At 37.8% G+C, this 72,089-nt stretch overlaps 1 long non-coding RNA gene across 1 annotated transcript; it reads left to right on the top strand.

The window, feature by feature from the left end:
• The first annotated feature begins 32,230 nt into the window (after positions 1 to 32,230).
• On the top strand, positions 32,231 to 56,133 carry LOC131380915 (uncharacterized). The gene is made up of 4 exons (XR_009209213.1): positions 32,231 to 32,289; positions 32,908 to 33,165; positions 54,261 to 54,364; positions 56,031 to 56,133. It is a non-coding gene; the product is annotated as an uncharacterized LOC131380915 (long non-coding RNA).
• The last annotated feature ends 15,956 nt before the right edge of the window (positions 56,134 to 72,089 follow it).

Below are 72,089 nucleotides of genomic sequence, written 5' to 3'. Positions count from 1 at the left end.
GTTCTGCAGCCTCCGCTGGGGTTACCCACTCAAGCAAGGTCTGGAGTGGACCTCCAGCAAACTCCAGCAGACCTGCAGCAGAGGGGCCTGACTGTTAGAAGGAAAACTAACAAACAGAAAGGAATGGCATCGACATCAACAAAAAGGATGTCCACACAGAAACCCCATTCGAAGGTCACCTACATCAAAGACCAAAGGTAGATAAATCCACGAAAATGAGGAAAAACCAGCGCGAAAAGGCTGAAAATTCCAAAAAACAGAACGACTCTTCTCCTCCAAAGGATCACAACTCATCACCAGCAAGGGAATAAAACTGGACAGAGAATGGGTTTGACGAATTGACAGAAGGCGGCTTCAGAAGGTGGGTAATAACAAACTCCTCCAAGCTAAAGTAGCATGTTCTAACCCAATGCAAAAATAGCTAAGAACCTTGAAAAAAGGTTAGATGAATTGCTAACTAGAATAACCAGTTTAGAGAAGAACATAAATGACCTGATGGAGCTGAAAAACACAGCATGAGAACTTCGTGAAGCATACACAAGTATCAATAGCTGAATTGATCAGTGGAGGAAAGGAGATCAGAGATTGAAAAGCAACTTAACGAAATAAAGCTTGAAGACAAGATTAGAGAAAAAAGAATGAAAAGGAATGAACAAAGCCTCCAAGATATATGGGACTATATGAAAAGACCAAACAAATCTATGTTTGATCGGTGTACCTGAAAGTGACAGACAGAATGGAACCAAGTTGGAAAACACTCTTCGGGATATTATCGAGGAGAACTTCCCCAACCTAGCAAGACAGGCCAACATTCAAATTCAGGAAATACAGAGAACACCACAAAGATACTCCTCGAGAAGAGGAACCCCAAGACACATAATCATCAGATTCACCAAGGTTGAAATGAAGGAAAAAATCTTAAGGGCAATCAGAGAGAAAGGTCGGGTTATCCTGTGGGAAGCCCATCAGACTAACAGCGGATCACTCTGCAGAAACTCCATAAGCCAGAAGAGAGTAGGGGGCAATATTCAACATTCTGAAAGAAAATAATTTTCAATCCAGCCAAACTAAGCTTCATAAGCAAAGGAGAAATAAAATCCTTTACAGACAAGCAAATGCTGAGAGATTTTGTCACCACGAGGCCTGCCTTACAAGAGCTCCTGAAAGAAGCACTAAATATGGAATGGAAAAACCAGTACCAGCCACTGCAAAAACATAGCAAATTGTAAAGACCATTGACACTATGAAAAAACTGCATCAACTAATGCGCAAAATAACCAACTAACATCATAATGACGAGATCAAATTCACACATAACAATGCTAACCTTAAATGTAAACAGGCTAAATGCCCCAATTAAAAGACACAGACTGGCAAATTGGATAAACAGTCAAGACCGGTTGATGTGCTGTATTCAGGAGACCCATCTCACATGCAAAAACACACATAGACTCAAAATAAAGGGATGGAGGAATATTTATCAAGCAAATGGAAGGCAAAAAAGGCAGGAGTTGCAATCCTAGTCTCTGATAAAACAGATTTTAAACCAACAAAGATCAAAAAAGACAAAGAAGGGCATCACATGATGGTAAAGGGATCAATGCAACGAGAAGAGCTAACTATCCTAAATATATATTCATCCAATACAGGGGCACCCAGATTAATAAAGCAAGTTCTTAGAGACCTACAAAGAGACTTAGACTCCCACACAATAATAGTGGGGGACTTTAACACCCGACTGTCAATATTAGGTCAAAGACATCGAAAATTAACACAGATATTCAGGATTTCAACTCAGCTCTGGAATGAGTGGACCTAATAGATATCTGCAGAACTCTCCACCCCAAATCAACAGAATGCACATTCTTCTCAGCACCGCATCACACTTATTCTAAACTTGACCACATAATTGGAAGTAAAACACTCCTCAGAAAATGCAAAAGAACAGAAACCATAACAAACAGTCTCTCAGACCATAGTGCAATCAAATTAGAACTCAGAATTAAGAAACTTACTCAAAACCACACAACTACATGGAAACTGAACAACCTGCTCCTGAATGACTACTGGGTAAATAACAAAATTAAGGCAGAAATAAATAAGTTCTTTGAAACCAATGAGAATAAACACACAATGTACCAGAATCTCTGTGAGACCGCTAAAGCAGAGTTAAGAGAGAAATTTATAGCACTAAATGCCCACAAGAGAAAGCAGGAAAGATCTAAAATTGACACCCTAACATCACAATTAAAAAAACTAGGGAAGCAGGAGCAAACAAATTCAAAAGCTAGCAGAAGATGAGAAATGATTAAGATCAGAGCAGAACTGAAGGAGATAGAGACATGAAAAACCCTTCAAAAAATCAATGAATCTAGGAACAGGTTTTTTGAAAACATTAACAAAATAGATAGACCACTAGCAAGACTAATAAAGAAGAAAAGAGAGAAGAATAAAATAGGCAGAATAAAAAATGATAAAGGGGGTATCCCCACTGATCCCACAGAAATACACACTACCATCACAGAATACTATAAACACCTCTACAAAAATAAACTAGAAAATCTAGAAGAAATGGATAAATTCCTGGACAAATACATCCTCCAAAGACGAAACCAGGAATAAATCGAATCCCTGAATAGACCAATAATAAGTTCTGAAATTGAGGCAGTAATTAATAGCCTACCAACCAAAAAAAGCCCAGGACCAGATGGATTCACAGCCGAATTCTACCAGAGGTACAAAGAGGAGCTGGTACCATTCCTTCTGAAACTATTCCAAACTACAGAAAAACAGCAGCTTCTCCCTAACTCATTTTATGAGGCCAGCATTTTTCTGATACCACAACCTGGCAGAGACACACACACATACAAAAATTTCAGGCCAATATCCCTGATAAACATCGATGCAAAAATCCTCAGTAAGATACTGGCAAACCAAATCCAGCAGCACATCAAAAAGCTTATCCACTACGATCAAGTCAGCTTCATCCCTGGGGTGCAAGGCTGGTTCAACATAGGCATACCAATAAACATAATCCATCACATAAACAGAATCAATGACAAAAAACCACATGATTATCTCAATAGATGCAGAAAAGGCCTTCGACAAAATGCAACACCCTTTCATGCTAAAAACTCTCAATGAACTAGGTATTGATGGGATGTATCTCAAAATAATAAGAGCTATTTCTGACAATCCCACAGCAAATATCACACTGACTGGGCAAAAGCTGGAAGCATTCCCTTTGCAAACTGGCACAAGACAAGGATGTCCTCTCACACCACTCCTATTCAACATAGTATTGGAAGTTCTGGCCAGGGCAATCAGACAAGAGAAAGAAATAAAGGGTATTCAAATAGGAAAAGAGGAAGTCAAATTGTCTCTGTTTGCAGATGATGTGATTGTATATTTGGAAAGCCCCATTGTCTCAGCCCAAAATCTCCTTAAGCTGAAAAGCAACTTCAGCAAAGTCTCAGGATACAAAATCAATGTGCAAAAATCACAAGCATTCCTATACACCAATAATAGACAAACCGAGAGCCAAATCATGAGTGAACTGCCATTCACAATTGCTACAAAGATAATAAAATACCTAGGAATACAACTTACAAGAGATATGAAGCACCTCTTCAAGAAGAACTACAAACCACTGTTGAAGGAATTAAGAGAGAACATAAACAAATGAAAAAACATTCCACCTTCATGGATAGGAAGAATCAGTATCGTGAAAATGGCCATACTGCCCAAAGTAATTTATAGATTAAATGCTATCCCCATCAATCTACCATTGACTTTCTTCACAGATTTAGAAAAAACTACCTTAGATTTCATATGGAACCAAAAAAGAGCCTGTATAGCCAAGAGAATCTTAAGCAAAAAGAACAAAGTTGGAGGCATCACACTACCTCACTTCAAACTATACTACAAGTCTACAGTAACCAAAACAGCATGGTACTGGTACCCAAACAGATATATAGACCAATGGAACAGAACAGAGGCCTCAGAAATAATGCCACACATCTACAACCATTTGATCTTTGACAAACCTGACAAAAACAAGCAATGGGAAGAGGATTCTCTATTTAATAAATGGTGTTGGGAAAACAGGCTAGCCATATGCAGAAAACTGAAACTGGACCCCTTCCTAACACCTTATACAAAAATTAACTCAAGATGGATTAAAGACTTAAATGTAAGACGTAAAACCATAAAAACCCTAGAAGAAAACCTGGGCAATACCATTCAGGACATAAGCATGGGCAAACACTTCATGACTAAAATACCAAAACCAATGGCAACAAAAGCCAAAATTGACAAATGGTATCTAATTAAACTAAAGAGCTTCTGTACACCAAAAGAAACTATCATCAGAGTGAACAGGCAACCTACAGAATGGGAGAAAATTTTCTGCAATCTATCCATCTGACAAAGGGCTAATATCCAGAATCTACGAAGAACTTAAACAAATTTACAAGAAAAAAAATCAACCCCATCAAAAAGTAGGCGAAGGATATGAACAGACACTTCTTGAAAGAAGACATTTATGTGGCCAACAAACATATGAAAAAAAGCTCATCATCACTGTTCATTAGAGAAATGCAAATAAAAACCACAATGAGATACCATCTCATGCCAGTTAGAATGGTGATCATTAAAAAGTCAGGATACAACAGATGCTGGAGAGGATGTGGAGAAATAGGAATGCTTTTACACTGTTGGTGGGAGTGTAAATTAGTTCAACCATTGTGGAAGACAGTGTGGCCATTTCTCAAGGATCTAGAACCAGAAATACCATTTGACCCAGCAATCCCACTACTGGGTATATACCCAAAGGATTATAAATTATGCTACTATAAAGACACATGCACATGTATGTTTACTGCAGCACTGTTTACAATAGCAAAGACTTGGAACCAACCCAAATACCCAACAATGACAGACTGGATTTAAAAAAAAAAATGTGGCACAGATACACCATGGGATACTATGCAGCCCTAAAAAAGGATGAGTTCATGTCCTTTGCAAGGACATGGATGAAGCTGGAAATCATCATTCTCAGCAAACTAACACAGGAACAGAAAACCAAACACCGCATGTTCTCACTCATAAGTGGGAGCTGAACAATGAGAACACATGGGCACAGGGAGGGGAACATCACACACCGGGGCCTGTCAGTGGGTTAGGGGCTATGGGAGGGATAGCGCTAGAAGAAATACCTAATGTAGATGACGGGTTGATGGGTGCAGCAAACCACCACGGCACGTGTATACCTATGTAACAAACGTGCACGTTCTGCACATGTATCCCAGAACTTAAAGTATAATTTTTTTTAAAAAAAAAAAGCAAGAAATAAATGCATTCTCTCAGGGAGAGTAGCTTGCTATGTCTAAGAATTGGCCAGTTTTGAGACAGGCAGTTTCTCCCCAGTCAGCAAGGCCCCAGATGCCAGAGCATCAAGAATACACAAAATAAGAAAATATTGTTAACACAGAGATTCAGACAAACTGGAATTGAGAAACATTTTTTAAAATACTCAAATTGTTAAGATTATGAGGGTCACAGGAATATGTAGAAACTGTTCCAGATTGAAGGGAAAAAAAAGAACTGACAATTAAACGCAATGTGTGAAGTAGATCCTTTTTGTAAAGGACATACTGGAAAAATTGATGACATCTGAATGGGGTGCGAGTATTATATGGTAGCAGGGTATCAGTTTCTGATTTTTACGGCTGTATTGTGCTTATATAGAAGAATACCCTTGTTTTCAGGAGATTAAATTGTTTATGGGGGCTGGGCGCAGTGGCTCACACCTGTAATCCCAACACTTTGGGAGGCCGAGGTGGGTGGATCACCTGAGGTCAGGATTTTGAGAGACCAGCCTGGCCAACATGGCAAAACCCTGTCTCTACTAAAATTACAAAAATTAGCTGGGCATGGTGGCTCATGCTTGTAAAACCAGCTACTCAGGAGGCTGAGGAAAGCATCTCTTGAACCCGGAAGGCAGAGTTTGCAGTGAGCCAAAATTGCACCACTGCACTCCAGCCTGGGTGACAAGGTGAGATTCCATCTCAAAAAATTAAAAATATTAAAAAAAAAATTGTCCCAGGGGATTGTTTTGTAATGTGCTTGCAACTCTTCTGCAAGTGTTAAAAATTTTCAAAAGAAAATATGAGTAAAGAAATATTAAATCAGTATATAAATTTAGTAAATATTCTTATAACTCATATCTTGAACCTTGAGTTCTTATTATTTACCACTGCTTCACACATATTATCACATTTGTTTTATAGCATGACTACAGGTGCTTCAGTTTCCAGTGTGCAATGACAGGGAAACAAGTTAAGGGAGTGTGGATGGGTGGATCTCAGCCAGGTAGAAATGCTAACCAAGACTCAGGCTGCTCAGGATAAACACCTCAAAAGTTAGTAGCCTAAAATAGGATAAACTGCTTCATTCCACCCAAAAGTAGGCAAAAGAAAGGGACAAAGTGAGAAGCAGGTGTAAACCTCAAGGAAGTTTAGGAATACAGACAAGATCCCACCACTTCCTTGTCACCATGAGATTCTTCTTTTCTTATGTGGACAGAGCCAATCTCTCTTTCACCATCCCAGCCCTGTATTTCCAGAGTTGCAAATTACCTGTGACTACAGTCTGGCTATGAATTTCCCACCAATCTTCCCACTGCTTTTCCCTTAGTTGGATCATTAAAAAGTACTGGAAAAAGATTTGCCAGTAGGCTGATTTTCACTGATTCCTGAACTGAGGAAGGCCTGGCATCTCTCTGGGCTTTGATATTTGAGACAAGCCTACATTTAGATTGTTTTGCTCTTGGTTTTATCTGAACAAGGTAACAAGCTCCTGTACTAGTTTTCTAGAATGCGTTTCTCTGTATCACCATCCCTTCCTATACCTTATATGCCTGACGATCAGCAAAAATCTTAACTCTTTCCAGAGATATTAAAATATTATAAGCCAGGCCTTCTACTCCAATGGCCTGGACTTAATTTTCAGAGCAGATGGAATTGATCAAGGTAAAGGAATTTCTGCACAGCAATTAATATCATATATTAATTGTGACAGCATAATGCTTTCACTGTTACACATACCCACTTCCTGTAACACAGCACAACACATATCCACTCCTGGAGACCACAGCATTCATTTCTTCAGCAACAATTTCCTGAGCACCTACTACAAGCTCAGCAATATACTAAGGACTTAGGATGTACCAGTGAGCAACAACAGGAATAAATAACTGCCCACTTGGGGTCTATATCTAGCATAAGAAACAATTAATAATCAATGAACACAATTAACAAGCAATTATGCAGGAAGGTGATACATGCTATAGCAAAAAAAGAAAAAAACGGTCAGGCTAAGGGGAATTGGAATTACTGGGTTTGAGACATGCAAATTACCACTTAAAAATCAAACTAATAACAAAAGTGAGTTTTATTTTGTCATGAAAATATAGAGACCAATAGACATATTTTCAAATTATAGTAATATATGACATTGTAAAAAGAAATAGTAGATTTAAATATAAAAGTTGGTTTGTACTCCATCCCCAGAGCCTCCGTAGGCCCAGGGAGGGAAAAATGAAAGGAACTGAGCCAGGGCTAGAGCAAAGCAATCAGTAAAACCTTGCAGAGATAGCACAGGGTTAAGGAGTATTAGGGAATTGTAGACGAGGAAGAGATGAGGAAGAGACATCCTTGGAGGAGGAATTCCCTCCTGCCATCCAAGGTGAACTCAGAATTGCTTGGTATCCCGAGAGAGAAAGGACAGACTTCTTTTGCACCATTCCCTAGATTCCAACAGCCTGCTTGATTGCCTACTAGTAAGATTTTTCTGGAAAAGAACCATGTCATCTTTTCTTACCTTATTTGTCAAGGTGCCTAATGACCTCCAAGTCACCACATCTAATGGCCAATTCTCAGCTCCCATCTCGCCTGACTTCTCTGAAGCATTTGTGCAGGTAATCACTCCCTACCATTAAATACCCTCTACTTACTTGGCCTCTAAGTCCCTACTCATTCTCTGCTGCTCTCCAGCTTTTCTGGCCCAAATTCTTTATTGATTCTGCCATACATTCTCAAGCTCAACATGTTATAGTGACCCAGTCTTCCTCTATATCTATACTCACTCCCAAAGAAATTATATCCAGACTCACAGTTTTAAATATCATCTTAGTGATGGTAGTTGACAAGTTCATATCTTCAGCCCAGAACTTGCACTGCCACTCAACATTTGCACTTGGATATCTAATGGATATTTTAAATGGAACTTACCCAAAACTAAACTCTTGATTTTTCCCCCCACACACCAGTCCTCCTCCAGGCTTTCCCATCATAAGGAACCAGATGAACTTTACTCATCTAGTTGCTTAGTCTAAAAACCTTGGAGTCATCCTTGATTCTCCTTAAACATACTAAGAATACTGTCTTCTCAGGAACTTGGCCAGTGCTGACCCCTCTCCTCTCTGTGATATAGTTTATATTCCCTAAATATTTTTGAAATTAATGAACAAGAGAAATGTGATTATATCACATAGATATAAGATGTTTACAGAGTCAGGCTATGTTTCTTTACTGAGATCAACATGGTCCCTGTATGTTGCTATCTAGAAGCTAAACTACTTGAGACTTGTGGGGAATTGAAACAAAAACCATAAATAAAGCTTAAAGAAAGTTGGTGAGCTTTGAGAAAGCTTCTGACTGTAGATCTGTACTGTCCAATATGGTAGCCTTTACCCATTTAATTGAAATTAAATAAAACATTTAAAATTCAGTTTCTCAGTTACACTCGACACATTTCAAGTGCTCAATAATCACAGGTCTAGGACTACTGTTTGGACATTTTCATCACTGGAAAGTTCCACTGGTCAGCACTGCTATAGATTAACACAACTTTTACCATACCTAAAGTTTACAATAACTTACCTCTTTTCCTTCCTTGCAATTTGCAAATTGTTAAAAAGTCTACTGTTTAGGTATTTCATGGTTTTATTTCTTAGCTGTCACTACCTTTCAAGGAATCCACTTTCATAAGAGTGTGTATGTGTACACAGAAACACACACACGAGTTTTTATTTTGCTCACTTCAATCTGCTACTACCATATATTCTATACAATTTTACTGTTTCACATCAGCAAAACAGTAAAATCGGATGCCTCCTACATTAAGAGCCTTATGTTGGCATTATGGGATAAAGAGTATACAAATAACAATTGAATGTGTATAAATGAATAAAAAAACAAAAAGGAAAACATCAAATATGAGGGTTTTTTTCTTTTCTTGGGCATCAGTACCTTCAAATATTGTCGGTCTATAATTATATCCTCTTCACTTCCCCCAGCCCCACCCCTGGTCAGTGTTTGGCCAATTTGCACCAGGTCTCTCTTCCAAGCTTTCATTGTAAATAAACTTTTTATTCATAAGGCTATGGTAGTGAATTCACATAATTTGTCAACTTCTTTTTACAATCTCCTAATTACTCTGACGAACAGAAAAGTATTTTTATACTGTGGAAATGTACATGCAAAGTTTGTCTATTTTGGAACATAGCCCAGTTAAACTGTGGTAACATAACCCATATAACCCATTAATGTATAGTTGTTTACATACATTTTAGGCAATTAAGAGTGTCTTTCAGGTTTAACGAGTACTACAAAAGCAACTGAGACTTTGTAGCATACACTCTATGGACTGATGGTTGCTTTTGATGTTGAACCTGAGGAGCATAGCATTTTAAGAAAGATAAGAAAGGTAAAGGGCTCTGTTTTTGCTAAAGGCAAATGAGATCTACATATTTCTGTGACGTTGTGCCAGGATGATTTAAATTATTATACTGCTCTATGTTTAATGCATACTTATATGTGCATTTTTACATTTAGCATAACTTCATTTTAATTAAGGACCCAGCTCAACAGTACCATAAATGAAATGGATCTGGGTGGCCATGGTCTACTTTATTTATTTATTTATTTATTTATTTTATTTTATTTTTACTATTATTATTTTTTGAGACAGAGTCTCGCTTTGTTGCCCAGGCTGGAGTGCAATGGCACGATCTCGGCTCACTACAACTTCTGCCTCCCAGGTTCAAGCAATTCTCCTGCCCCAGCCTCCCGAGTAGCTGGGATTACAGGCGCCCACCACCATGCCCGGCTAATTTTGTACTTTTAGAGATGGGGTTTTACCACGTTGGCCAGGCTGGTCTCAAACTCCTGACCTCAAGCGATCCGCCCACCTCTGCCTCCCAAAGTGCCGGGATTACAAGCTTGAGCCACCATGCTCGGCCGGACTACTTTCAAGAAAAGCAAAACAATATAGAAACAAGCATAAAAAACAAACCTTTAGAAAGTTTAGAGGCTATGTGGGAAAACCATTGATTATATTCATTCATTATTTGACAAATAAAAAAATTTTAGAATAAAAACATAGGGTGAGAAGGGCTACACACAAAGGAAACTTAGTCTTGTCTAGGAAATCAAACAAGGCACCGCCCTAGAAAGTGACTTTTCAGCTGGGTTCTATAGGATGAGTGGGAGCAATTCAGAGAAAGAGGAAGAAGGAAGCAGAATGAGTAGGTGCAGGAGATAGATATTATTCCCACAATCTTCCATTCTTTTAAAAAAAGATGTATTATAAATATAAAATATATAGTTCCATTAATTAAAATAATATTGTAAAACTTAAAATCTTCAAATAATCTTGAATGTGAGAATAAACTAACCAGTCCAAAAATTGGGGGAAATTATTTCAAAAGGAAGAAATGTTTTGATGGCCCTTTGAAAATGATACTAATCATCTGGAGAATTTTTTCTTTACACTTTGTCACTTTTCTCACCCAAAGACTAAAATCATCCCCAAATGACAAGAAAAAGAATAGGATAAAACTACTATCTTCACCCAAGGAAAATGTTTCCAGTGACTTCTAATATTTATAGCCTCTGGCTTAATGAACACAATTCTAAAGCTCTGGGAAGAATTGACAGACATTTCTATATACCATCAAAAGTAAACAGCAGCTAGGAATTCTAGAATTTTAGTGTGATTTCAGTTGCTTTTATATGGTTCAGGTCACTATACAAAAGGATTCTAGACCATCCAAAAGCCTTTTGAGTTGCTGTCTGTTCTGAATGACATCTATATATGTGTCTCTATAATGCACAATGTTAAGGTACAACCTACATTAACAAATGTGAATCTGATATTTTTGCCCAAGGAAGAAGACCTTAATTATTAGAAAATAAATCATTTAAAATTTTGCCACATTATAACACTTACAATCATCATAACTACAAAATTAGGAAAAACATAAAGTGAAATGTAATTTAAAAATATTCAGCCCCTTGTTGTTAATATAAATTAACAAACAATATATGTATAAATATGAACAAGCTTACAATTAATGATAAATAAAAATAAACACAATCAATCTAATACAACCAAATCATTTTAACAAAACACTGGCTATGGATTGAGAGATAATTAGCTTTGAATCTCTGCTACACCTATCTTTGGAATGTTGGGCAAGTTTCCTGAACTCTTTGGATTTTTGTTACTTAATCTGTAATATGAAGGAAATAATCTCTAACCTGTAAGATTTTCTTTTAGTATTAGACAATGGGCGTGGTGGCTTACGCCTATAATCCCAGCACTTTGGGAGGCCGAGGCAGGCGGATTGCGAGGTCAGGAGATCGAGACCATCCTGGCTAACATGGTGAAACCCCGTCTCTATTAAAAATACAAAAAATTAGCCGGGCACGGTGGCGGGTGCCTGTAGTCCCAGCTACTCGGGAGGCTGAGGCAGGAGAATGGCGTGAACCCAGGAGGCAGAGCTTGCAGCGAGCCGAGATCGCGCCACTGCACTCCAGCCTGGGCAACAGAGCGAGACTCCGTCTCAAAAAAAAAAAAAAAAAATTACATAAAGCACCTGTACAACTTTGGGCAATAAACATTAATTATTTTTCCTCTCCCTTTACCTAAAATGTTAGGTAGAATTCATTTAATGAAAGCAAAATCTACTACCAAGATGGTGAAATTAACATATTTCTAAGAACCACATTATAAAAATACTTAATCCCTTCCTAATTGAATTAATCCCAATTATTAATTTTAAAATCTTATTATTTCATGAAACCTATCCTTCATTGACTCTGTTCAAACCAACATTTATTAGGAGACAGTTGATAAATTGAAGGAGTACTTGACATTTTTGTGAGCATTCAAATTTTGCTTTTTTTTCAATTCAGCATATGAAGGATGATGAGTTTTCTAAGATCAAATTTTAGGATTAAAACAACAGAGTCATTATATTTTCCTCAAATATTTTCACAGAGATATAACTTTAAATATACTTACATTTAGCTACACAGAAATCCCTTTTCTACACACATAGGCTTAGTTGGATTCTGGAACTTCAAAAGTACACTTTGCTGTAATCACCATTGACTTCTATTGGTGGCTGTTATTTGTGTCAGGGTTACCTGAGGCTACAGCTTTACTGGTATTCACCAAAAGTTTAATAGTTGAAAATCTGTAGAGGATTACTATGTATACCACCAAAGAGTATCATGATAATCTACTAAAAAAATACTTGTAAAGATTTGTGACTTTGTTGGAAGTCACAAATGTTTTATTTGCTTTTTACTTCATTTGGATCTAACTAAGATCCCTCATACCTATAGGGTGATTTTAATATAAAAGTGAACCCATAAAATTACCTATATTTATAAACTTTATGATAATTTCATAGAAGAAACTTGAGTTTAAATCATAAGGAGATGAGAAAAATAATTTTTATTGAAGTGTTTTTTTCTTATAAACCTAAAATAAAAATAAACATTTGCATATTAGAGATCATGAAATATTAGCTGCAGTCCAAAAGATCTATTGACTTCCAAAGATTGCTATTTATTATATCCCTTATATGACTGCTATAGTTTGGTTTGTTTGACCTCTCCGAATCTCATGTTTAAATTTGATCTCCAATGTTAGGGATAGGGCCTAGGGGGAGGTGTTTGGGTCATGGGGTTGAATTCCTCGTGAATAGATTTATGTCCTCCCTCAGGTGGAGTTGGGGAGGAAGAGTGAGTCCTTGCTCTGTTAGTTTCCATGAAAGCTGGTTGTGACCTGGCACCTCCCACCCTGCCTCTCTTGCTTCTGCACTGACCATATGATCTCTGCATGCAGCAGCTTCCCTTCATCTTCTGCCATGAGTCTGAAGCCTTCGCCAGAAGCAGATGCTGGCATCATGCTTCTTGTACATCCTGCAGAACCATGAGCCAAATAAACCTCTTTTCTTTATAAATTACCCAGCCTCAGGCATTCCTTTATAGCAATACTAAATGGACTAAGACAATATCCTCATTTTACAGATAAACTGAAACTCAAGGAGTTTAAGAAATTTGTGTGAGATCGCACAGCTAGTAACAGATGAAATCAAGTATAAATTCAGATTTTTCTAATTCCAAAATTCAAGCTTTTTCTGCCTCCAGGATAAGGACCAGAGTCATAATTTTTCAGTGTTTTGGTAAATAAGATCTTAAGTTATGGCCACAAAATCATAACTATGAAAGAATTAAGTATACTGTGGCATCACAGGAAAATTCTATATTGTAATGAAATGAAAAGTAGACTCTGAATCCAGAAACTGGTTCTAATAAAGAATGTACGAGGTCACGAAATTATTGTCATATTTATTATTGAGTGTGTAAATTTCAGCAAGGCATTAACTTGAGAAGAAAACTTAATAATGACAATCTAGTTCCATCTATCTAAGTGTTAAGTTCTATCACATACAAGTGATTTCCTAGATATCTTTTCACAGATTTAACTGTTTGTTTTTTTTTTTTTTTAATTAGAGACAGCATTTCGCCATGTTGCTCAGGCTGGTCTCAAACTCCTGGGCTCGGGTGATTCTCCCACCTCAGCCTCCCAAAGTGCTGGGACTCAAGGCATGAGCCACTGCACCCGGCCAATTTTAACTTTTTAATGTCAAAAAATTATACAAACAATGTATGCTAAATGGACCTATGGATAACAATTATACAAACAATATATGCTAAATGTATATATGGATAATAATAAATAATAAAGAAGTTATAAAGTAAAAACTTAGATTTCTTCTCTCCAAATACATAGTCCTACTCATCAAGAAAACAGTAAAGTGTTTAATATGTGTGTCCAGAAAAGTTCAATTTGCCATGGTATGTTTAGAAAGCTTTTATTGAACTATATGAGAATATATTAAGTACACAATTAGTAAATAGATTGCTGATGAATTATAAATTGAACACACCCATGTAATTATCACTAAGATGCAGAAATTAAATATTATAAGCTTATGATAGCACTGGGAAGGGCTTTTAATATAAGCTTTTTTCCTGCCCTCTCCCAATCACCACTCTCTCCTTCCTCTCCAGAGATATAACTCTTATCCTGAATCCTAAAACCATAAATTAGTTTGCCTGGATAAGTAGGATTGTACCAACTGTGTTCTTCTGTGTCAAACTGCTTACTCTCAACATTATGTTTGCAAAATTTATCCATGGTAGAAGGTGTTTGTTTTCTTACTTTATTACCATGAAACTTCTAATAAGAGGAACATAGAAGTGACATGCATATAGAATATAATATTCTAATACATAAAAATCACGGTTGATCCATTCTACTGTTGAAGGATATTTGCGTTGTTTCCAGGTTGGGGCTATTGTGAATAATGCTGCAATAAACATTTGGTTCAAATGTTTTCCTGCACATATGTTTGAATTACCATTAGGTATTCATATAGGGGTGTAATTGTTAGGTTATATTTGTTATGCTCAACTTTAATAAACAGTGCCAGTTTTTCAAATGTTGTCTCCCCTCAGCTATGAATGTGAAAGTTCCAGTTGTTTTACTCCCTTACAGTATTATCATGGTTGTTTTTTTAAAAATTGGCCCATTTGGGTGGGTTTATAGTGGTATTTCATTGTGATTTTTATGTTTACTTCTCTAATGACTAATTTTTAAATGTTTATTGACCCTTTGTATATCTTCTCGGGAAATACCAGTTCATGTATTTTGCCCATTAAAAAAAATGTGTTGTCTATCGTTTTGTTATTGTTTTGCAGGATTGTGTATACATTTTTATTGTTACATGTAAGAAATGATGTGGCTTTTCTTCTTGTTCTTTTAATGGTGTCTTTTGATGATCAGAAATTTCTCCATAAATTGGTAAAGAATGGCTTAATTGAACTACATTAAAACAATATCATTTCTAAATTGCATCAATGATATAAGCTAACCAGGAATAAGTCTAATGAAAACTATACAAGATCCATTCTCAGAAAACTCTAAAATAGTATTGAAAGAAATTTTTAAAGACCTAAATAAATAGAAAGACATGCTGCACTCATTGTACTTGAAGGTTCAATATTGTTAAAGTGTCACTTTCCCCCAATTGTCACATAAATTAGTGCAATCTAAATTTTAAAATGAGTAAGTCTTATGTATGAGGTTGAAATCGGCTGATTTAGAAACTGGTATGGAAATACAAAGAGCCAAGAACATCCAGGGTAAACTTGAAGGAATAGAGAAAAGTTGAGACTGTATATTGAGACTTATCCATAAAGCTAAAATATTTAATATAATACAGCATTGGCACAAGGATAGACAAATAGTCCAATGGAACAAAACAGTGAGTCCAGAAACAGATACATATATTTATATATCTATATAAATATATATATGTGGAGAGAGAGAGAGAGACAGCCTTGATTTACGACAAAGGTAGCACTGTAGAGTATCTGAGACAGGAATGTTTTTTCAATAAATAATGCCTGTTCAACTGGCTATCCAAATGCGTACTCGTTCTTCTGAATTTTCCTTTCTATTTAACAGTGTACTTTAGCAGACTTTCCATATCAACACATGTAAATCAAATTTATCTTTGTTTTCACTGTCCCCTCTGTCTTCAACAAATAACTCATTTTTAACAGCCATAGAATAGGTCACAGGATAAATATATCTCAACACATCCACTCATTCCTGTCTTGGTTAATATTTAGCTTTTTTCCAGTTTTTTGCCGCTGTGGATACTTTTGGAAGTATATCTATCATATAATATTCTAGAAATAGAATGCTACATCAAAAGTTGTGTGTGAATTTAAAGTAACTAACATATTTCCCTTCAAAAAAGGCCACTGCTAAGTATGCTTTTACCAAGAGTTCATGAAAAGTGCCCAGAGTGCAACATAAATGACAGATGTTCCATATTTATTCCACTTTTTTATTTTTTATTTTTATGAGATGGAGTTTCACTTTTGTTTCCAAGGCTGGAGTGCAATGGCGTGATCTTGCAACCTCCTCCTCCCAGGCTCAAGAGTTTCTCCTGCCTCAGCCTCCCAAGTAGCTGGGATTACAGGTGCACGCCACCACGCCCAGCTAATTTTTTCATATTTTTAATAGAAATGGGTTTCACCACGTTGGCCAGGCTGGTCTCAAACTGACCTCAAGTGATCTGCCTGCCTCGGCCTCCCAAAGTACTCAGATTACAGGCATGAGCCACCATGCCAGGCCTATTCGTTCTCCTTTTACCGTTCATGATTTGCAAAGGCCTTTGAGAACAAATTTAATCACACTAACCACCAATAAGTTACAATGAAAGTAATGCCTCTTCTGCAGAGATTAAAGTAAGAGCTCATGGAGCAAACAGGGTAAGCCACTCTATGATCTGCATGCAAAAGTGTCTCAGAGTAGGAATAGTGAAAGCACAGAAACACTCTGCGGGTAAAGAAGAAGGCCACTGGACCAGAAGCCAGACTTGGGCTCCGCGGAAAATGCTAACTCAAGAGGCAATATGCTGACTAGGAGTAAAATGTTCTCAATTTCTATGCTGATTAAATTATACCCAATTGCCAGAGGCTGACTAAATTGTCATGTGATCAAGGAATTCTGTAGTATTGGATATTGCATGGTATTTAAATAAGTGGGTCATCTGCTGGGGTGCAGAAATCTCATTAAAGCTTTTCACTGGAATGGTATTTTTGTAACTGGATTGGACTTTTATTACACCCAAGCAGTTCAGCTAGCATTGTCTCCCTTGTATCAAATAACTCCCTCTCTCAAACTATACAAATTCTCTTCCTCATCTTTCAAAGTTCATCTCCAGTTCCATTTTCTCCTCAAATACTCCCCTTGAAATTCCATTCCATATTGTCAGAATTGTTCTTACAATTCATGGTTGCACTTTCAGTACAGTTTTCTTCCACTTTTTCACATCTAACTGTGACATGTACATGCACATGTAGTTTTCAAAAATTTGCTATGAGAGAGGGATGAGATGGGAACCTCCCTTGCACTTTTTATGTGCTATACACTTTTGCATCATATTTAATCTTCACAGGTATTCCCTATAGTATGTATTCTTATTTCCATTTTTCAGATGAGAAAGTAGAATTCCAGAGATATTATATGCCTTGCTTTATTACACAGCTACTTAAGTGGCATCCTGGGATTCAAGCTCAAGTTAATTTTATTTCAAAGTTACTCATCATAGTATCTTTCCAAAGACTGCTCTGTGTGCATTTTGTGTTACAGAAATTGCATTTAGGCATTTGAATCTGTGATATCAGCACCACTGTCACCACTAAAGCAGAAGGAAAGATCATGGGCTTCAGGGAAAGAAAACCAGAGCTCTAATCCTGGTTCCACCACACTAAACACCAGTCTCTTCACTTTTTTGCAGAATACATACAAAGCCTATCCAACAACCAAAAGAGGCACCGGTCTGGAAGAAGCGCATTAATGCATGCATTTTCAGAAGTGCTATTAACATAGTACTCACGTTGGGCTTTAGAGTAAAATCTGGTTTTGAAGATAGGATCTGCAACTCTTGGACCATGCTAACATCAGCAAGTTATTTAATTTCTCTAAAACACATATCCTCAGCTGTAAAATGTGTTTAATAATCACCACCTCAATGGATCATTAGAAGGATTAAATGAGGTTAAATATGAAAAGCTTTTAGCACATTTCTGGTCCATAGTAAGTGCTTCATCAAACTATCATTTGTACTCATTCCCACTGGATTAATAGAAATTAGGCATATATGCTAACAGTACACTAATAATTGTGAATAAACATAAAAACTGATTAAATCAAAACCAAAAGTTTAGAAAATATAAAAATATTACTTTAATGTCCTTTAGTCTTGGTATCTGATATTCAGCAGGTCCAATGCCAGAGTACTATTAGGTGATACTATAATACACAGCTGTGCAGCCAAAAATATTTTTGAAAGTTTAAAAGAAAAAAAATCACCTTTTCCTGAATTGACTAGAAATATGTTTACCTTATAAAGTTATCTCAGTCACTTGTTTTTGTTTCATCACAAAATTTAGTAAAATTATTTGTAAGGGGCACTGAAACTCAAGTAATAAATACACACACATTTTAAGATTTCTGTATATTAGTCAAAATAATAAAAACACAATTATGATGATTTATTTTCTCTTTTGTCTGCATTTAAGCAATAATAATAAAGTTAGACAGATCTAATCTCAGTAGAACTGACTCAGGTAAAAATGATGAACATAGACTTTATCTGTCTTGAAAAGAATATTTTTAAAAAATTATTTATATTTGTGCATATTTATATTGTGCGCATAATTGTTTATGCACAATTATTAGTGAACTTACAGCATAGATCCCTGTTTTCTACTAATCCAGTAAGAATGAGTGCAGATGATAGTTTTATAAAGCACTTACTGTGGGCCAGCAGTATGCTAAAAGAAAACACATTATTTTTAGAGATGTTCCCATGTCAACATGTGCTCTAACATTTCTACAGAGATTTACAGTTGAAGTTGTCAGAGCCCTTGCATATGACATTGTATTGTGGACTCTTCTCCAGGAAGGAAATACATCGATATTTTTAAAGATTGCTTAAACAAATCAGAAGTACCTAAAGGATGCAAATTCGACTGACTTAAATCTCATCCCAAAAGCTTGTATACTTTTTTGCAAGAACCTCATTTGAATGCTGGCCTATCAAGTCAAGCACAGCTATTTCGAGGGAAAATAAAAAGGACAGCAGGAGTTAAATCTGCTGTTCATTAACATGAAAGGAAATTTCTTGCCCCATTTAACTAATATTTTAGTTGGTACAGTGTGACAAACAAATTTTAGTTGTTAAAATCTATTATACCTGCTTTAAATTGCATCTTCCTGTAGCCAGAGGCTCAATAGTTGGTTAAATTCAATTTGAGTTGCCACAGGCTGTTAATGGGTAGGTTTTCTATTTATTCTCTTAATTGTTCTTTATCTAAATTATCACTGATGATGAAATCTTATGTGCACTACATTCCCACATGATCAGAAGGTCTAAATAATTTTTCTCCTTCAGGATAATGATATGGAACTAAAGGCTCATAAAAATCTTTAGGGATAGTTCGTGTTTTTATATGTGCAACATTTAATTGCAAATTAAACAATTCCACTCGAACCTTGGCAGCATTAACAAAATATGGAAATAATAAACGAACAGAAAGTTATAATTACTAAGCCTATAGTAGGTGCCTAATAAATATACAAATATGTGCTGATTGACTATCATAGTTGATTTCTAGCATTAGAAAGCCCTGCACAACTTTTAAAACTCATAAGTTTTCTGTCTTAAGTACGTCTTTGTAGATAATGTGTTATGTATATGACATAATGTTGGAATTTCATTCTTAAATTAGTTACTGAGTTTATGATATAATAGCCACAGTAAAAATGCAAACAATGAATTGGGAAGGAAAATAGAATGTTCATCTATACCTATCACTTCCAGCAGAGGTCTCTAGAGAGCAACTAAAGTTATGGAAATAAGGGATATATGTTCAGTAATTTAAATAGAAAATTTAACTCTTCAGCTTTATGTGAGCCCTTTCTTTTCACACACGCCCCTTTCTCTTTTGATGTCTGTGCTCCTTCATCAGATAAAAGACTGTCTAAAAAACTGATCAGAAGTAGACACAAGAGAACAGGTTAATCCCAAGTGCACCGGTGTAATGTGTCACAAAACAGACAATGTAATTATCTCAGCAGCCTGTTTAACCAGCTAATTCGGCAGCTTGGCATACCAGGGGTGAGCTCATCTGTTCACTATATAACCAGCCAGGACATTTTTCACCAAGATCACTACAGTTTTACAAAAGCTTGTAAAAGCCTAAGGATTTAGTGTTTCATTGAATGTGATTTAAGAGTTTTTTGCAATCTTTTATTTATAGGGAAGCAATAGACTAACAAAAAGAGGAAAATGCAGATTAGTATTGTACAAGGCTCAAAAGATGAAGTCAGTGATGTAAATATCCATATGTGTTCACTGAAAATGAAATATCTCTCTCTTTACTGGGAATCTCGACTTAACAGAAATGTGATTTTGAAGGCAAAGACTTCTAAGCCCAGTTTTTGCTTTTCTTAGAAGTAAATTTCTTTGCCATTGAACACATTCTTCATTTTGCTACGACAACACTCTTTTGGGGAACCACTGTGAGCATTAGAGTCACACTGACTCAGACTTGAATTCTGGTCCTTCATCCTTTTTGTCTTCTTGATCTTGGGCAAGTTAGCTCCACAATTTCCTAATCTTTAAAATATTAATACATATTGCATGGTTACTGAGGGGCTTAAGTCATGTCCGGAAAATGCTTGGTACAAAGAGGTAGCTAAATAAATAGTAAATATTATTACGTGAGACAGACACATATAGGTATATACACAAAATATTGTATATACACACATGCAGGCTATATATATGTTCATATATATGTTCATATATATAGCTCATATATATGTTCATATATATGTTCATATATATAGCTCATATATATGTTCATATATATGTTCATATATATGTTCATATATATATGTTCATATATACAAGTCAGTAAAAAAAATTAACCAAAAACTCAGGAAACATATATTGTTACAAATTTTTTCCTTAAAATGACTATCCACTGATCTCAGTAACAAAACCATGTCCAGCAGCTAACACAGGGCCCCAAGTGCTTAATAATATTTGTTGAATGAAATAAACATAACAGACTAGGGGAAGAAAATCACTGAATATATAAAATTAGCCAAAAATATTGACAATATTTTAAAGTAGTGCGTTTTTCTATTCAATATTTTCAATAAATTAAACTTTGAAACCAAAGAACAGTAATTTCTACGTATAATAGCTTAGATGGAGCTTACACCTGTGATGTCACATGTCTCATCATTTGACATAGTTAAATGGCAATAGTGGCAGGAAAGTTCAAGTCTTAGACAATAATAAAAATAGCCTTGAAGATGAGGGGAAAATAAAGGAAGGTTCTGATTGAAAGTCAAGTCTGTGGAAGGGCCTGTTATTATACCAAAGTGGCAAGAAAAGCACAAAGGAATTACATCTGAGGTGCAATATGCCAAAGGAGATGAGATGGGAAGACTCCATAGCCAGGGGGATAGCCGGGAAATAGATTTAAGAAAAAGCCAGCCACCATCTCCTAGGTTTATGTGAAATAGCTTCAACAGCAAGTTCAAAGCCAGGGAAAAACAAAGGCTCTCTGCCTTTAGCTTCCATTCTACTACCCATAGAGACTGTTCACACATCAGCCAAAATGCAACTTGGATTTTGCTGCTCCCCTTCTCTAAAACCTCCTGTAACCCTGCTATGATTGACCTCTCTACTTCTCTTAATTTATTTCAAAGCACTCTTCCCTTGACACGCTCCACTGAGACCATATTGGCCTCACTGCCATCTTTTGACAATAGCCTGAGGCATTTCTACCTACTATTAGCTGTCAGGAAGTCTATTCCTCTGACATCTACAAGGCTTGCTTCCTCACCCCACTTCCTTCAGGTCCCTGCTCATATTTTACTCCTCACAAAGGCCTTTGCTGACCGCCCTTTCTAAAACTCCAACTCCAGTCACTCTCTGGTTTTTAATGCTGCTTTATTTTTTTCGTAGCCCTCACTGGACCTCCGTTTACATTATTTATTTGCTCATAAATATACTCTCTGTTATCCCACTGGAATTTTAGCTCAGGGAGGCCAGGAGTTTATTTTCTTCCCTGTTCTATCCCCAGTGCCCAGAAGTCTCTGGCACATAACAGTGACTTGGTACACCTATTTGTTGAATGAATGGTGGGAAAGTAGCTGAATGTCTGTGTTGCCACCACATTTTATTCAATCTAGTTTCATATTGTATAGTAATTATGAATTTCTATGACCTGGTGCCACCCTTAGTTTGTCAATTCCTTTAAGTAGTAAGGGGTCTTCATCTTTGACTAAAGCATCTGGCACCCTATGGGTCTTAAGAAAATATTTGTCTAGCAAACAAAAATGTTAAAAATGAACAAAAATTACTAAATAGTGACCTTTGGAAGTTTTTTTAAAAATTGAGAATCATAGTGTATTTCCAAAAGTAAACACATTACGGTAATGCTATGATGTAAGAAGTCCAGTAACAGATATCTTTGTCTCAGCCATTAATGAAAAGTATCAAGCACTGACTTTATATTGTGCAATTTTCAATATACATCAAGAAGTGTCCCATTATTATTATTCTTAACTTACAGGTGGGAAACCTGAGGAAAACACTTGTTAAGAATCTGGCCCAGAATTACAAAGCTAATAAGTGCCAGGACTTCAACCCCAGTCAGAGTAACCACTCTCTCTTGGAGTCCTACTCTTTAGACTGACCTTCTTGTATTTCAAATATAATTTTCCCCATTGCCTTTTATCATTAATATCATTGCCCATTTCTCTCTTTTAACAATCAAGTTAATATCACTAAATTTAAAACTTAATATATTGCAAAGTTTTGTTTGGATACCAAACTCTTAAAATATTTTAAATAATAAATGTGTACCTCCCCCAAAGGGGGAATAGATTAACAAAGGTTAATGTTGTCCTTGGGGTGGTAGAATTTAAATTTCATGAGTCTCCTATGCCTATTTAAAAGACAAAATAAATGTTACCATACTTTAGTAAAACCTGCATTTCAAGGCACTTCTATGATTTATGAATTTCTCTCCTGTAGAGAACAAGTGATATATAGCTAGAGTTTAATTCATTCCAACTCATCACATGTATTTTGTTACTCTATATCACCTTTCTAAATCAATAGGCAGCTGACATTGAGTAGATGTATTTGAATTTGAAAAGGGACAAAAATTAGACTGTGAACTATTCCTTGTACAGGATTCTGTTAACATATTGTTATAGAGTATCAGGTCAAACACCTTAACTCATTTTTTAAGACTCATTGCCCAATGTTCTTCAGCTCCGGTATAATTTAGTCTCATACTGTGCTTGCAGGCAATATTAATTTGCATGGGTTAGAAAGGGTCATTAGTTTATTACTTAATATCTGTATGGTCTTTGGCAAAGATAAAGTGTTATATAAATAGTGGCTGTATGTCAAATTAAAAGTCCCTTCCTCAGAATCTTTATTTTTGAAGTTTTCTTAACTTTTTGTTATCAGGTTGATATGGTTTGGCTGTGTCCCCACTCAAATCTCACCTTGAATTCCCACCAGTTGTGGGAGGGATCCAGTGGGAAGTAATTGAATCATGAGGGCAGGTCTTTCCCGTGCTGTTCTCGTGACAGTGAATAAGTCTCACAAGATCCGATGGTTTTGAAAAATGAGAGTATCCCTGCACAAGCTCTCTCTTTGCCTGCTGCCATCCACGTAAGATGTCTCCTTGTCTTCTGCCATGATTGTGAGGCCTTCCCAGCCATGTGGAAATGTAAGTCCAACTAAACCTCCTTCCTTTGTAAAAGTATAGTCTCCGGTATGTCTTTATCAGCAGTGTGAAAATGGACTAATACACAGGTCATTTATATAGTTTTATTCATAGAACTTGTCATTGTGAGGTACTTTTATTCACATATTTATTCATTTACTAAACAAATATTTACTGAGAGTCTATTATATTCAAGCTTTGTGCATGCACTGGGAATACAGTGGAAAAAACACAAACACAGAAAAACAATGTGCAAAGGCATTTTTGAATGCCATCATTATAAACTTGAATGAATAGTCAAGACTTCTTTGCATATATATTACACACAAGGCCAGGTCCTACAGTTAAAGGAAATGATGTAGTGCTTTGAAGGTTAAATCAATTCTCTCCATTAACTAGAGTGCCACTTAAAAATATATAAAATGCATATACATTAGCTATTCAAATACCTGTGCCTATGAATGATAAAAACAGTAACTATTGTTGAAAAAACAATAACTATGCTAATATAGGATATATTATACAGGATATATATATAGGTTGCTCAATATTTTGCTAAATTACTGAAGCAAATTGGAAATTTATTTCTATGGTGTTTTTTGAAAAGAAATTCTTTTCATCTTTTGGGCCATGGTTTAGATATGTTTGGGATGAAAGGCAGAGAGGTGGGTTGATTTTTGAACCAAAAATCATGGTATTCCAGGCAGAAGGAACCATAAGAGCTGTGGCAAGGAGTCCAGATGCCCAGCAGAGAAGCTAATTCCAATTGGTTAGGGCATAATGGTAGTGAAGAAGAAAAGTGGGAGATAATACTGAAATCACAGCAGGAGTGTTGACAGCTGTGCCAGGAAGGTCAAGGAGTTTACAGTTATTTAAAAAAAAAAAAAAATCATTTCAATCTTTTTCAACTTCATTGAGGTATAACTGATATACCAAAAACTGAAAATATTTAACATACACAATTTGATGAGTTTGGACAGATGCATACACCCATGAAACCAACATCACAATCAAGGTAATATATATATATCCATCTCTCCCAACAATTTCCTGTGTCCATTTGGTGTTTTGGTTTGTTTGCTTTATTTTGGGATAAGAACATTTAACATGAGATCTACTTTCTTAACAGATGTTTTAAGTGCACAATACTATATTGTTAACGATAGGCATGATGTTGTACAGCAGATCTTTAGAATTTATTCATCTTGCATAACTGAAACTTTATACTCATTGAACCTCTCCCCATTTCCCCCTTGTCTCAGTCCCTAGAAGCCACCACTCTACTCTCTGCTTTGATTAATTTGACTATTCTAGACTCCATGTATAAGTGAAATCATGCACTATTTGTCTTTCTGTGCTTAATTTATTTCACTTAGCACGATGTCTTCCAGTTTCATTCATGATGTCACAAATGACAAGATTTCCTTTGTTTTTAAGACTAAATAGTGTTTCATTGTATGTATATAACACATTTTCTTTATTCTTTCATCTGTCAATAGACCTTCAGATTCCTTCTATACCTTGGCTATTGTGAATGATGCTGCAATAAACATAGGAATGTAAATATTTCTTTGAGATCCTGATTTCAATTTATTTTGGATATAGATCCAAAAGTGAGATTGCTGAATCTTATGGTAGTTCTATTTTTAAGTTTTTGAGGAGTCCCCATACCATTATTCATAGTGGCTGCACCATTTTACATTCCCATCAATAGCTTACAAAGGTTCCAATTTCTCCAAATCCTTACCAATACTTGTTATCTTTTGTATTTTTAATAATAATTAAAATTCGGTACATATACACCATGAAATACTACACAGTCATACAAGGAATGAAATCATATCCTTTGTAGCAATATGGATGCTGCTGGAGGCCATTATGCTAAGCAAATTAATGCAGAAACAGAAAATAAAGTCCTGCACGTTCTCATTTCTAAGTGGGGGGCTAAACCTGTACATGTAATCCCTGAATGTAAAATAAAGTTGAAAAAAACAATAACTATCCTAACAGGTATGAGGTGATATCTCATTGTGGTATTGACTAGCATTTCTCTGATGGTTAGTAATGTTGAGTGCCTTTTCATATACCTGTTGGCCATTTCTATGTCTTTTTTCCTTTGTCCCTTTTAAAATTGTTTTTGTTTCTTTTTTAAAACTATTGAGTTGTAGCAGTTCCTTTATATTTTGGATATGAACCCCTTATCAGACATATGGTTTACAAATATTTTTCCCAAAATATAACTTGCATTTTCATTCTGTTGATTATTTCCTTTGCTGGGCAGAAGTCTTTTGGTTTGATATAGTCTCACTTGTCTATTTTTGTTTTTGTTGTTTGTGCTTTCTGTGTCACATCCAAAAAAATCATTGCTAAGACCAAAATTAGAAACTATGAGTTTTAGTTCCTGGTCTTATGTATCATACACTATGACCAAGTGGGATTTATCCCTCGGATTCAAGGATAGTTAAACATGTACATATCAATACATGTAATATACCACATGAACAGAACAAAGGATAAAAATTACATGGTCTTCTCAATAGATGCAGAAAAAAGCATTTGACAAAACTCAATATCTGTTCATGATAAAAACTATCAACAAATTAGTTACAGAAGTAATTTACCTTAACATAATAAAGGCTATATATGATAAGCCCACAGCTAACATCATACTCAATGATGAAAATCTGAAAGCTTTTTCTCTAAGATAAAAAAAGAGACAAGGATAGCCACTCTCACCACTTCTAATCAACATAGTACTGGAAATCCTAGACAAGGCAATTAGGCAATAAAAATAAAAAGCAAACAAATAAGAAAGGAAGAAGTAAAATTATCAGTGTTTACAGATGAGAGGATCTTATGTAGAAAACCTTACAGACTCCACCAAAACCTGACAGAACTAATAAGTGAATTCAGTAAAATTGCAGGATACAAAGAAAACATACAAAAAACAGTTGAACTTCTATACTCTAACACCAAACTATCAAAAAAGGAAATAAATGAAACCATTCTATTTACAATAGCATCAAAATTATAAAATGCTTAGGAATAAACTTAACTGAAGGTGAAAGACATATGCACTCAAAACTATAAAGCATTCATGAAAGAAACTAAAAAAGACACAAATAAGTGGAAAGATACCAGTTTCTATGGATTGGAAGACTTACTACTGTTAAAATGTCCATACTACCCAATATGACCTGCAGATTCAATGCTATCTCCATCAAAATCCCAACAGCAGTTTTTACAGAAATAGAAAAAAAAATCCTAAAATTAATGTGAAACCAGAAAGATCACAAATAGACCAAACAATCTGGAGAGAGAAGAATAAAGCTGGAAGATTCACACTTTCTGATTTTAACACATATTTAAAAACTACAGTAATCAAAAAAGTATGGCACTAACATAAATACACTATATAGACCAATGGAACAGAATACAGAGCTCAGAAAAAAAACGCATGCATATACAGCCAACTTGTCTTTGGCAAAGGTGCCAAGAAGACACAATGGAGAAATTATAGTCTCTTCAACAAATTATGTTAGGAAAACTAGATCTCCACATGCAAAAGAATGTAACTGGACCCTCATCTTGTACCATACACATAATTCCAGGAGTCTACATTTCATATGAAGAAGAATAACACAATCAAAATTGGGTTGTTGAAAGATTAATCTGTCAATGAAATAGAGAAGGCATTGAGGGAAGGGAAGAAGAGGCAGAAAATGAGAGAGGCTAAAGAAGGGGATAAATGTTAAATCCAATGAAGCCTTGAACTAGAGGGATGGAAATAATAATGCTCAGGTCAGAGAAGATGCTGCAAAAAGAGAATCAACAGCAGTGGGAAACAATGAATTTGAGCTCAAAAGAACTTGCTAACAAACACATTTTTTTAGAATTGATCTCACTAAAGTTTCTGATATGATGAATCAATACAAGATTTTGAAAAATTTCCTCACCTAAGACAGTCTCTAGATAGAGTTGCATCTCTTGGAAATGTTAATATTTATTCTTACTAATAAAATATTATAAACTAATCTGCCAAACAATACATATATATTTCTTGCAGTTATTTGAATAATAAACTAACATTTATTGAGCACTTACCAGATAACATGTTAAAGAGTTTACGTATTACATTTATTATCTAATTAAAACCTATAAAAAATCTATAGATATATATAGTTATTATCCCCCTTTTACAAGTGAGAAAATTGAAAATTAGATCACTTAAGCAGTATTAAGCCAGAATTTGAACTCAACTTTGCAGCATGTCAGAGTTTGTAGCATGACTAGTCAAAATCACATGTGAAATAATCATAATTACTTCATCCTGAAGACCACCTACCTACTTATCCAAATGAAATCTTCAAATCTTTTATTCAGATATGATTAATATCTACTGAGCATCTACCACGTGCCAACCTCTGCGTTAGATGCTTAGACACTGGATTTTTAGGTATGAAATTCTACAGGACAGAGACAAAGAAAAACATATAAACATCCAGAGAAATTTTTCATTCCTACTGCTCAGCTACTTAGACTCTTTGTGCTGATTAGGGGAAGTGGGTAGAGAGAAGAATTGGACAGCACTGAGGCAAACTCATTCTACACAGGAAGTGGCATGGAGCTGCCCACTGAAGAAGAAACAGGTCTCTGAGGGCTGGAATGGAGAAGTGAGTAAGGACTGAGAACAGAGTTGATACATGCTGGAACCTTCGCAAGAAGAGAGGAGAGATCAAGCCATTTATGCTGCTGGAGAAGAGGCACTTTGCGGAAGGAGAGACACTCAGGAGAAAAATTTAAAGAAATTTTGCTCTGTGATGGGCTGTGTAATCCCACCTTTAATGTTCTCAAGAAACATTTAGGGAAGGAACACATTACATTTAAAGACTTTGGGAAATTGAATTTTTCTTAACTACAGATGCACTGCCTTGCTAGTTAGGATATGCTTAGACAAATCAGCCTCAATATTTTATATACATGCTGAAGTATATGTCATGCCAATTCTGAGATATGGTCCATTCAGTCTGTTTCTATTAATCATTAAAATACTAAAGTTTAAAAATAAATTTCCTTTTATTTGCAAATTATATCAGATTCACGGATATCCTTAAAATAATACTCATTCAAGTTCTGCAATCCTAATTTTTAAGGGGGGGGACAATGTGGTAGAGGTATAATTAGCAGGAACGCAGTTGAATCTAACTTTCATGGAGCATGCCACAAGCATTTAGAATAATCTACCATGATGGTTTTTAAACAATATAAATAATCCACAGAGAGGGAAAATTGTAGAAATGGGAAATTGAAGATTGAGAATGGCAGTCTCAGAAAAAGTTGCCTGCCTCAGGTTCCATAGTCTTACTTTCAATCTCCCTCCCCACCATCTCCCAAATTTTAGTTCTAAGTCTGCCCTTATTTAGAATGCATGTAAGAAATACTAGATCTATGGCTCCAGGGAAAAACCAAAGTTGTTTCTGATTCTCCTCTGCCTTCATATTTTAGGAACCAAATTTTATTTCTTTACATCTCATTTCCTAAGGAGCTAGCTTTCTTCTCTTTGCTCGGGTTTTGCCATAATTACCATCAACAATGGATTCAGATTCTTAGACTAGAATGTATACTCTAGCAAAGGTTTAAGAAAAGGCATGTAAGATAAAATCTCTAACAAATATTACTAAACATAATAATATCCTGATCTCCCTTTTCCCATGGATTAATCTCTAAGCATAAACTCATTCTGGATGTGAGCTCCTGAGTAATTTCTTAGATAACCTCTCCCTGACCTTACTCTCCTTTTTGGGCACTGTCTTGACTATCAGGCTGAGATTTGCCTGGTTTTGTTCATCCATCTCTTGGCTAGTTATGGCTCCCTTCCTTTAGACTTCAGAACAATCTTACTCTATTTCTAATGTTCCATTCCCCAAACCAACCCCTCCCTCAACTCTCCTGTCACTTCACTGCTGAGTCACAAGAGAAGTGAGGAAGGCTAGGCTACAGGTTGTGAGGGCAAATGTGGCATAAGAGGTCATGTCCTGAGAGGTCCACATAGACAGGAGCCATGGGTACCATTAATTCATTCAGGAAGAATCTGAGGGCCTTAGATCCAGCCAGAAGAGACTCATATATGAAAGAGTTTAAGTCAGCAGGCTGAGGTTAACTATGGACACAGATGCAAGTAAGGCATGTTGAAAAAGGCTAGAGGTGGTCAGAGATCCAGATTAAAATACATAGTATGGGCAGGATGGAGTACTGGATAGGATGTAGAGCAAGAAAACAAAGATAAAATGAAATAAAGTAAAAATCTAAAAAGTCATATTTGTATGGTATAAACAAAAAGCCCAAACAGAAATAAACTGAATATGTGAATGATCCTAGGGCAAGAACAGGGTATCTCATATGCCAGTTTAAATGTCCTTCTTGATGAAGGTAACCTTGACTGCTTTGCAAAATTAATCCACATTATAAAGACATTTTTGTCAATAGTTATAACAGGCAGAGAGCTACAAACTTTTACTTAACATTCACCATTAACTTTCACAACCATTATGTCCTTAAATATATAATGTATTTGCCTTCGCCGGGCATGGTGGTTCATACCTGTAATACCAGCACTTTGGGAGGCTGAGGCAGGTGGAACACCTGAGGTCAGGAGTTCAAGAACCCCCTGGCCAACATGGTGAAACCCCGTCTCTACTAAAAATACAAAAAAATTAGCTGGGCCTGGTAGCAGGCACCTGTAATCCCAGCTACTCAGGAGGCTGAGACGTGAAAATTGCTTGAACACAGGAGGCAGAGGCTACCGTGAACCAAGATCACACCATTGCACACCAGCCTGGGAAACAGGAACAAAACTTCATCTCAAAAAAATAAAATATATATATTTTTATATATATATATACACACACACTATACATATATACACTATATATACTATATATACTATATATATAAATATATTTATTCTATATATAAATATATAAATATATTTATTCTATATATATAAATATATATTCATAACTATATATAAATATATATTCTATATATAAATGTATATATAGAATATGTATAGTCTATATATATGTTCTATATATAAATATATATATTCTATATATAAATATATATAATGAATATTATATATATAATAAATATATATAAATAAATATATATATAATGAATATTGCTGCCTCTCTCTCTATATATATAGTATTTGCCTTATTTCCCTGCTAAAAGTTTCTCCCCCTAAAGCATGCGAGCATCTTTGTATATAAATGTCTTCTCACTTAGAAATCATCCATAATCTAGTATGAACTGAATAGTAATTATTTCCTCTACAACGAAGAACTTTGTCAGTTAAATTTTTCTGAGTAATTTTTCACAAAGCAAAGCATTAAATGCTATCATCTGCCACAAGAAATGCCTATTTTATAACCTAGTGTTGGGGTCAGGGATGAGTAGGTAGGAGGGTTAAGGGAAAGAAATTATTGACTCCACTATTGCACCACAGTTAGAGTGAAGAATGCAGATTTTTTTCCCTCATTTTTGCTAGCATTGTTGCTTCCGAGTATGTTAGATGACCTTATTTTGTCACTCTGCCCTAACGTTGACTCTTCTATACTACATAACCATGCAGGAGCTAATCATGAGATTGTGGATTAAGCTACATGAGATCCTCTTAAAAACATATCTATGGAAGCACAGCATATTATAATTAAGATAATTTTCACAGCCTTGAAATCCTCTAAAGGCCCCAGGGTTGGTTTGGTTTGGTGCCAGAATATGTCAGGTTGACAGCCAACAATCATTGCTTGTTTCATTTTTTGTTTTAACAAAGAGGAGCCTTCTGGCATATTACTCCTGCATGTTACATCACCACACTACCACAGGAGTTTGATGAGTTTCAATTGATTTAAGTTGGCACTCAATATAAAATGATAGATGCTGGGCTGACACAAGATAAGACAGTCATTTCTACGTTGGCAAAATAAAAAAAAAAGCTGGGGGAAGGACAGCTTTTCTTGCTTCAACAATTTAGTTCTATCCCCTTATCTTGCTCTATTAACTTTAACAGACGGTTTTCTCTATCATATTAAGTAAAAAATAATTTTTAAGGGATTTAGGATCAGAAACTTCAGAAACATCATAGGGTGAGCTAAGGAAGAGGGGCTCACAAAGGCATAGAGAAAGGTTGGTCTGAAATGCTCAGAGAGAGCCATAGAGAGCCTTGTCATGGAAGCCAAAGGGTTGTGGATTTTTCCCTTATAAAGTATATTAAATAAGGTTGAGAGAACTTGCTCAATAAAGAAGTTGAATATGAAAAAGGCCTGAAAGTGACCATTGGCATTGACAATTAGGATGACATTAATTACTTCACAGAGCAACTATGACCGAGTTGTGAAGGTAGATAAAGTACATTGTGGGCAGTATGGATAATGAAAATATGAATTCTAAGTAGAAACGGGGGTATGAGTAGCCAGGATATTGATAGGGGCAGTCAAGAGAAGAATTCTACTGAAATAAGGTAAAGAAAGATATTTTAAGGGTTGGAGAAAGGAGCATATTCATTGTCTGAAAGGAAGGAACCAGTAGAAGAAAACAGATTGAAGGCATAGCTGAGAGAGCTGAGTGCTGGGTCCATTTTGGATCCTGTCTATATGTTCAGTTATCACCCTAGATTCTTTGACTAATTCTTTGTCTGAAGAAAATGCTAAAAGCTCTAGGCTACTGTCGGAGCCTCAAGTCACCCTCATTTCTTTCTGCTACTTGCTGACTTTGTTACAGGTCCTAGTTCTTGGGTTGTGGCTCTATTCCTTGTGGCCAGGCCCTTGACTTAAGCCTCAATTCATTCCAATTATTCTATTTCAAATTCTCACTTTGATTCATTTCTGTGAATTCTTGTTGATCTCTCTAGAAATGAGGTTTTTGCCTCACACTTCACTTTCCTCTTAGGTATGGTATTATACACATAACTGCCTACGTCACCGCCATTTCCTACCTTCTTCTTCCTGGTTAATATAACCCCAATTCTGCTCAGATTTCCAGTGACAACATACTTTAAGGGATGGTCAGCTCCTTCCCAACCTAGGAGGGGAATTTACTTAGTCAAAGCTAGTTATATAAATTCTATTTCGCTGGACAGTGATTGGTTCTGGAAAAGGATGTGTCAAAATTCTTATCTGATGGCAGTCTAAAGTCCTGGAAGAAAGATTTCCACTTTTTCTACTGGATATAGCTGTGTCTACATGGAATACCTGGCAAATGGACTCATCCAGTGACCACGAAAGAACAAGACAGAGCTGCTGAGCAAAAAGGAGAGAACCTGGGTGCATGGAATATTGTCGAACCACTGTGTTAGTTAGTGGTACCCAGAATTGCCTACCTTTGGTTTTCTTGTCATGTAAGTTGTTTTCTCAAATATGTTTCACTGGGCTTTCTGTTTCTTAAAATAAAAAAGATTCTAAGTGACATATTGTAGAAGAAAAGGCTGAGAAAAACTGACTTTACTGAGGTCATACTACATATCAAATATTTTGCATCCATTATTTGGCTTAATTTTTATAATCACCTTATGAAGTTCATATTTGAGCTCCATTTAAAGAGGAGTAGAACTCAAAAAGCCTGAATTTTCCCCCATGAGGTCGGAAGCCTTGACCCAAAATTTTCATATGTATCATCAAGCGTTGCATCTAGTTTTGACTGATACCTGTTTCCCAGACTTCGAACTTTTATGAATTTCAAAGTTCTGCAGTAGAACATGGGGGTATGAGTAAAAATTGCAAAATAAGGCAGATTGTTCAAACCTTAGCCCATTTATTAGTTTGGTGAACTAAGATTACTCAGATCCTAAATTCTGTATTAGTATTTGTAAAAGGCAATAATAGTACCTATTCACAAATTGTACAAAATTTAACAAATACCAATACAGCTTAGTCATATAACAAATGTGTTTTATTTATATTAATGCTGCTAGTGCAAAATATACAGTCAAGTTTTAAAAATCATATCATAGGATTTTAGGACTATAAGAGTTGCAGAAATGAAATTTTGTAATACACCTGCCATTGAGCGTAGAAAACTTAACCTGCAATTCAAAAAAATAGCTCGGAGCTAAATATATAAGTGACCTTCTTATGAGTTACTTTTAAAAAGCTAAATATAATAACTTTATGTCATTAAATTTATGATAACCATCATTTGGAATTAATGACCAGCTAAGTAAACACAGCTACATGGAGAAAGAAAGGAAAACATATCTAGTTAGAATTTAAGAACATGGTCATCTCACTGCATTTTACCACATCTGGTTGACAACTCTGTAGTGTTGTATAATTGAGAAAACATTAAATTTGGAATCAAAAGATGTAGCTGAGATCAAGCCCCTTCTCCATTATTCATTATGTCTGTACTTTGTGCAAGTCATTTACTGCCTCTAAATCTCGATCTTTTTATCTTTAAAATGGGAGTGATAATTTAGCCCTTTGCGTATCTCACAGATTAATTCTAAAGTCAAACTATATACAAAAGCCTTTTATGCATTGAAATATGCAGCATACATGAAAGGAAAATAATAAAAATTTCAGTGAACACAAATGGTGGAAACTTCAGACTGCATATTCTGTAACGTGTTCTTTAAGTTATTTTTCCTTAGGATATTTACTCATTACCTATTCTGAAGAATCAGCAGCCTTTCTGAAACTGCACACTACTAACATAGCATAGTGCCATGGATGGCTATAGATTCAACCTGAGCCTTTTGATGATGATGAGCTTTGAAGGATTCCCATCTCTAGAGCTGTGCTCACTTTGCTCACTGTACTTGATAGAATCAAGCTACAGGCTTAGCATATGATAGTTGGTTTGAGTCAAGTTCGGAAGTCACTCAATCAAGAAACCACTCAATCACCCTGTCTAGAAAACAAATGAATTAGAGAAGAAAAAACCAAGATGACTCAGACCCAATTCTGAAAGTGTTTTTAATGGGACATTGATTCGGCCTATACTGAATTTTATTTACTAAAAATAAAAAATAATGTTGGCAATACTCTTTGTGGAGTCTCTTCTAGACAGCTGTAACATCTGAGAAACACTTGGAATGCTGCCTATAAAGTTCTATAAATAACAGCATCATCCTTATCTAGGATTATTTTTCTAATTCCATAAGGCTTTAAATAAACTGAGCTATTTTCTAGGAATGTCAGAAAGCTCTAGAAATCAGTAAATTGGGCCTCACTACTCACTATTCTATTATTGCAATTGTCAGTTGCTATGAAAGTCCAGAATTCCTGTTATCCATAGAAACTACACTTTCTATGCTGATCAGATTCTCGGGCTGGCCCAAAAACTGACCGCAAATTCAATATGAGACAAATAGGAAGGGGCTGCTCAGAAAGCCAAGGTAATTACTGACTGCATTGACAGTGAACACTATACAAGAGTGAAAATAAACTGGGAGCAAGAGAGCCATGTACCAATTCTGGGGTCATGGTTGAAAAGGAATATGTTCAAGAAAGACCAGAAAAATACAACTAGAAACCCACAAGTTATCTATTTCTTTCCCTTCATACTTAAGCATTTAAAAGGCATAGTCTACATTGGTCGACAATCCTCCTATTCACCGAAAAATGTATTACAACATTAGGTACATATAAAAGGAAATTATCAGTTTGGAAATACCACAAACTAGAGTATACATTGAAAACCACAATTGTTTCATTATAAGAAATGCAGGCCGGGCACGGAGGCTCACGCCTGTAATCCCAGCACTTTGGGAGGCCGAGGCGGGTGGATCACCTGAGGTCAGGCATTCGAAACCAGCCTGGCCAACATGGTGAAATCCCGTCTCTGCTAAAAACAAAAAAATTAGCCAGGCGTGGTGGTGGCCACCTGTAATCCCAGCTACTCAGGAGGCTGAGGCAGGAGAATTGCTTGAACCCAGGAGGTGGAGGTTGCAGTGAGCAGAGATCATGCTGTTGCACTCCAGCCTGGGTGATAAAGCGAGAGTCTGTCTCAGAAAAAAAGAAGAAAGAAGGAAAGAGAGAAAGAAGAAAGAAAGAAAGAAAGAGAGAGAGAGAGAGAGAAAGAAAGAAAGAAAGAAAGAAAGAAAGAAAGAAAGAAAGAAAGAAAGAAAGAAAGAAAGAAAGAAAGAAAGAGAAAGAAAGGGAACAAAAAAGAACAGAAAGAAATGCAAATGCCCAACTTTTCAAGGAAATGTCAAATTGTCTTCTGAAGTTATTGTACAAATTTATCACCCCACCGGCAGTGTATAAACTTTAACATAGTTCCTCATCTTTCTCTACACTTGATATAGTCAGATTTCTTGATTTTTGTGGCTATAAAATTATATGAAATTATGCTTTTAATCTACATTTTTCTTATTATTAAAGAGATTAAATACCTTTTCTTCCCCATTTATTTCTCATTTGGTTTTATGTGTATTCATGTTATTTGTTTATTTTTCTATTTTGTTACTTGTTTTTCTTAATGATTTATAAGGGTTTTAAAAATGTGTATGTGTGTGTGTGTTTGTGTGTGTGTGTTTATGAAACTAACCCTTTATTAGTTAAATGTGTTGCAAATTTTGTCTCAGTTACTTGGAAACTTTTAACTTTATTTATGTACCTTTTGATGAACAGAAGCTTTTCAATCCAAAGTAGTTAAATTTAAAACTTTTGTTCTATGTTAACACTATTCGTTTCTTTTTTGAAGGAGTTCTTCATTACCCAAAAGACCTGAGATAGTCTCCTATTTTTTTTTCTAAAAGTTTTAAAGATTTCACATTTAATCCCTTAATACATCTGGAATTGATTTCTGAGCACGATATGGTCCTCCTATCACTTTTCAATCTACGCACTTTTAATTGTGTTGCAGTTCTCCTCAAAATTTGTTCTGCTTCAGGTCATGACTGAGCTTCATGTTATCAAATTCAATGAGCGATTTCGTGATTTTTTTTGGCAGTATTTGAGAATCTACACAACTCTTCCCTTCTTGAAACTGTCTTTCATTTCATCTGTGACATTACTCTCTTGATTTTCCTTTTACCTTTTGCTCTGATCTCTCTAGCTTTCATTGCCTCCTCCATCTGTCCCCATAATGCTGATGTGACCCAGTGCTTCATCTTCAACCACTCCTCTTCTCGTATACTTAGTCTTACCCAGTGTCCTTCCCATACCCATTGTTTAGTAGACATCTATATGCTAACGATTTGTACATCCATTAACTCAAACCCACGTCTCTAGCTATAATACTAGATCTCTGGAGCCAAATGACTACTTGGCATTGTTGGCAAGATTTCCTAAGGGCATCTCAAAATCAACAACTTTAGAAGAGAATCTTTCTTCTACTCCCCCCTTCCAAAATCTGCTCCTCTTGCTTCATGACTTACCCCAGATGTTGACACCATGCTCTACTTGGTCAGCAAGTCAGAAATAGAAAGCCATCCTACACTCCTCCCTTGCCATCACTGCCCTTCATCCTCTGCATCTCATCAGCCAGTTTGTCATAGAGATTACTTTATATGAGTATCTCTCATGTGTGCAGATTCCTCTTCACTCCCTCTGCTGCTGCCTTAGTTCAAGGACCCGTTATTTTTTTGTTGGGCATTTTCAGTAGCCTTTTAAATTGTCCCCCTGGAGCCAGGCTGCACCTTCAGAATCTATCATCTGCACCTTTCAGAATAATCTTTATAAACTGCAAATATCATCATAAGACAGGTAGGGTGCTATCCTCATGTACACAATATTCCTACACTTCTCAACCCTCATACTGCTCCAGGCCACAGTGCCAGGCCCATTACTCTACACAGAGATGGTCGCCAATCCTCCTGCAGTTGCCAACGCAGAATTTCCACTGAGCCGCCACCTTTAGATTAAGGGGAATGCTTTGCCACCCACCAGTTGTGACTTTAGTTAGTTCTTAGCCCACCCAGCTACCACCAGAGTATGAATTCTTACCTCAACCCCTTTTTCCTTCATCCAAATGACCACATTTGAAATCCCTTCTTGGCCTTCAGCTATGATCTCTGAATATCTCTTTCCACAACAAAATATTTTGGAAATTCTAAATTCTTTACCAAATAATATTTATTTGTTGCAGTGTTTCAAGACAAAACATGCAAATCTTGGCTGCTCATTGCTTGACCTAATCCCTAGTAACCCCCAAGTTAGGTCTCCTACTCCTCCCACTACATTTTACTTCCAAGCCATCTCGTGCTCTTACATGACTCCAAGTACTTTCTATCTTATAATTCCTACCAAAACTCTGTCTCCAGCCAAACTCATATCTTGAGCGCCGCATCTAACTCCTACTAGACGTCTCCATTTGAATGTGTCCTAAAGACTTTGAACTCAAAACTAAATTCATTATATGCATCCATCTCCAATTATCCTTCTCTTCCTCAAATTACGTAATATCTCATGAAATAGCACTAGTATCTACCCAGTTGCCAAAGGAGCCATTATTTCCTCCTATTTGCTTCAAATTAAATCAATCATTGAGTCACCACCTCCCAAATATATCTCAAAACGCCACCCTTACTTTTGTCCTCATGCCACCATCCTAAATCAAACCATTATACTTCCTTGCCTGATCTATAGTGACAGCCTTCGGATGAATTTCCCTTTCTCCATTTTTTCTTTCTTTTTTTAACATATTGTCACAAGGCATGGTAGCAAGGAGTCATTTTCCAGACATGCAAATCTGTTCATGTCCCCTGTTAGAATCCCTTGGTAACCTCAGTACTACTTCCCTAATATGAAATAAAATGGGAGTGGGAAGGAGGAGTAGACTTCATGATCCCCAAAGCTCTTATTTTTCTGGGTCAAGAACACAAAAGGATCCAGGAGCCTTTATAAAACAGTCTTTTACTTCAGGCTAAAGTTGTAGTTACTCAAAAGCATTAGAAGGTCCACAAGGGAGGTGTGGAAATTCAAGAGCAGCCCCTTTATTCCATTCTACTAGCCTCTTCACCATCAAAATAGCCAGCCTCAGGAATGTTTAGCTCTTTAACATTGCGTCCTCTTTTCCCTTAACAAGTATTTTTTTGCCCCTTTTTCCTCATTCTCAGGGTCATACCTCTTCTCATGTTAGTTGTCAGTTCTGTTAAGTTTTTTCTAGATGGAGATGGAGAAGAGATACAGGGGAAGGCAATCTCACACTGGCCAACTCTCCTTGAACGGTACCTGCAAAATCATCAGAATTTTCACAGTACTGTGGACTTTCATTATCTTTTATTATTTTAAGAGTGTCTGTCTCTTTTCTTTGTCCTATTTGGAATATACTTGATTCCAGAAAAAGGAGAAGAAAACACTTATGTTCTTTAAAAACATAAAAAAAGTATCCATTTTTAAAATAGTTTATAACTGGCCTTGTGTAATTATTAATATTTACCTATTCTGTCTCATCTTTCCCCATACTGCTACTAACATTTGATGCATTATAGCAGATGCTTGCTCCTCTTCCACGTCTGGTCAGTTTTCACCATTTCTGTACAGGCTGACATATTCATAGTGTAAACACCTGTGACTATGCCCAATCACCTTCTCTAGCTACAAGAGTATGACTGGCTAGCGTGTAGGGCAGGCCAGACATGCTGGGGGGTTAGCATACTCAGGAGCAGCAATTGACAAACTATGAATGGGAATTTGTAAATAATCTTCCAGTTTCCTCAAACTTTGAGGGGAACAATTCTGAAGAATGCTCTGCACAGTCTTTCAGAGGTCTCTGGTGGGATTAGGCACTAGTTTCCTAAGTTGTAATTTGCTCTGTTAATGCACCCTGTGTTGACTTTGTTATCTTCTGTCTTTCTTCCTCCCTTACCTACAAAAGTTTTTTCAGACCCACCTCTCAAATTGCTTTCACTCAAATCTTTTATCTCAAGTTCTGCTTTTGAAAGAACTGAACTTAAGACAATTAGTGCTAAAATAGACCTAAAAAACAAAACTTCGGACTGTATTTTTGAATTGATTATTCACCAGTCAGATAGCAACAAGGTCCCATTGCTGGTAACACATGGGCTGGTGATAAGTTGTAGCATGCTGTAGGTAATAGCATCACTATTACTAAGCAAATTCTTAGATTTCATCTTTGATGAACTGGGATCAGGTAGAAGTAAGAAGGCAACACATGATCTTAAAGTCCGTGAAATTGGTTGGGTATGGTTAACAGCCATAAAACCCCTGAAGGAAGAAAATGACACCCTTAGGTCAACAATTGTCAACAGGGCTCAGGGTGACAGCCAGAATGTCTTCATGGCAACATTAAAAAAAAATCTTTATCATTTTTTGCCAGGGAGCACACATTGCTTTAAATCAGCACCAAAATTTGATTGGAGGGGTGAAAGAGTTACAAAGGAGGCTGAATTAAAAGCCTCTGTCAGGAAAGGAATTAGATTATATGATGTAGGATGCAGACATCTGAGTAAATATGTTTGAGAATTTTGAGCCTCTAGAATCCTGTGGGATGGCAAAAGTGACTTCACTTGTTATAGGAGGGCAGGTTCCTATTGCCTGAAGTCTATGAAAAACTCTTCCCTGCTGTAAGGCAAAGGATTTGCAAGAGAATGCTCATTTCTCAGGAGCTGTATTTGCCTCAACTCACCATTTCTGGACAAGCAATTAGAGTCACATCTCAGTATCATCAGAGCAGGGAAATACTGTTCCTACCACATGAACAAAGCAAGTATTCACCAAAAGAACGGGAGGATCTGGCTAAAGCAGGAACTAGGAGAACATACCTGGATGGATATTGAGGGTAATGATGGGAATTGGGGGAAGGATAAGCTGAATAACAGAGAACTCTTCTGTGCCTCTAGTTTAATATCCTGATAAGAGTGCCTGGAGACAGTGTAAATATTGCGCCACAATGTCTGTTTGAAGCTAAGAAATAACAATGGACTATAGTAAATGAAGTAGAGTTGCTAAAACAGCCTTGATAAAGTACTGAGGAGGATGTCAAAGGTCTTAAAGATGTGCGTGTGCTGGGATGAATTTACTGCATAACATGAGAAAGCCCAGCAGTTTTCTGTGTTCCCCACTGAGGGCAGAAGTAGAGCAGAAGACACTCTTTTCATTGAAACAGTAGTGAACAGGAAATGCGGTAGTGAATGGGACACCAGCATCATTGAAAAGCTCACGGATGGCTGTTCTCTATAGTGCAGTGTTTATAAAGGAAGGAGATATTGCAATGGAGCGGGACTGAGTGTCCATGGAGACGTTAGGATTCTGTAATAGCAAGTCAGATATTGACAGTTACAGTGAATAACATCAAGGCTGTTTTCATGCTGCTGATAAAGACATACCCAGGACTGGGCAATTTACAAACGGAAGATGTTTAATGGAAAACTCACAGTTCCACACGGCTAGGGAAGCCTCACAATCATGGGGGAAGGCAAGGAGGGGCAAGTTACATCTTACCTGGGTGGTGGCAGGCAAAGAGAGAGCCTGTGCAGGCAAACTCCCATTTTTAAAGCCATCAGATGTTGTGAGATGTATTCACTATCACAGAACAGCACAGAAAAGACCCACTCCCATGATTCAATTATCTCCCACTGGGCCCCTCTGACAACATGTGGGAATTATGGGTGCTACAAGATGAGATTTGGGTGGGGACAGGGAGTCAAATCATATCAACAACCATGAGGCTTGACCTACAGATATTTGAGGTAATGGCAAATAGATTATTGGTGTTTCTAGGGAGGACATTAATGGTTAGCCAATGAGTATGTAACATGATCACAACAACAACAAAAAGATCTAGAACTGGTAAGGGAAAAGCTAATATCAATTACTGCAATGGAAGATTATAATCTCTCATGCAGTTTCTATGACTGAGTCAGTTTTCAGACACAGCACTCCTTAAATGAATGACATGATTGTTGCCTTGAAGAAGGACTCCAGAAGGTTACAGCAAATATATACAATAGCCATCACCCTAATTCTTTCTCACAATGACCTAAGGCCATTTACCAAAGTCTCTATATGTTTGGGAAAGGAAAATACTTAAATTTTATGAGAGCCACTGAATACAAGGTCTAAACTGATACTGATATGAGGTAACCTGACATGGTTTGTCTGTGTCCCCACCCAAATCTCATCTTGAATTGTAGTTCCCATAATCCCCATGTGTCGCAGGAGGAACCCAGTGGGAGATAACTGAATCGTGGGGGTGGTTACCCTCATACTGTTCTCATGATAGTGAGTTCTCACAAGATCTGACAGTTTTATAAGGGGACTTTCCCCCTTTGCTTGGCCCTTCTCCTTGATGCTGCCATGTGAAGAAGGATGTGTTTGCTTCCCTTCTCACCATGATTGTAAGTTTCCTGAGGCCTTTCCAGCCATGCTGAATTAAACCCCTTTCCTTTACAAATTACCCAATCTTGAGTATGTCTTTATTAGCAGCATGAAAATAGACTAATACAGGACCCAACATGCCTTCATGGTCCCCTGTTAAAGTGAAAGCATACAGAGGTCAGGCGATAAATAGAGTCCTGGTCAAAGTCCATCTCACTGTGAGCCCATTGACCCTGTGATCATTTACTAGAACCTTGTGTGCATAATCTTTTTGGATATATTTGCTTGCTGGCAGAATCCTCACAATAGTTCCCTGACATATGGAGTTAGAGCCATTTTGGATAATAAAGGCCTAGGGAAAACCCTTGAAACTATTCATGCTCCAGGTCAAGATAGTAAATTAAAAGCAATATTACATTCTGGACAGAATAGCAAAGAATTGTAGCACTCTCAAAGATTAAACAATGCAGACATAATGGTGCTCACCTTATCTCCATTTAATTCACTGGCATTAGCCTACACAACCAGATGGACGTAAGAAGGTCTGAAGGTAAAAGACTGAACTGCAGACATTTAGTCAGATGAAGTATCTTAACTAGAACAGATCAGCATGGGCTCTAGAACTTGATATGAGATTACTCATCTAGAGATAGCATTCTTTTCCATCTCCATCAAAAAAAGAGGGATTAAGAGCAGTTTTCTTTTACCTGGGATGGACATCAGTACATATTTACAGTTTTGCTTCTAGCTAAGGGAATTCTTCTGCCCTCTGTCATAATATAGTTCTGGATAATCTTAAAATTTTCACAAACATCACACTTCTGCATCATATTGATATTGTTGGAGAGCAAGAAATGCAAATACATGTGCCACTAGTAATATCCATATGTACACTGGTGACAAATAACCCCAAAAATAAATCAAAATCCTGCCATATTGGTAAAGTTTTAGAGGTTTATTGCCTGGAGGAATGCTTGGATATACCCTCAAAGTTACAGGACAAATTCACATACCTTGCCCCTTCTGCCACTAAGGAAAAAAGCATAGTCCTTAATAGACCTCCTTATAGTTTAGATATAGCCTATACCATACTTGGAACTACTGCTTTTACACATTTATAGGATAATATTGACAGCTCCCAAATTTGTTAGAGACTAGATAAAGAGAGGACTCTGCAGCAGATTAAAGATCTGCCATTTGGCCATCTGACCCATCAAATTTCATTTAGGTAGAGAAAATAAGGCAGATTAAAATGTTTGGCAGAATCTAAGATTTCTGAGCAAGGCCATCTCATGTGCAGAAGAAAATAAATAAAAGAGAAATTCTAGCAAGCTACCAGTAGAAACTAGTTGCATGGGCCCTGGTAGATGCTAAATGCAAGGCCATGAGATATCAAATGACAATGAAACTGAAAATGCCCATCAGGAAATAGCCACCTTCAGATCCTTCCCTCTCTACCCTAAAACAGTAAAAATTCAGAGTACAGTGGAAATGGGGATTGTGTTCTAAAATGTCCAGATCAGATAAGTTAATGTGAAGAGGTGGCCCAGACCCCCAAGTCATCAACCTTTCTTCTTCAGGTCACACATATAGTCCCATGGTGCATTTCTTATATCCTGATAGGTTTGTTCTATATGTTGAGGCAAGCCGTTAATCAGGTGACTGCTCTTTCACTACAGCCCAACTCATCGGTGGCCATGAAAGATGATGGCAAGGGCAAACTGAACAGTGTACCTGGTCATCAGCTTCCTGTGAAGGGAGAACTAAAAGTTCAGACCACTCAGGGATGAAAAGATGATGTTCTGAGTAATCTCACCAGGCAAACAATTTAGATCAGTGAAAGTGTTGACAAAGTGAGGGAAATCCAGAATGATTGGTAGAAAACACAAATGATATGTTTCAAATTTGGCCTTGGAACCACTTAGAGCAACAGAGATAATAGCTCATCTCATTATCAACCCCATTATATTTTATTAGATTGTAACCAACAACCTAGCCATTGACAAAACAAAACACTGTATGGGACACTATACCTGAATACATTTTACTGCAAGCACCATGACTCTGCATGAGAGCTTTCTCTGGCTATAGGAGCTTGCAAACCTACACTCATCCTACGTGCTGGCAAACCTGGAAATGTTGGGGAGTTGACATCTTTAAGAACGACCTTCAATCAATTATAGTTTGGATTTGATAGATAAATATCCTGGCTTCTTCACCCCTCAGATACAAAAATTCTGAGGCATGCTCTACACAGTCTTCAAGAGTTCCACAGTGGGACTGATCCCCCATTGTTCAAATAAGTGACCTGGTCATTAATGCATTCCATATTGGGTTTCCTACTTTCTTAATCTTTTTTTCCACTCTTCCCTAATCACCTTCCAAATTAACTACTTTCACTCCCTTAGAAAGAGAGATCCTTATCCCAGGACAAATTAGATTCTGGAAATGTATATTCTTATCGCTTTCTATATGTCCCTTGTCATAGCACCAAATTTATTGTTATCACTTGTCATTTTCCAATTGACTATAAGTATTAAGAAGACAGGGATGATTTCTATCCTGCTCATAACAAATACCAAATGTCTAGCACAGCTTAAATATAGTATAAACCCAACAAATATTTGTTGAATGAAATCACTTGCAAACTAAACTTATCACAATGGCTTCCTTCCATCTCAGTTTAGAATAGAAAACCCAGTTGTCCTCTCATCTCCAGCCATCTCCCTAGATGTACATTTTATTTTATTTATTAAACTGCCATTCTCTGCACAAATCATATTGTCATATTACCAAGGCTTTTCCCATTTGTTTCTTCTGCTGTTATAGTATTTCCCTCCTATCTTATTACTACCAATCCTTCAAGTCTCAATTAAAGTATAACCATCTCTGGAAATACTTCCTTAATACCTCAGTAATATTTAGAGGTCTTTCTGTTCTCAAAGAACCTTGAGCATAATTCTATTATAATTCTTTTTAACATTTTAAAACAATTGAAACTTATTTTTCCTTTCTCCCAAACCCATAAGCTGTTCAAGAAATGAATTCGCAGGTGTTTTATTTTTATATAGTGCCTAGTACAGTGTCTGGGGGAAAATTATGTGCTCAACAAGTATTTTCTGGCTGAAGATGAACATGAAGTATGAAGTATTAATATTATTAAGAACTAGTGACATTTAGCCTGGAAAGAAGTCTTAAGGAATGCAGGGCATTTGTCTCAAGTATTCAAGGGCTACCTACAGGAATAAGCATTAAAAACTTTGGTGCTTTTCTCAATGTATTATGGTTAATTGCTTTCTGAGTTTGCAGAATTAGATGCTTGGGAATGTAAAACAAAATGCTTATTGGTTGCAACAGCTGCTGATGTGTGTAGTTTCTTATATCAATTACTAAATATTGCTGTTGGCAGTTATTAGCAGTTTGATATGTATCTGTACTTGTTAATAGCAAAGGCTTTGGGATCTAGCTGCCTGGGTTCAAATACCAATCCTGCTTTTTAATAGCTAAACAACCTTGGGAAATTCAAAATAATATTTCAATGCCTGTTTTCACATCTGTAAAGTGGGTTTAATAAAAGTATCTACCTTACAGGGTTGTGAGGGTTAAATAAATTATCATACGTAAAACATTTAAAACAATACGTGCTACACAGATGATCATTATAATACAGCCATTTTATTCAACCCACTAGGCCAAAGCAGGTCCAACGAATGAAAGTGTTAGCATATTTTGATTCAATATGAAAATTACTTTTGACAATTTATGCTATCCAACAGTGAAACTAGCTGTCTCACAACAGTAAACATTATACTACTAGAAGTCAAACCATCCAACCAAGCAGTGGTTATCTGCATTGGAATGTAGTCAAAATTTTTTAAAAATTCTAATATGTTCTGATTCCATGACTACTCCAGCACCACATTGTGGTAGCACATGCCAATATGTATATCATGTCTTTATTTAACAACATCAAATCCCTTAAAATTTAACCTTTTTTCCCTTCCAGAAGTAGGAAACTAAATGAAATGAAAGAGAATGAAAACTTTTATCTTTAACACTTTCTTTAGTCTCTCCTCCAACTAGATAACAAACAATTATTCAGCTGAAGAAGACATTAGTAAAGGCTGGCTAGCACCATAACAGTTAGAACACACGCACAAACTTTCTTACTGCCAATATTATTCCTCAGCTGAGACCATTCCTGAGCTTCATGATCTAGATCAGGGGTCCACAACCCCCAGGCCATGGTACCGGTACTGGTCAGTGGCCTGTTAGGAACTGGGCCACACAGCAGGAGGTGAGTGGCAGGCAAGCAAGTATTATCATCTGGCTCTGCCTCCTATCAGATCAGCAGTGGTATTAGATTCTCATAGGAGTGCAAACCCTATTGTGAACTGTGCACATGAGGGATATAGGTTGTGTGCTCCTTATGAGAATCTAACTAATGCCTGATGATCTGAAGCGGAATAATTTTATCCTGAAACCATCCCCCAACCCTGGCCATGGAAAAATTGAATGAAACCAGTCCCTGGTGTCAAAAAGGTTGGGGACCGCTGGTCTAGATAACACATACTGGAGGGTCATAATATTGCCATTTAGACTTCCATGGGCACAGGTGGAGAGATGCTAGAGAAAAGGAAGTTTTAAAGCCATAAGAAGGCATAGCAAAGTTCTAAATTCTCATTCATTTCACAAGAGCCTGTCTGCCCCATAAAGAAAAACTAAACAACATTTCACTAAGGCTAACCCCTGAAGTTTGGTCTGGAAACAAGCACTATTTTTTCCAATTCTCCATGTTATCCAGCACCCCAGCCCCCCTGTCCATCACTCTCTTTCCCAGATAATAATGTATCTAACCATGGACACATAGGAACTCTCACAGAAACAACCTGTATTTTTTTCCCTGACAAAACCATTATATTAGATTGTATTGCTTGTTTCACCATCATTTTTATTCCTTCCAGCAGTGTTTTAGGTTGCATAAATCCAAGATTTAGAAAAAGAAATTGATACAGATATGAATTGAATCACTCAAACAGAAGGGTCACATTGAAAGTTCTCTAATGACATTAGTCCAATAACTGGAATTCACCAATGAAGTTTCTAAAAACAAAAGTATATGTCTTAGCATGTTTTTCTCAAGTATTCTTTAAATGGAAACTGCGTAGAAATGTAAAGCCTCAATCACCACAGAATTAGTCTCTCCCAAAAGCACTGAGAAAAGTTGTAGCCCTAAAACGACAGCTTTATTAATTGTACTTTTTAAAAATTGTCATCATACTCTCTTCTCTTTTGTCATGTACTAATTAAAAGTGACTCCTTAAAAAACACTATTTAGAGTTTCTGTTTGGAACTTTTAAGCACTATTATTGCCCTGTTGGAAAACTGCCCTAAAACTTCCAGGTAAGGAAGCCAATCTACCCTACTGAAGAAGCAGAAGACATGGAGACTTGATGTGACCTAGCTGACAGCCAACACCAACATGATAATGAGACCACCTTGGACAGTCCAGCTGACCAGCTAGTAGAATGCAGCTGCCTGAATGAGCCAAGAAAGCAAAGCAGCAGACAAACCACCCTGCCAACCCACGGAACCATGATAAATAATAAATTTGTTTGTTTTCACAAAGCAAGTGTGGGGATGATTTGTCACACAGCTGTAGATAACTGGTATATCTTACATGAAAGTCCCATTTCCTCCAGGTGGTTCTGGTTTTCTGCTATATCTGGAATAGTAGCTTATGCTTCTCACCTCTCTAGTTCTGGAGAAAATGAGAATACAAGAGTCTGAACCTTGATTGATCCATACTTGTTAACTTTTACGGGCCTACCCTATGCTACCAAGACATTTACTCTGTATTTTGAGTTTTGAATCTTGAATGTGAATCATTCTTGGCCATTAGAAAAGGCCTATTTTGGTTGTTCAGGAGTAAACTTCTGTCTTCTGATTTTCCTTTACCTGTAATTTTATTCAAAATGTAGGATGATGAATTCTCATGGGCAACTAGCAAATTATCTGATGTGGGAAGCAGGTTCAGGATTTCTGAACAGTGAGTCCCAGTCTATTGTTTTCATCTAATGATAGCCTTGTGGTCTATTTTCATCTTTCTGGCCCTTGCCTAGGAAGAAGGAGCCATCCTGGCAAAATGCCTTTGCAGCTTTTTGGAAGTGATACAATCTGAACATGGCCATAAGTGTAAACAACGAATATTAGGGTCTCAGTGTTACTTTAAATATTTTCTCCACTCTCTGATGGTCATAATATGTTCAAAAAGGAAGGGATGGGTCATTACGGCTGGTGGTAAGTGACAATTTTATGATTTATTTGTTCTGTCTACCTAGAAACTGCTTCAGAAAAACAAACAGTCAAGGATTTTGTAAGCACAGAAGTGCTGTTTTGTTATAGTCAATTCAAAAAAGAAAGATAACGATGTGGTCTAGTGGTTTCCACATGTATTTCAGTGTCAGCAACTCTGAGTTGTAATCTCATCCAACTGTCTTTCTGGCTGACTCAGATTACTTAAGAAAAATTACCTAACTTCTCTCTGTCTCATTTTTCCTACCTATACAATGAAATAAACCACCCTTATAGCACAGAAAGAATGTTTTAGAAATTTAACTGATATTTATAAATACCCAGGAAATATATTCTATCGTGATCCAAAATACACACACACACACACGTATGCACATATCTTTTTTTTATTCTAAAATATCTTTTACTTCATTTAAAATCTTAGACAGGAAATAAGATGGGAACAGGGAGGTTTGTAATTTTTTTTCCCCATTTTAAAGGCATCTTACTCCTAGTTCAGCAGCATGGAGAAAGATTTGTTGTCAGCTCCTAGGTAGGGCAGTGATTCAAATTCCCAAGGTTTGTGGCAGCATCTCAGAGAGATTCTGAGAGATTTTCAAAGCTCCATTTTCTTTTAATTAGCTCCCTCTCTGCCTCAGGCAACAAGTTCAGGGAATCAATAGGCTAGACTGAGTAAAGACTTTGCAGGTATCAGGAGCTACAGTATGTTAGGACTTGTCAGACCCTGGATTCAGGTTTCAGAAGGTAAGCATCACAGGCCCAAGAACATTCAGAAAGGAGATTTCAAACAGAAGCAGCTCACCAGCTTCGGGAGACTGTCTGACCCTGATTCCCAGACAGAGATTACCATGGCTTTCAACCACATGTTGTCCCTGCACAAGTCACTGAAGCTCCAAGGCTTGCCCTAGAGGCCTACAGATCTAGCCAGACTCTGGTTAAGACTTAATATCACACTTGAGAGAAGCTGCAAGTATGAATTCAGCTGAGGTGTTAAAATACTTTTGGAGTGGTTCCAAACGCTACATACTATCTGTTCCCCCTTATTATTATTTCTTCTTCTTCTGATTATTATTATTGTTAACTTCTCTTGTCATAGTAAGTCTTTCTCTGCACCCAGATGTTGTGAGTAATGTTGGCAATATTTTTAACTTTGTGGGGCATAAATTTAACTTGTGCCATTATTATTACTTACTTCTTTATTTATTATAAGCACAAGCTGCACGCAAGGCTGAAAACAGCCTTGCCAAGTGAGGCATGGTGGATTTCTTTTCCAGAGTTCACATCTTTAATGAACAGTTCCTGCTGATTTAGGTGCTACAATAATTGTTCTGGAGCAAACTATACAAAGTCAAGGGCAGAACATTTGGGATTCTTGGTGAGCATTCGTTATTTATTCAGGGAATAGAATTCTGAAATTCCTATCTAAAAAATCTGATTATGTGACATGGAAAAAATAAAAAAGACAGAGCCTCAGTAATAAATCAGTCAGTAGCTAAGATTAAGTGACAGTAAATACCATTAAGTCCTGTTCTATTTGAAGCTTCAAACAGTGTGACCCTGAGTGTTTGTCTAAAAGAATCAGAAGGTATCTAAAAAGTTGGGAAACATGGATAAACCTGTTTTTAAATTGTTTGGTAATTATATTTTCAAAATTACATGTTCAAAATATTGTTGGGTATGATCTGTTGATATATCAAGCAATGGGTTTAATTTTTACTCTGGAAAAATACAATGACTATAGAACTGAGTATCCAAAAAGTCTAGAAACCTAAACAAAGTACTGTACTTACTGTATTTTTTAAAACAAATACCTCAGTATTTAGGTATATGCTTTAAATTTTAAAACATTTCATCTGAAAATGTGTCACAAGGTTGAAGGAAAACATATTTCATATATTGTTTGAAAATATAACCAACATACTGTTTGACAATGATTCCAGACTTTTTTGGACAACGTGTAGAATAGTGAATGATCCAATGTTGCTCTTGCCAAAAAAAAACAAAAGAAAGGGCTTAACTAGATTCAATCATTTATTTTAACAAAGCTACAGAAGAGGGCTGTGTGTGTGAAAAGAACGGAAGGTGTTATTATAGGAGGGTAACATAGTAATCAATAAATTTAAAAAGTGACTGTATGGAGCTTGAGAGATGAATTTAGGGATGGGAATTCTGTTCACTCTATGGGCATATTGGGTCAAGTGCATTATCAGGCTCCCCCATGGCTGAGACAAAAACATCACCTGTGTCAAGGTGAACCATGTTCCCTTGCCTTAAGTCCTTGCTCTTTGAGGAAGCTTCATGATTGCAAATTCCTGCTTTCCAGGTATCTCAAGCCAGGGAAAGGGCATACTTTGATTATAATTTTAGGCCATAAATCCACAGAAAGGATTTATGTCTCTCAGCCCTTCAATTTTCCTTTCTAATGTGTGTGAGACCAAAGTAAGCACAGTCCATATTGAGGATCTTAAAGCAGAGCCACCATTAATTGTGACACAGGTATCAAAATGTTAAACATGCATATCCTCCTGTACCCTTTTCCTTTCTTTGAACCCTAGACATTGGGCATTTTATAAACATTGGAGATTAAAAAGAGTAAGTAGGCAGTACCCAGGCTTCATCTCTGATGCAAGAAAAGTTAGCTATACTGGGGCAAATGCTTCTCTGACCATTCCACCCATGACCAGTACGCCTGATGGCTATTGCTGAGCTCTTACAGCTTTTATATAGAATGTTAGCATAGAAAACCATGTCTGGTCTGTCCCTGGGGTCTCTGTAGTCATGGAGAGAGGCCAGTCAGTATGGCTTCACTTATCTGATTTACAAAGATCTGTACTCTCTACTTTCTGATAACAAAAATGAAGGGATGGTCAGCCACGATTAGAAATCCACTGATCCTTTACTTTTGAACTATTTTCACTTTTCTTTAATGTTATGTTTATGTCATTTCTCAACCTTTCTTTTTTTTTCCTCAATACACAACAAAGCATTCAAAGCAATGAAGTATACCCATCCAGAAGATAAGCACTTGCTAAGGCCTTATTGTCCTATAACATATGGACAGCAAATCAAGCAGACCTCTCCATGTTAGTGATAAATTAATCCAGATTCATTCTAACTTACATTAGATATCATTCTATTGTGCCTTTGATTGTGGCACCAATCTGTAGTCCCCTCTGTAGTACTACCGAAATAGAGTTTTCATATCTATAAAACTGAGAATTAAATTATACAATCTGATGAATTCATCTATAGGAAAACCCTATATATTTTCTGATGTCTCAAATTCTGGTTTTTGCTTTTCCAAATTTCATTTTCACACTTCATATATCTATGAGCACTGTTAGAATATGCTTTGCACCAACCCCTGAAAAGAATAAAGGCATTACTCATCCTATGTGTTTTTTCCAAAGAAATGAAAATGTACTTAAAATTTTTAAGTAAACAGTGTACTATAAGGGAGACTTTGCTTTAATATATGGGGGTTAATAGATTTTTTCTAATCACATTTCTATCTTATTCCATTTTCCTTTAAATGGGTAGATACACTTGACAGCCCTGCAAAGTGAGGCATTAACGGTAGTGTCAGGGGCCAAGAATTGAACAAGCTTTCCTACATCACCCCTGTGTCTCACCCAGAGCTGTACCAAATGTCTAATTTTAGTCTTTGGCTCAATGCCAAACACCTGGAAATGGCATCCAGCCAGAGATGAACACAAAGCTAAACAGTGGGTGAGCAAGTACATATGTCTCCTCTTATTTTCCCATTTTCAACTATTAGGTAAATAAGGTAGTTATTAAATGATGACTTATGCAAAGCCTGCAATTTTCGTGTTCACATTTCATCTTACCAACATTGATCAGGCTTCTCAGCAAGCAACATTTTTATAGCATCTGTATGAAAACCAGTTTGACTTCCTACTCAGTGCCATCTTTGAGGAGGGATTTCAGCCTGTTGTCTTCTTAGACTAGAATGTACATAAGAAGCATGTCAGATGTTGAGTTTGTTGAAATGTAAAATTTGTCATTGGTAAGTTTTCAGTCGCTGATATTTCTGCGTGGGCACATCCCTCCTCACTTGTTCATTTCATAGCACTCAGGACTCCTGACTCCATTTCTGCACCCACAGAAACCACATTTCCTCTCACTCCTTCTCACTTCACCAATCCACAAACCCTTTAACTACCCCTGAAATATGGAGATATTTCCCGACATCTCCACAAATATAACAGAAAGCTTTTGTGGTCTCATGTAACCAAACTTATAACCATATGCACGCCTTCTGTGACCAAGAAAATCACTCATCTTTCTAGTGTGTCCAATTCAGGATTCTTTGCAATAGACCATGGTACATGGAATTTGAAGGCCAAATCCTGGTGCTATGGATTTCAAGGGAAGCAGGCACATATACAAAAACAATGAAAGCAATGCTATATTTTATCTAATGCTTTATCTTTTCAGGTACATATAGTTTACTTTTTTATAAAGACTCTAAATTTTGCTTGCTCTTTGAAATAAACATGTAGCTATTTGGTACAACTCTCTGTTCTCAGAAAGTTGTACATGAACATGATTTAAAATGAAATTGAGCGATGTAATTATGAGTTCATGAGCCATACGCATTCCTAAGGAATCCTACATAAATCCATAAAGTAGTAAAAGGTAGTTTTGAATATTAGTAACAAACTTGCCATTTAAAGATACTGTTGTATATTGTATTAATACCTTTTGTGTGCCTTTTCAGGTTTTCTTAGTTGCATCTGTCCTGTTCCAGACACCATCTTGACCACTTGATCTGTGAGGGCTCAGGTGCAGCATGACAGCACTTCACCCCAAGAGTCTACCGCTCATTTCCCACTTGGGGCTATTCTGTTGACACCTCAGCCTGGGACCAGGAATGAAACCCACTCTCCATTTACACATGTACCACCCAGAGTGTGGGAAAGTCAACACCCTCTATCAGTTTGTTAAGGCTGCTGTAACAAAAGACCACAGGCTGGGTGGCTTCACTAACAGAAATGTATTTTCTCACAGTTTTGGAGGCGAGAAGTCCAAGATTAAGGTGTCAGCAGGTTTGATTTCTTCTGAGGTTTCTCTCCTTAGCTTGAAGATGGCCACCTGGTCTTTCCCTCTTGCATACAAACCCCATGGTGTCTCTCTGTGTGTCCACATTTCCTCTTCTTATATAGGGACACCAGTCAGATTAGATTAGGGATTACCCTAAGGGCCTCATGTTAATTTAATCACCACTTTAAAGACCTTATATCCAATATAGTTACCCTATAGAGTTACATTGTGAGGTATTGAAAGTTAAGACTTCAACATATAAATCAAGGACAGGGACAGAAACAATTCAGCCCATACACACCGCATGGGTGATCAATGGGGGAAGGAAATAGAGTTAATAAATTCTCTTATTATTCCCCTAGATGGATGATCCTGATTGACATTTCATGTGACAGTTATCAATCCCTTAGTGATCGGCAAGGTGGCACTTATAACCATGGCCTAGTGGCAACTCATTGGCTCTCTCTCCTTCTTGGCCTGGTTTCCCTGTCCCTCATTCCTACCTTTTTCCAGGATCACAAAATCCGATAGCAAGCTTACACTTAGGTTCTGCTTCCTGGAGAGCCCAGGCTGTTACCTCACTTCATATTTACAACAACTATGCAAGATATGTCTTCTTGTTGTTGTCTCATAAATAATGAAACAGGAGAGTCTAACAAGATAACTGACTTGTACAGAGTCACACAGCTAGTAAGTTACAAAGGCAGAACTCTGATTTAAGTCTTCTGCCTCTCATCTTGCATTATTTCCCAGGTACCACAATATCTCCTAGCAATTTTTATTTTTTTAATTTTAATTTTTTGAAACAGTGTCTTTCTCTGTCACCCAGGTTGGAATGCAGTGATGCAATCATGGCTCACTTCAGCCTCTACCTCCCAGGATCAAGCAATCCTCCCACGTCAGCCTCTGGAGTCATTGGGACTACAGGCACGTGTAAGCATGCCCAGCTAACTTTAAAATTTTTTGTAGAGACAAGGGCTCACTATGTTGCCCAGGCTAGTCTCAAACTCTTGAGCTCAAGTGATCCTCCTACCTCAGCCTTCCAAAGTGCTAGGTTTACAAGCAAGAGCCACTGTGCCTCACTTGTCCTAGCAATTTTTATGCATCATTATATGTAATTTAGGCCATTTTCCATACCAAATTTTAAAACTGTTTAAATGGATTAGAGAGAAGACATCCCAAGTACATAATTCATTTCCCTATTACTTAAATGCTCTCCTTTCCCTTCTTCCCTAAACCTATGAGTTTGGTAATCCTTTTACAAGGCTTACTCATATCTGAAATTACTTTTATTCAATAGAAAGTATATACATTACAATCTCTTTATTGGTATTATCATGATCTATACCTTTCCAAGGAAACCACAGCTCACAGTCAAATTAGGGAGGCTCTTATATCTTAATCAAAGCTTAACAGTTTAATCGTTCATTAAACATGAGAGTAATTTAGTGTCCTACTATGCAATCATTATTGTTTCCTGAAAATCTGGTATGACGAGGTACAATAAATGCAAACTGAAATATTGCCTGTGGAAAGTTATTTATTATTTCTTCTAGCTAAAAACATTCATAACTGAAATTTATTGGCTCATACTCCCTTCATTATAAATATTTTATGTTCTGCCTCAGGGATCCATGTCTTAGCATTTAAATGTCTCAATCTTGTGTCAGTAACAGGAAGAACAAGTTCACCGGGTGGAATTTTTGCCCTTTACTTCAGAATGTTACAATAATAATAGGCTATAAATATGTTATAATTATGCCTTTGATCACTGCTGTGGTTTTCTAGCCTGAATGAATTAAATTCAAAACTAAAGCTGAGCTGATAGGCAAGAATGACAGCCGTTATCTTATACTAAAATTTTTCTGAAAACCATATTAATATAGTAAAAATATTTAGAGTGGCCAGGATAGTACATCATTTTTCCTATTACTGTACTTTTACTTTAATGTGAAATAGTACCTATATCTATTACCACCTTTACATCTCAATAATGGTTTACATTCATTTAAAGTTTTACCTTTTTAGTTCTTTCATGTTCTAGTCATGATAACAACCTTTGAGGGACTAAGGATTGTTGCTATAATAGTCATCAGTCAAATGAAAAATGTGAGGTTCAGGTAGTTAAAGATGTCTAACTTTTTTAATGTTAATATTTTTAGTTATGAGATACAGAAACATTATGCAATGGTTTGAATTAGGCTTCTGTTTTCTGCCTACCTCACCTGGTGGGGTCAGCTTGGGGTAGGAGGTGCAGTGGAAAAGGAAATGGCAGAGAGGAGAGGACATGAGCAGGTGACAAAACAGCAGACAACAGGTAATGCTATCTGGATAGATGAGGGTATAAGACACAGGGAATATCCCTCATCGGCTATATTCTCCCAGATTCATCTCCCTGTATAAAGCCTACTGAACAGATTACTGAGAGATTCCTAAAACTGGGTAGCTTTCCTAGAAACCCCAGACAGCTATGGGACAAAGACTTGTACTTACTGAGATGAGGCGTACTAGATCGCATTAGTTAATGGAAATTTTAAAGTTCCATCTGAAGGACTTTTTAAGAGCTCTTTATCTCAGTCCATTCTCTTTAAAATTCCAGATATAAACTTTTGAGACCCACCCTTCATAAGAAAAAAATGCAGAAGAAAGACAAATTGGATTTCATTTCATGAAAATTGAAAATAAAATTCTTCATACTGGTGTCTTAGTTCATTTGTGTTACTATAACAAAATACCTGAGGCTGCCTAATTTACAAACAATAGAAAGTTATTTTTCACAGTTCTGGAGCCTGGGAAGTCTAAGATTAAGGTGCTGCAAGTATGCTGTCTGGTGAGAGCCTGTTCCTCTTAGATAGTACTGTCTAGGTGTTCTCATATGGTGGAAGAGACAGAAAGAGAAAAAGAGATGAACACTGTGTTCTCACAGAGCAGAAGAGTGAGACAGAACGAACCTACTCCCTCAAGTTCTTTTATAAGGGCCCCAATCTCATCCCTGAGGGCTCTACCCTTATGACTTCACACCTCCTAAAGACTCCACCTCTTATCATATTGGCGATTAAATTTCAATGCATGAATTTTGGGGAAAACATTCAGACCATAACACCTGGTATTAAATTATCCATAGAAGAAATACATGAAGGAAGGACTAACTCCTCTTAGTGTATACAAACATGTTGACAGAGATGCTTTCCTTAACAAATATCATGTAATTCGAAGATAAGATGATTTTTTTTCTTTTTTTTTTTTTGAGACGGAGTCTCACTCTGTCACCCAGGCTAAAGTGCAGTGGCATGATCTCGGTTCACTGCCACCTCTGCCTCCCGGGTTCAAGCAATTCTCCTGCCTCAGCCTCCTGAGTAGCTGGGACTATAGGCGCGTGCCACCAAGCCCGGCTAATTTTTTGTATTTTTAGTAGAGACGGGGTTTCACCACGTTAGACAGGATGGTCTCCATCTCCTGACATCGTGATCCACCCACCTTGGCCTCCCAAAGTGCTGGGATTATAGGCGTGAGCCACTGTGCCAGGCTGAAAAGATGATTTTTGATAGCTTGAATCCAGGTCTTCTTAGGGACTGAATCCTCCTGCACAATCCTGTGAGCTTGTATCCCCTCAAGTGTATTCCTTCAAACACTTGTTCTCCAGGATATAAATAAGTTTATGTGAAAAGAGTGTTCTGTGATCAGATCCTTAAATGCTGATACCAGCCCGAAAATAATCTGTTGATAAAGCAAAGCTAATTTTATTGCTTACTGTGCTGAGGGAGACTGCTATTTTGACAGCCTTAGTAGCATCTGAATTTGAGAGAAAAAAGTGAAGGTATTAATAAGATGTGGGGGGTGGTCAGCAGATCCTTCAAAGTGGAAGCTAGACTAGGACTGCAGAAGATTCACAAAATTATTGTTTAGGATTGGTGAATATGGCATGGATATGGTTTCAAAGAGAATTTTTGAAGAGGAAACACTCTTTTCATGCTATATTGCCCTGAGAAAAGGTATTTACTCTGATGAAGTTATTGGGGCTCAGAAACTGGTACCCCAGCAGCTTTGACATACTGAACTAAAGAAGCAACCTCAAGGTCTCTTTGACCTTCAACTACCCCTTCCTGTGTCTCAATCCTCTGTCTCTACAAAAGCACTTGATGAAGCTGGTCTCTGAAGTTCCTTTATGTGCTTGAAGTCCAGACCCACCAAAGAAGAAAACAATTACCACTATTCCCTTCCTTGAATTTGCATTAACTTAATACATATGGCAGGAACAAAGACTAAAAGACCTGGACAGACTTTTGTCCAAACCGTTGTCTTCCTTTTTGGTCCCTTCAGTATTTGAAAGAGAATCATTTACCAGTCACTGTCTGTTCTGTGGGATCAAAAGACTTTGTCCTAGGCCATTGTATCTTCTTCAAATCCACTTATTTTCCCCTAAAAATCATTTGTTGTGTCTCAAATTGCCACACTCCCCCCATCTCCCTTTGCCCTATGAAGAAGGGTATATAAGCATCTGTACCACATTGGGTCATTGGGTAATCATTCTCCTGTGATTTCCTTATGTTATGCACAGTAAAGTAAATTTTATATGCTTTCTCCTATTCATCTGCATTTCTAAGTTGATTTTCTGCAAAATTTCAGAGGAAAAGAAATTTTTTCTATGGCCCCTACAACGGTAAATGGACTGTTTAGATAAATAGATTTTCTGTGAGGTTCTGAAATTATCAATAAAGATATTTACAACTTTAGCTTCCTAAATTTCTTGAATAGTAAAATCACATAAAACAAGACAACCAAATAGTAAAGTCCTGTTAGTGCAGAGTATAGACAATAAACTTACAGGTATAAATGGTTTGGGGAATTCCTTGGCTAAACCAAGTTAAGCAAATGCCTTTATAGCAAGACTTTTCAGAATCCTTAATATGTGAATGTGCCTATACTCATCAAGGAAGGAATATATGCTAAATAGCATTTTCTAAACATTTCCCACAGAATATTTTTATTTTACTCTATTGTAAATAAAATCTGCCAGGACCATTACAGCATGGAATATAGTTGCAGAAATAGTGACCAAGATTTTAGGATATTCATTTTTAAAAAATTAGATAAGCCTGATTTTTATGCCAGGAAATACTGAGATGGAAGATGGCTTCAAGAGTTCACATAAATGTAATTCTAAACTGTGCAATTGCAAATAATGAAGCCACAGAGGGAGAAAAAGACCAGGTATCTTAAAGAAACCAGTGTGGTTCCTGAGCTCAGATTTTGAAGGGCCCTTCTCATGGCTGGTCTGAGCATGGTGATATGTGTAACACAGCAATCACCAAGAAAGCATTGAAAAGTACTCAGATCCTTATGTAAGTCTCTTGAATAGACACTTTGTAGCAAAACAAAATGTGCCTTCTCTTTAGGCCTCAGCCATCCTCATGACAGTACCTCCCTAACACCTACCATCTTTCTGGATTCTTCCTTACAACTCTTACCTGAAACCTTTCTGCTTTGTAGTCCAAACTTGAATCCCCATAATGATTGTTATTTCCAGGCCTTTTCTGTGAAAATCAATCTGACATTTCCCTGTTCTGAGGATTCCAATCAGAATGACAGGATTCCAGCCCTAAGGACGCAGAAACAATAAAGAATCCTTCCTTCTTAGAGCTGGAAGGGAGTGAAGGTTGACTTCAGTCTCTGAATTTGTATGTTAATATCTATATCCTCTCTATAGGTTCAAAAGATCTATCTGATGAAAGAAACAGTGAGGAAATAATTAATATTAGATGGTGGCACAGAATTAAGTTTCAGGATGTTTGTAGCACCAAATGAAGGAAGGCTTTTTTAAAAAAAAGTATTTTAAGTCTTTTATGAGTGCAAGTAGAAGGAAAGGAAGGGAATGTTCTCTGTTGGGGGCCAAAGATATATCGACTAATGACAAGGAAAAAGCAAACCTCTCTGGACTGAAAAAAAGAGAAAACATGTTGATAAGTGGAAACTGTAGCTTTAGCTGGGGAAGCATAGTTAAACTTCTGGTCCTGAATTATTTCTAAAGGTCTCTAAAGAATCTTCAAATTAAATCATTAAACCAAACATTGCCAGTGACCTTTGAGGGACGATCAACAACAGTAAAGAGGAATAAAACTGGAGACAGGCAAATACCAGCCAGTCTCTGAAAAACGGGACAAAGAAAGATTTGGTAAATTAAGACTAGTAAAAGTTACATTGATTTCAGCTAACATTTTAGAATCTTTTATATAAAGGAATAGGTGTAGAGAACCTAAAGAAGCAATGATCACTAGGAGCCAACAAAGACTTCCATAAAAAATATTAGACTCACCTCATTTCTTTCTGTATTAGTCAAGGTCCAGGCAGGGAACAGATGCACACATAACAAATTAATGTACTAGAGGAGAGTTTAGAAAAGAGAATCCTCATAAAAACATGGGTCAGGGTTAAAGGAAACTTAGAGGGACACTAAAGCAACTGGGGAGAACCAGTACCGACCACAGAAGGACTGTCTGCATAATTTGCAGGCCCCCCCACCCCACTAAAAAAATGATTAAGAATTTCATGATAGGGATAGCCTAGCACTAAACCAAGCATGAGACCCTATATGATCACACAAGTTGCAAGACCATGCAACCTGCCCTGGCCTTTAGGTTTGAAGGGGCAAGGAGGAAAATATGTATGGGAACCTGGAGAGGGTTGTAGCTGTATCTTCAGCTGATAGAGAGTCCATTGGAGGGACATTGTGGACTTTGGTAGAAAAACCAAGCCACTTACACTAAACTACTGATTATCTCTGGCTATGAAGAGAGCAATCTGGGGAAATACATATTGTGATCTCATTCTCCTCATGCCCTCCTGCAATCTCCTGCCAGTGCAGGACAAAGGAATCAAGTTAATGCAGTGCATGGAGGACAGATTCCAGGGACACAAATGAGGGTGGATAGTGGATTAAGAGAAGCAGGAAGAAGATAACGGACATCATCCTGCACATCTTTGTGAGGTTATGCTGTTAAATCTGTGAAACCTAGTAAACCTAATCTATAATGAATTCAGAAAGATGTTTGACACAATTTCACAATTTTCCTTTGTATAAGATGGATAAATATGTACCAGAAGCAAAATAATTATGTGGATCAATAATAGGTTAAACAACTGTATTCAAAGTCTACTGAAAACTGGATCAAGGTAAAACTGAAGGGAGTTGCGTATATATCTCAATTCCTTTACCCTGTCCTGTCTAGTTCAGAATTATTATTATTGACTTGCAGACATAAAAGGAACACGTATTAAAGCATGGTTTGCAGATTGCTGAGAAGGACATTGTCTAACTGGGATGAAAGAATTAGAATCCAGAAAGACCTTGACAGGCTGTAGCAATGGAATAAAAAGATCTTGGCCAACTGGAACAATAGAATAAATCTAGCAGTAATAAGTCTTGAGAATTGTTCTCAAATTCAAAAAGCCAGAGGCATAAGTTTCGGACAGGGAAGACCATACTTCAGCTATTAAAATGACTCAGGGACTTTAGTGGAAGGTAAAGGCAATGTGAGTCATGAGCATGGCAGATCCTCCAAAAAAGCGGATTAGGTTTTAGGCAGTATTAATTGAACAAAGGAGGTAATAATCCAAACCTAGGTTGTGTTGATCCAGACCGTACCTGGAAAATTTGGGTTACTTTGAATGCCATATCTGACATGCAATGCATTCTGAAAAGAATAACCAGGATTGGAGAAGACACTTATAGACTAGGACCAACCACAAAAGCTGGTCTAGCTTTAATAACTGATGTAAACGACAATGTGAACATGACAGTGTTGAGATTACTGCTCAGTCAGCAAACCAAAGAAGAGCATAGGATATACATGAGATAAAAGAAACAGAGAGACTTATGAGTGGAAGAGGTAACTCTTGCTTCCCTAGTTCTTCCCCTGAAACTTGCAGAGTTAAGAATTTACCAGGACAGAGGATCCTAGAACCAAATCTCACTACCTTTTGGAAGGGAAGGGGGACATTATCCCACAGGAATCCACTTTATCACCATACAAAGAAATTCTTCCTGTGTTATGGTTACATACTTGTGAATTCTCTTTCTTATTCTATCATTATACCTATTTGTATATAGAGCCATGCAGTAACACAGAATAGAAATCATGCCTAGGTAGTAATAATTGAAGAGATCCGGGGCCAGTATAAGAGACTACTCAGGAGAACCATGGCATCCAAATGGTATCCAAATATATTAAATGCTACCACATGGAAGAATAATTATCACTGTCCTCTATTATCCCAAGGAATAAAAAAGGATCCTTAAATATATCAGAGAGATACTTCATTATGGTCCAACTTTCTGAGGACTAACAGACTGTCATGGAAAGTAGAAAGTTTCCCAAAACCAAGCATAAACAAATATAGTATCATGTCTGAATTACTGCTTAGTTGACATGTTATTTAAGCAATTCAAGCTTTAGATGGGTATTTAAAGTAGTTTTTAAAGATCTCTTCCAATAATGAACTTCCGTGGCTCATTCTTTCTTTCATTAAGTAAGTATTTATTGAGAACCAGACATGTACCCAACATCATCCTAAGAACTGAGGATACTGCACCAAACAGAAACAAGCCATATTTCCTCATGAAATCTGATGGAATAGGTAGAAAATAAACAAATAATTAATAAAATCTCAAGCAGCGATAAAGATTGTCGAGAAAAATCAAGCAGGGTATGGATCTTGAGTGATGGAGAAAGGGAAGAGACATGAACAGAATGGTCAGAAAAGCCTCTTGGGCCAATGAGCTCATCTGTTTATCATAATAAATTTCACTAAATTTTCAGTCTGGTAGCTTCCTAAGGCCCTTATTTTTCCTCCTTATGTTAATTACCATCTATGCGGTTTACTCTTTAACTCTTAAACCCAGAATAACTCTAACTTATAAATCCAATAGAAATATTAATGAAACTAGAACAGTGGTATACCTATTTCCACAATCAAAAAACTAAGTGGGTATCATTCAGTTTAAGATGGCAGAACAAGCACAATTTTCTATTTTCCTCTTGTTCCTAGTTACTCTGAAATCATAGAAAAATAATTTTTTAAATAAAAATTGCAGTTTTGGAAAATAAGAGACTCTGATGACAATTTGAGAAGACACTAGAAGTAGACAGGGTCTGATCACTGGGGGAAATAGAGCAAGGAAACTACGGCCCCAAATGCCCTAAGTAGAAGAGGTCTGAATATTAAAGAAATTCTCAAAGGTTTTCCATGCTCAGAGTTAGTAAGTACAAAGAGCAAGAGTAGATTGTGCAAAAATATCAGAGTAATTAATTAGAGAATCATACCTGAAAGGGGAAGACTTCTCTTACTCCTCTCCCTCATGAATATCAAGCAAATGGTGATGGGAGCTGAAATTGTAGACCTAAAGATACACGTAACACCCCTTCACATGACTGTCTGGTCACATATCTGAAGTCTCTCACTCTTCTCACTGCTTCCAGACATAGATAAAGCACCACACAGCTGGGTTTACCAAGCTGCTGCTAAAGGGTCTAGATAATATAACCCAGTTATAGAGGAGTTAAATCCCTAATGGGCAAATTCCAACCAATGGGAGACAGGATTCAGAAGAGCACCAAGCAGAAAAGTTATCCTCTATTCCTGACTCCCTGGGATGGACTTGCTTGAGCCTGATTTTCTCTTTATTCTTTGTCTGAAAATATCATACATGAATAAATAAGCACATCTGCTTTGTAAACAACTGTGCTTCGCTGTGGCTTGTTGAGAAATGTGGCTAAAATGATAATATTTCACTGTGAATTGCTTCCTGGTCTTCCCTCCAACATTTCCCATTTCCCTCATTCTCTCACCAATGGGATTACACTTCTCCGTCAACATTTAATCCTTGGCTCAGGCTCTTTTTCTAAGGAGTGAGGGCCATTACAAGTTAAATTGTGCCTCACCAAAAGATGTGTTAAGTCCTAACCTTCAATATCTCAGAATGTGTGATCTTATTGGAAATAGCATCATTATAGATGTAATTAGTGAAGATGAGGTCATACTGAAGTGGGGTTGGCCCTTATCCAATATGACTGGTTTCCTCTTCAGGAAAAAAGAGACAAAAACATACAGAGAGAAAACCATGTTAAGACTGACACAGAAATTGGACTTATGATGCCACAAACCAAGGAACTCATAGAGCTACCACATACTGGAAAAAGCAAGGAAGGATCTTCCCCCAGAGATTTCAGAGGAAAGATGGCCTTGACGACATCCACTTTCATTTTGCACTTCTCATCTCTCCAAAAAGGAGATTATACATTTCTGTTGTTTTAAGCCACCCAATTTGTGGTAATTTATTATGATATCCCCAGGAAACCAATACAAGGAGTCAAGAAATTGGTACAAGAAATTGTTCTAGAACACAGACCTTTACAATGGGATTTTGGAGTTGGATGCCCACTTGTTGGAAGGCAAGAGGGACACCATTACTGTGTTAAGTAGGATGCTAATAACCCATGGCACACAATGGTATCACAATTAAGCTTAAGGTAAAGGTAAAAGAAGGAGACCAAGTATCTGTGTTAATCAGTATGGGTAAATGATAAATAAAAAGATAATGGAGTAAGGTCGCTACTTTTGATAGGCCTAGATAACTTGTAAAAAGAAAATCAGGCCGGACGTGGTGGCTCACGCCTGTAATCCCAGCACTTTGGGAGGCCGAGGCGGGCGGATCACGAGGTCAGGAGATGGAGACCATCCTGGCTAACACGGTGAAACCCCATCTCTACTAAAAATACAAAAAATTGGCCGGGCGAGGTGGCAGGCGCCTATAGTCCCAGCTACGCGGGAGGCTGAGGCAGGAGAATGGCATGAACCCTGGCGGGTGGAGCCTGCAGTGAGCCGAGATCGTGCCACTGCACTCCAGCCTGGGTGAAAGAGGGAGACTCTGTCTCAAAAAAAAAAAAAAAAAAAAAAAAAAAAAAAAAAAAAAAAAAAAAAAAGAAAACCATAGGCTCAAAGTAGTTAATTGCAAACTTAAGGCATGCTCTGATTCCCAGAGGGTTGCTACGGCAGCATTAATGGAAACTCAGGACAGACTGTCACCACAATTCACTTTCTCAGACCTTACTATACTGTCCACCTGAGGCCCCAGGGCTTTTCTGTTGCTGCTGAGCTATCAGTGGCAGGGGGATCCATTTGGTTCTCACACACTGGTAATCTGGAATCACAGGGGAACTGAATGCCCTGTACGGTGACTGAACTTTTGACATGTGGGAGATTGAGCTAATAGATACACTTTTCTCCCTTCATTTCAGAGATTAACTGTCCCTAGATGAAACAATTTACTCAACATCTGGGAAGACGATCCCATGAGATCATGCAGTCAGTTGCAAATGATACCCACAGTAGTCAGCCCAGTAATGCATCCCATCATATTTGTTCTCTTTCCTTCCCTTATTCCTATTTCTCTGGGATTTACCTGCAAATAAGTGAGCATATCAGCTTTTTCTTTAAGCTCTGTTTTCTAGGGTACTTGACTCAAGGTAGATGTCTGTCATATAATGTTACATGAAAAAGTAAGTTACAGAATACTATGGAAAATAATGAATTTTATATAAAAATATAAAAGCATATACACATTTAATTATTTGTGACATTGTAAAAACAGTACTGGATGGATACTCATCTTTGAGAACAGGTAGGAGTAAATAAAAGATTGAATATGGGCCGGGCGCGGTGGCTCACGCTTGTAATCCCAGCACTTTGGGAGGCCGAGGCGGGCGGATCACGAGGTCAGGAGATCGAGACCACGGTGAAACCCCGTCTCTACTAAAAATACAAAAAATTAGCCGGGCGTGGTGGCAGGCGCCTGTAGTCCCAGCTACTCGGAGAGGCTGAGGCAGGAGAATGGCGTGAACCCGGGAGGCGGAGCTTGCAGTGAGCCGAGATTGTGCCACTGCACTCCAGCCTGGGCGACAGAGCGAGACTCCGTCTCAAAAAAAAAAAAAAAAAAAAAAAAGATTGAATATGTATTTACTCTTCTCTAGAATTTTTAAGGTCATGTATTACATTTGCAATTTTTTAAATACTAAAAAAACCTTAAAAATACTGAAAAATACTGAAAAAAAACTGAAAAATACTTTAAAATATCATAAAGTAAGTTCATATTATGCTATACTTTAAATTGAACATATTGCATATTTTTATATCCTTAATAACAAATTTTAGGCACTGGAAATAAAAAATTAAAAAACGGTAATATTGGAAAATGAGTTAAAGTAAATGTTGACGTGGTTTTCTATTAGCTTTAACATTTACTGGTCCTAAAGTGAAATATCTTTGTACGTAGAGTGGAATTACAACACAAAACAATGTTTTTTAAGGTTGTATTTACACAACACACACAAAAAAATCCCAGAAATCTATAAATTAACTGATTTTTTAAAAAATCAACATGGATAAACAAGTAGATAAAAACTCTGTAAAAATTAACTGGTTAAACAACTATTTATTCACTGTGCTCTCAAGACAGACCTCTTTATCTTTGCAAAAAAAAAAAAATAGCTCCTTAAGAGAAATTAAAATTGGTTTCTTTCCTTTAATCATATTGAAGTTTCAACTTCAATATTATAATAGTATTCTAATAAATGTAATGCTTCTTTAGCCACACATGTCCATTTTTAAGATGTAGTATGAGGCTGGGCACGATGGCTCATGTGTGTAATCCCAGCAGTTTGGGAGGCTGAGGCGGGCAGATCACCTAAGGTCAGGAGTTCAAGACCAGCCTGGCCAACATGGCAAAACCCTACCTCTACTAAAAATACAAAAATTAGCCAGGCATGGTGGTGGGCACCTGTAGTCTCAGTGACTCGGGAGGCTGAGGCAGGAGAATCGCTTGAACCTGGGAGGCGGAAGCTGCAGTGAACTGAGATAGTGCCACTGCACTCCAGACTGGGTGACAGAGCAAGACTCCTTCTCAAAAAAAAAAAAAAAAAAAAAAAGATGTAGTATGAGGCTTCTATATCACCATAACTTGGGTTTAAAACCTTTTTCTTCATTTTATCCTGAAAGTGAGAAAATCTCCCCAAGAGAGGGTAGCATGTCCATGAAGGTAGTCTGAACAAAAGGTGATTGTGTAGGTTATTATAAACTGACTTTAGTTTTATTCAATTATTACCTTTAAAATGCAACATACAAATCATTTTGTTTTCACAAAATAATATAAAATTTCAGATAATTCTTACATACACTAGTGAATAATTTCAACTTTCTTTCTTGGCAATAAGGACAAACAATTGATTTTAGGGGCCAAAAAGTAGTTGTTAAACGAATATAAATCATGCTTTCATTTGTAGTGAAGGCAAAAGGCTTTGACGTTCCCACTAATTAGAAATATGTAAAATATGAGAAGAAATTACCAAACCAATTGATTGATATCTAGTTATATATACAAAAATATAAAATAGGTAATGACGAAAGCATATAAATTCCCCTTAACGTATAGATAAGTACAATTCTTGATAATGGTCTATTTATGAATTTTATGGTTTTCATGAATTTATATTGTCAACCTAAACAGAAAACACAGAAGGAGATTCTGCAAAAGAAAATTATGTTTATTCAGAAATAGGTAATTCAGTGAGAACATACGTGCCATAGCAACTATGTGAGTATTCAGGAAAGTAAAGGAGGACAGAGGTTTTTAAAGGAAAAATGAGAATTGTGTCATGTTTTTAGATAATTATTCTGGCTACAAGGATCAGTAACAACAACGGTGGTGCCAGTCCAAGGTTGGACAGGCAGCTGCTGGGCAGATGTTCTGACAGAGGTGTAAGATTGTAAGGTTGTGATGGCCTTTGTTCAAGATTGCGGTTTTTGTGGACACTTTTGTGATACTTCTTATGAGGCATTTATACACAAGAATTCTCCCTTCATGGCTTTCCTTACCTCTATTTGTCAGAGATTTTTAACACAAGTGACTGCATTTTGATTTTGACAATTTTCACAATGTTTACATCATAACTAAAAATTACAATAACTAGATCCAAAATTAGCTGTTTCACACAAAGGTGTTAACTGATAAATAGGACAATAATAAGGAATATTTTAAAAGGTGATTGTTTATTAACCTCTGTTAAAAATAGGTTCAAGAATTTTACACTCAGAACCAAGGATGGAGAGAAAGAAGTCCAGATTTATTCAGCAGAAAGCTCACATTCCTAATTGAGGATGAAGACGCTAGGATTACACAGGCTAGAAGCTCACATCCATACCGAAAGATGGAGGAGGCCTGCGTTACACAGCCTGACACTTATATACCCATATCCAAGGAAGAAGGAAACCAGGGTTCATACAAACCAGGAAAGTCATATCCATCTCCATATAGAAAAGGATTCCAAGTTTTACATATCCAGGATATGCATATCTACATCTCAGAAACAAAGAAATTAGCCACTAAATTCATTACTAGTGGGAATGTAAAGTGGTACAACCACTCTGGAGAAGAGTCTGGGCATTTCCTAAAGCCCTAGATAAATACATAACCATTATACCACCCAGCAATTGCAGTTTTGGGTTTATCCTGGAGAAATGAAAACCTAGGTTTGTAGAAAAACCTGCCCAGGAATGCTCGTAACAATGTGACGTGTAAATAGCCCCAAAGTGGAAACAACCCTACAGTCCTTTCAACAGGTGACTGGTTAAACTGACTATGGTACATCCATACCATTGAATAGTACTCAGCAATAAAAAGGGAACAAAGTATTGACACCTTGGTACCACTGGAAACTCACTTCCTAGTACAGAAAACGGGTGGTCAGGGTTTACAAAGTAAACACACTGAACGAATTTGCAGAGAACAATGCTGCAGGGGGAAAAAGCCAGTCCCCCAAGCTTACATACTATGCCATTCCATTTAAATAGAATTCTTGAAATGTCAACATTCTGTAAGTGGGGAACAGCTTAGTGGTTGCCAGGCATCAGGGCAATGGAGAGGGAAGAAGGTGGTTGGCACTGGAAGGACAATGGGAGGCATCCTTGTGCAGAGGAAAGGGTCTGTATGTTGAGTGCACCGAGGTACTACAGCTCTCCAAGACGCCACCGGCGGGGGAAATAGGTAAAGGGTACACTGCGATCTCTGTATTATTTGTTATAAGTGCATGTGAATCCTCCATGAGCTGGTAAAAAAGATTTTAACTAAAATAGATTTGAGCCCTCCAGCACAGACTGACCTGAGTATTGTCAGTACAGGTTGACCTGAGTATTCTGCCAACAGACCTAGCAGGTCAGTCCCCAGGCCGGGCTCTACCCCTGGGAATGTCACCCCTCCTCCAGAGGAAGCATTTCCCAAATGCCCCAGGATAGGAGTTGGCATGGAAGGAGAGTCAAGCCGGCGATGAAGACATTCTCCACCGGACACAGGAACGCCAAGAGCCAACGCTAAGAAGCGGCCTCCACACTGGACGGCGACCTCCATTAGCTAGCTGCTGCTGGTAAAACAAAGACAAGGCCGTGGGCAGGCGGCGCTGAGTGCAAACGAAGCGCAGTCCGCGGCGGCGGTACTTGAAAGCCAGCACAGATCCACCCAAATGGAGCCCTCGCCGCCCCACGGCTAGCGGGGCGTTCCCGGGGGGGTTCCGCGCCTCCCCTCCACCAGGTGGAGCCAGTACTCACATGCGAGCCTCCGCGGTTCAGAGGTCACATCCCGGCTGAAGTAAACTGCGCTCAAGCGGCCTTCAGGGGCGCGACCCCAGCGTTTTTCCTCGGCCCAAGCCCTGGCGCCGAGCAGAGACGACCTTAGCGGTCCTACACCTAGCGGTCCTGCAGGTCCCTGAATCCTCTTCGGATCAGCGCTGAGGAAAGGCGGGAGCTCAGCCGCGCGCCCTGCCTCCGCCGCCATGGCCCAGCTGCGAGCCTGCGAAGTCCGGCAGCTGCTGCACAACAAGTTCGTGGTGGTCATGGGGGACTCGGTCCAGCTGGCCGTATACAAGGACCTGGTGCTCCTGCTTCAGAAGGACTGCCTGCTGTCCTCCAGTCAGCTGAAGGCCAAGGGCGAGCTGAGCTTCGAGCGCGACATGCTGCTGGTGGGCTGCAGCAGCGGCCGCATGCACTACGACAGCCACTACCGCGAGGTGCGCCAGTTCCGCTCGGGCCACCACCTGGTGCGCTTCTACTTCCTCTCGCGCGTGTACTCGCACTACGCGGAGCGCGTCGTGGAGGAGCTGCGCAGGGCCGAGCCCGCCCCGGACGTGGTGGTCATGAACTCTTGCCTCTGGGACCTCGCCAGGGATGGCCGGGGCTTCCCCAGGAGCTACCGGCGTGACGTGGAGAGCCTGTTCGTGCGGCTGGACTGGGCGCTACCCACGTCCTGCCTCCTGTTGTGGAACACTGCCATGCCCGTGGCCGAGACCATCTCGGGAAACTGCCTCCCATGCGCGCGCCAGCTCCGCCGCGCCCGCCTGCGCGAAGACGTGATGGAGGCCAACTTCTACAGCTCCGCCGAGGCGGCGAGGCGCGGCTTCGACGTGCTGGACCTGCATTTCCACTTCCGCCACGCGGCGCGGCACCGGCTCCCCGACGGCGTGCACTGGAACGAGCGCGCGCACCGCCACCTTTCCCAGCTGCTGCTGGCCCACCTGGCAGACGCCTGGGGTGTGGACCTGCCCTGCCGCCAAGCCGTGGACGGGTGGGTCAGGCATGGCCACGCCAACAGACGTGCAGCCCCGGAGGGCAGAAGGCAGCCCCGAGACGACAGAGCGGAGCCACACGGCCGAGGGGACCGAGCGGGCCCACACGGCCGAGGGGACCGAGCGGGCCGAGGAGACCTCCGTGCCCCTCGACCGCTCGCTTCGTTCTTCTGGGCTCGACCGCCTTTCCCTCCCCGCCGTCAGGTCGCTCATCTGCCCTCTGACCGGCATTTCTCCAACGACTCGTCCACGCGCCAGATCCGACACAGCGGCGAAGAAAACGCCAGGGGTGGCCGCGAGTCGCGGCCGGGCCCCATCCGCACACGCTCTGCTCTGCGCCGAGAGAGGGGGCATTCCCCTTACCGTCCGTGGCGCCCCAGCGAGCCACACCTAAGCCAGCGAAGCCGCACACGCACACACAGAGGGGAACCGAGAACATCCAGGCCTCAGTAGCCAGACCTGGGAGAACGTCCTGTCTTCCCCAGCATGGACAATGGGCTGCCTGACCACTATCACACGGGCCTGGCCTTCAGCAACTCTTCCAAGGTGGGGGTATTTTTACGCTTCCTACTCCAATCAGTGAACCGCTTTCCACATCACTTGTCTTTGCCAGAGCTTGCACGCCACTTTTTGGGAAGGGAGCAGGGACCCAGATCACCAGGTCGTTCCCCTCTAAGCATTTAGGGAGAAATGAAGTCTACATAAAAGTGCTCCTCGCCTTAAAAAAACAAACAAAAAACAGCCATACCCGAATGTAAGTCTTCAGGCAGTATTTTCCATTGACATTCTTCCAAAAAAAGGTAAAAATTTTGATCCTTAGAACTTAAACATTTCAATTAAGATTTCCATTTCACCGTTCGTTTTTGAGTATGTTCATAGAACCTAATATCTAAAGCTTTCACCTAAGTTGTCTTACAGATTCTTTACATTTCTCTGTGCTTCAACATAGCATTTGTCCTAAAAAAAATTCCATCCACTAATGCAAGGTTATTTTTTCTTAGAAACATAATCTTTAAAGTTCATCGAATGCCTAGCACATTTTTAAAAATAGACTTTTTACTTTTTTTTTTTTTTTTTTAGATAGGGTCTCACTCTGTTGCCCAGGCTGGAGTGCACTGGCTCAAGCGATCCTGTTGCCTCAGCCGCTCAAGTAAGTGGGACCACAGGCGTGCGCTACCATGCCTGGCTAACTTTTTAAATTTTTTGTAGAGATGGAGTCTCACCATATTGCCCAGGCTGTTGTCAAAGTCCTGGACTCAAGCAGTCCTCCTGCCTAGGCCTCCCACAGTGTTGGGAATGCCTGGCCTCCCACAGCCAGGACACCTGACCTAGAATTTAATTTTTAGAGCAATTTTAGGTTCACAGCAAAATTGAGTGGACAGTACAGAGAGTTTCCATATACTTTTTTGATTTCACACAGGCAAAGCCTCCCCCACTATCAACATCCCACATCAAATGGTACATTTGTTATCTTTGATGAAGCTACGTTAACACGTCATTATCACCCCAACACCATAGTTCATTAGAGTTCATTCTTGATGTTCTCCATTCTATGGGTTTTGACAAATGTATAATGGCATGTATCATCCATCATTATAGTATCATACAAAATAGTTTCACTGTCTTGAAAATCCTCTCTGCTCTGTCTCTGCATCCTTCCTGCTCCCCAACCCCTGGAAACCATGGATCTATAACTGTCTCTGTAGTTTTGTTTTTTCCAAAATGCTATATAGTTAGACATACAATATGTAGCCTTTTCAAATTGAGCTCTTCTGATTAGGAATTTGAGTTCCCAACATGTCTTTTCATGGCTTGAGAACTCATTTATGTTTTTTTATTTTTAATTTTTGTGAGTATATATTTATGGGGTACATGAGATGTTTTTATACAGGCACGCAATGTGAAATAATCACATCATGGAGAATGGGGTATCCATCCCTTTATGCATTTATGCTTTGTGTTACAAACAATCCAGTTACACTCTTGGTTATTTT

This window comes from Hylobates moloch, unplaced genomic scaffold (assembly GCF_009828535.3).
Source record: "Hylobates moloch isolate HMO894 unplaced genomic scaffold, HMol_V3 SCAFFOLD_1, whole genome shotgun sequence".
NCBI classification, from domain to species: domain Eukaryota; kingdom Metazoa; phylum Chordata; class Mammalia; order Primates; family Hylobatidae; genus Hylobates; species Hylobates moloch.
Note: the sequence above shows the minus strand (reverse complement) of the source record. Positions and strands in the feature narration are given on the sequence as shown.